The sequence below is a fragment of the Salmo trutta genome, chromosome 35 (assembly GCF_901001165.1).
Source record: "Salmo trutta chromosome 35, fSalTru1.1, whole genome shotgun sequence".
In the NCBI taxonomy this organism is placed as follows: domain Eukaryota; kingdom Metazoa; phylum Chordata; class Actinopteri; order Salmoniformes; family Salmonidae; genus Salmo; species Salmo trutta.
Window position 1 is genome coordinate 28,709,088 of NC_042991.1, and position 72,089 is coordinate 28,781,176.

Consider the following 72,089-nt stretch of genomic DNA (forward strand, 5'->3'; position numbering starts at 1 on the left):
GAAATCTCAAAGTGCTGTACAGAAACCCAGCCTAAAACCCCAAACAGCAAGCAATGCATGTGAAAGAAGCACGGTGGCTGGGAAAAACTCCCTAGGAAAAACTCCTGAGAAAGGCCAAAAACCTAGGAAGAAACCTAGAGAGGAACCAGGCTATGAGGGGTGGCCAGTCCTCTTCTGGCTGTGCCGGGTGGATATTATAACAGAACATGGTCAAGATGTTAAAATGTTCGTAAATGACCAGCATGGTCAAATAATAATAATCATAGTAATTGTCGAGGGTGCAACAAGCACGTCCGGTGAACAGGTCAGGGTTCCGTAGCCGCAGGCAGAACAGTTGAAACTGGAGCAGCAGCATGGCCAGGTGGACTGGGGACAGCAAGGAGTCATCATGCCAGGTAGTCCTAGGGCTCAGGTCCTCCGAGAGAAAGAAAGAAAGAAAGAAAGAAAGAGAGAATTAGAGAGAGCATATTTACATTCACACAGGACACCGGATAAGACAAGAGAATACTCCAGATGTAACAGACTGACCCTAGCCCCCCGACACATAAACTACTGCAGCATAAATACTGGAGGCTGAGACAGGAGGGATCAGAAGACACTGTGGCCCCATCCGATGATACCCCCGGACAGGGCCAAACAGGCAGGATATAACCCCACCCACTTTGCCAAAGCACAGCCCCCACACCACTAGAGGGATATCTACAACCACCAACTTACCGTCCGAAGACAAGGCCGAGTATAGCCCACAAAGATGTCCGCCACGGCACAACCCAAGGGGGGGGCGCCAACCCAGACAGGAAGACCACGTCAGTGGCTCAACCTACTCAAGTGACGCACCCCTCCCATGGACGGCATGGAAGAACACCAGTAAGTCAGTGACTCAGCCCCTGTAAAAGGGTTAGAGGCAGAGAATCCCAGTGGGAAGAGGGGAACCGACAAGGCAGAGACAGCAAGGGCGGTTCGTTGCTCCAGCCTTTCCGTTCACCTTCACACTCCTGGGCCAGACTATACTTAATCATAGGACCTACTGAAGAGATAAGTCTTCAGTAAAGACTTAAAGGTTGAGACTGAGTCTGCGTCTCTCACATGGGTAGGCAGACCATTCCATAAAAATGGAGCTCTATAGGAGAAAGCCCTACCTCCAGCCGTTTGCTTAGAAATTCTAGGGACAATTAGGAGGCCTGCGTCTTGTGACCGTAGCGTACGTGTAGGTATGTACGGCAGGACCAAATCGGAAAGATAGGTAGGAGCAAGCCCATGTAATGCTTTGTAGGTTAGCAGTAAAACCTTGAAATCAGCCCTTGCCTTAACAGGAAGCCAGTGTAGGGAAGCTAGCACTGGAGTAATATGATCAAATTTTCTGGTTCTAGTCAGGATTCTAGCAGCCGTATTTAGCACTAACTGAAGTTTGTTTAGTGCTTTATCCGGGTAGCCGGAAAGTAGAGCATTGCAGTAGTCGAGCCTAGAAGTAACAAAAGCATGAATTAATTTTTCTGCGTCATTTTTGGACAGAAAGTTTCTGATTTTTGCAATGTTACGTAGATGGAAAAAAGCTGTCCTTGAAGCAGTCTTGATATGTTCTTCAAAAGAGATATCAGGGTCCAGAGTAACGCCGAGGTCCTTCACAGTTTTATTTGAGACGACTGTACAACCATCCAGATTAATTGTCAGATTCAACAGAAGATCTCTTTGTTTCTTGGGACCTAGGACAAGCATCTCTGTTTTGTCCGAGTTTAAAAGTAGAAAATTTGCAGCCATCCACTTCCTTATGTCTGAAACACAGGCTTCTAGCGAGGGCAATTTTGGGGCTTCACCATGTTTCATTGAAATGTACAGCTGTGTGTCGTCCGCATAGCAGTGAAATTTAACATTATGTTTTCGAATGACATCCCCAAGAGGTAAAATATATAGTGAAAACAATAGTGGTCCTAGAACGGAACCTTGAGGAACACCGAAATTTACAATTGATTTGTCAGAGGACGAACCATTCACAGAGACAAACTGATATCTTTCCGACAGATAAGATCTAAACCAGGCCAGAACTTGGGATAGACACTATCCCAATGGTAAATCAGGGTCGTGCGCATGGCGCATTTCGTGACAACACATTTCTAAATATTCCATTACCGTACTTCGAAGCATGTCAACCGCTGTTTAAAATCAATTTTTATGCAATTTATCTCGTAACAAAGCGATAATATTCCGACCGGGAATCTGGGTTTCGGTAAAAAGAGGGAAAAACAGAAAGGCCAGTGCCTTTTGTCTGCTGATAGACCACTTAGCAAAAGCGCTCGTGTGTTTCAGCCAGGGCTTTGAATTACGTCATTCAGGTTTTTCCCGGTCTCTGAGAGCCCATTGGAGCCGTAGGAAGTGTCACGTAACAGCAGAGATCCTTTGTAATGAATAGAGATGACAAAGAAGGGCAAGAAATGGTCAGACAGGGTACTTCCTGTACAGAATCTTCTCACGTTTTGGCCTGCCAAATGAGTTCTGTTATACTCACAGACACCATTCAAACAGTTTTAGAAACCTTGGAGTGTTTTCTATCCAAAGCTAATAATTATATGCATATTCTAGTTTCTGGGCAGGACTAATAATCAGATTAAATCGGGTACGTTTTTTTATCCAGCCGTGAAAATACTGCCCCCTAGCCATAAGAAGTTAAATTACATAGTTATGTTTCAGTGATATATTGGGGGGGACAAATCATATTTTTCCAAGGATGGGGGGGTCGTCGTCGTCCCCGTCCCCCCCGGGATTTCCGCCCCTGGGTAAATGAATCAATAAACCATGATGAATTATTAGTCATACAGCATGGTTAATGAATAATCAATGTAATGATCAATATAGTGATCGATTGGTCTGATTAGTTCCAGAAAGTCCAGGAACCACTGGAGAGGGAAAGAAATGTGTGTATGCAATTAGTATAGAGAGCAGGGGACAGATGGTAAAGGGAATAAAACTTCAAAGGGATCCTAACCTTGAGGGAAAGGAACAGGCTGAGCTAGGTAGTGATAACAGGGTGGGAAGTCAATGGGGGATGCAGGTCACCAACAGTTCGTGTGTAAATGCATGTGTGTAAGTAAGCAAGAACTATAAAATGACTGTTTTGTTATCCTGACCTCAGAATGTTCTCATGAATAAAGCTACAGAAACCTTTTGCAGAAAGCTGAGTCCTTGCCTAATTATTTAACCCATTGTCTTACAAACCTTGGGCATTAGTCAAGGCGAATTGATTATTGATTATTATCATCAAGATATAAAATTCCTTTAACAGTCATCCATTCTGTCATTTGTCTGAGTTGCAATAGGAACTAAATCAAAGAGAATAGAACAGTCTTATCAAATTTGTTTATTGAAATCCATGTGTGTATTCAAAATTATATAAATTCTCCAAAGTTCTTTAGCCTATCACTTTAATAATCCAATGTAGGCCTATTCAGACAGCGTTTTCCTAGGGTGTTTCAGGTGCCACTAGCGTTTTCCTTGATGGCCAAAAAGCTCAATTTTGGTCTCATCTTACCAGAGTACCTTCTTCCATATGTTTGGGGAGTCCCACATGCCTTTTAGCAAACACCAAACGTACTTGCTTATTTTATTCTTTAAGCAATGGCTTTTTTTCTGGACACTCTTCCGTAAAGCCCAGCTCTGTGGAGTGTATGGCTTAAAGTGGTCCTATGGATAGATACTCCAATTTCCGCTGTGGAGCTTTGCAGCTCCTCCAGGGTTATCTTTGGTCTCTTTGTTGTCTCTCTGATGAATGCCCTCCTTGCCTGGTCTGTGAGTTTTGGTGGGCGGCCCTCTCTTGGCAGGTTTGTTGTGGTGCCATATTCTTTACATTTTTTAATAATGGATTTAAATGGTGCCATGGTGGGATGTTCAAAGTTACCGATATTTTTTTATAACCCAACCTTGATCTGTACTTCTCCACAATTTTGTCCCTGACCTGTTTTGAGAGCTCCTTGGTCTTCATGGTGCCGCTTGCTTGGTGGTGCCCCTTGCTTAGTGGTGTTGCAGACTCCAGGACCTTCCAGAATAGGTGTATATATATTGAGATCATGTGATACTTAAATTTAAGTCCACCTGTGTGCAATCTAACTAATTATGTGACTTCTGAAGGTAATTGGTTGCACCAGATCTTATTTAGGGGCTTCATAGCAAAGGGGGTGAATGCATATGCATGTACCACTTTTCAAAAAAAAATTATCATCATCAATTTGGACTATTGCATGACATCCAAATAAAAATCCAATTAAATTACAGGTTGTAATGCAACAAAATAGGAAAAACGCCAAGGGGGATGAATACTTTTGCAAGGCACTGTAGGATCATTCATGTATCATATGCAGAGTCCATAAAACAGATTGGTAGAACTACAGTGAGGACCGATGGAGTTTACATGGATGTTCCTGTAGTAAGTGTCTGGGCTGGTGCTTCTGATGGTCCTGGCATGGTTTAGAGGCCTGTTCAGGAATCTTGTGCTCAAGAATGTGTCAAAGGACACTTTGATAATGATAATGACTTCATAGCTTTTATTGGTAAGATTATCAATACGACTCGGGTTGTGGAAAGCAGAAATACCAGGTTGAAGGTTATTGTGAAGACGGCAAGAGAGATATTGGGGGTAACAGATGTTACTGTTGAAATGGTTGTTAACATGCGGAGCGATTCTAAGGGTGGAGTGTTTCAGCATGATATAGATAAATTTTAATAGGTTAGGGAGGGTTTTTTGGGGAGTGGGGAGGGTGTGGTATAAGTTTAGGGATTTATTTGGTTTAGAATTTTATTTTCATGGTCGTACAAAATTGGGCAGATCACGATTGAACGTACATTCCAGCACAGTAGGTGGCGGCATGCACTTTAAACATTTGTTTGAAGACCATAATGATATCATAGAAAAAGAAGACAACTGATAGGACAATGAGACATATTTCACTGGAGTGGACAAGGTTTTGTAGACTTTACCATATGCCAAAGTAAAAAAAGGCATGGTTTAGAAAGAGTGCAAAGTCAAATTGAGATATTGTAGGCGTCCCCTATGGAAATATGCAAATATGTGCTAGAACGCACCAATAGGATCTCGCTAGCTCGTGCTTGGCTCTGCCCACCATGGCTAATTTGTTCCCATTTGAAAATGACAGGCTGTGGTCTATCTTGGTTAGGTTATAAAAATCTTTGAATATACTGCTTATTCTGAGAGGCGGGACTTCACTTCTTTAATTTGGCAAGTAGGTTAATGTAATATTCATATGTGAATGCATACTGAATTATAATTGGATGCATTTTACCGCCGTATCCTACTGTGCGGTGATTGGTTAAGACCACCCAGACGGTTAGGTCATGGCCAGTTCATCGTGGTTGGAGATAGGCGAACATGCAGTTATAGCTAGTTAATGAAGAGTTATGTTAAGAAATACCCTGTAGTTCTGCGTTTTATTATTTTGTACAAAGCGTACAAAACAAGACAGTTAAGAACAAATTCTTATTTACAATGATGGCCTACACGCGCTGGGCCAATTGTGCGCCGCCCTATGGGACTTCCAATCACGATAGTTGTGATACAGCCTGGATTTGGACCTGGGTGTCTGTCGTGACGCTTCTAGCACTGAGATGCAGTGCCTTAGCCCGCTGCGCCACGCGGGTTTGAGAGACATGTAAGTGAGAACGCAGAAGGGCTTGGTTAGTGTATATAAAAGCTTCAGTACAGAAACTAAACTACCTGGATACAATGATGCAGCAGGAGACATAGAAGCCCATATCGGCGATGCTGACCTGAAAAACATGTCGTGCAACTCCACTTTGTGAAAATGTCTGCCAATAAGACTATCCAGAAATGCCACGCGAATTTTAGAAAAATGACAGACTTTGATTCGTGGGGACAATTAGTGGAGGTGATAGATGAGTATCTAATTTAAGCTGAAACAGCAGTTCATGTGTATCCCTTGTCATGGAAGCCAGTAGTGATGGGTCGTTGGCGAACAAACGGCTTATTTTGAACGGATCTTTTTGGTGAACGTCGGGAGCCGAATCGCATCTCTGAAAGAGGAAACATTTATTTGGCTCCATGATTTGCATATTGTTACTACTGCTTTGCAGCACTAAACAACGTTTTTCTGCAGATAAGTTACAAAATAATTATGTTAAGAGGGTGAATCCTCACAGCAGAAACAATCAATAGTGGGGAGAACGCGTCAATCTGGCCCACGCTGGGGGGGTTTCAGTGCATTAATCATTTGGCCAGAAAAATAAATAAAAATTGAACGCGCAGTTCACGATCTGACATAATGGTAGCCTACCTTTTGGCTTTAATTGTAGATATGTTTTATCATTTTGAATGAAGAGCCAAATGAGCCGGCTATTTTATGTTAACAGAGCAGGCTCCCCCAAAAAGACTTTGAATTCCCATCACTAGCAGTACCCAGAAGACCGGACCGGCTTGCATACAGACAGCTTGCACGAAGGTCGGACCAATGATGTGTATAAACCCTGGATGAGTGATATGTATGAACCCTGACTGCCAGGGGGCGCTGTATTGAAGTCACTGCACATCCATCTTGGCACGTCTCCATTGTAAAAATTATTTTGGAAGCTATAGAAATCCATGTATTAGTTTGGGTTTTGACTTTGAGTCCCTAGAAAGGGGCATGTTTATCAGCCAGCGAGGTAAACATGGATGAGAAAAACAGGGTATGGTATGCAACTAATAGAAAGAATCTCTGAAGAATATAGATCATGAACGAACGCCTCAGGCGAGAAAAAAATATTATACACTGGTCAGAGTTTAAATTAGGTATCTCCAATGCAAGCAATAAGGCAGTGGTCGCTGATATCATTTGTAAAAACACCACTTGCCAAATACTTAAAGGGGACGGTGAGTCAGGATAAGGTCAATCAATGAGGAGTTGGATAGGTTTTTTACATTCATCCAAATGGGTTTCATTATCAGATGAGTCAAGTTGAACTCAAGAAAGATATTCTTAAAATGATTTGAGGCATATGTAAGCCAATCAAGATTTAGATCTAACACAACCATTTCAGGTACCAGAAAGAGTTTTAAATAATGAGAAATAATACCAACAGCTTCCGCCAAAGTGGTTTTGGGCCGGTAGTCCGCAGCAATAAATATGCATATTTTGGCTTATGGACAATTTTATAAACAGCTCACATATTTTGGGGACGGAGATTCTAAGAGAGCATGATGCCGTAAGAGATCTTACATAAATAGCCACCCCCTCCCCCCTTTTTTTGTCTATCACATCTGAAAATGTTGTAGTCCACAATGGCAACAGCCTTATCCACAATCAAATGATTCAGCCAGGTCTCTGAGATAACCAGAAGGTCTGGGCTAGGGTCATGCACTCAGACATCCATAAAGTCCAGTTTAGACATCAGCCTTCGCACATTCATATGCAAGTCCAAGCCCTCTGCGAGATTTGAAAACAACAACAGGAGTATCCATGGAGACACGAGTCAATAGAACTGGGTGAGCTAGCCACAATAAGCTTCCTGATTGGATTCAAAGTTGCAGAGCTAATAGTTGAAATCAGGTGGAATGATATCATGCAATTTAATGGGAGTAAATACCTTTGATGAGCTTGATTTGATCAGCCATACCCTGAGCGCTGCTGAGTGTTTGAACAGGATCCAGGGACCCAAATGATTAGGGTGGATCACATCCTCCTTATAGAGAATCCTCTGCTTTCAAAAGGTGTCAAAGTTGTCTACAAAGGTTACACCCAAGGAAGTGCAGTAGTCGCGTAGCCAATTGTGAAGTACTAGTAGCCTGCTAAAACGTTCACTACCTCGACCCAGCAATGATGGGACGTTTTTTGGTATCCAGCAGAGACTTAAATCAATTCTTCAAAATCCTGTTTCAGCCATTCCGAGCTACCATGCCTAATGTCATTAAATACCACATGAAGTACAACAGCGTCATTCGCTGTGTGCTGACATGAAACGGTGTGGAGCAGCCTAGTAATATCCTGTACTTAAGCCCCGGGGTAGCACAGGGACTTTGCTCCAGAAACCGAGACGTGTCTTACAATAGAGCTGCCAAAGACAACAGCCGGCGAGATGGAAGAGGAAATCTGCCCATTCCTACGCCTCGCATAATTCTGGAGACCCATCGAGGACTTGTGAGAGGCGGAATCCCGCACGCTGCTACTCTTTGCACCCGGTTCAAGCCTCCCATAACCAGCAAAGCCTCATTCACCGTAGAAGCATTTACATTTAAGTCATTTAGCAGACGCTCTTATCCAGAGCGACTTACAAATTGGTGCATTCACCTTAAGATATCCAGTGGAACAACCACTTTACAATAGTGCATCTAAATCTTTCGGGGGGGGGGGGGGTAGAAGGATTACTTTATCCTATCCCAGGTATTCCTTAAAGAGGTGGGGTTTCAGGTGTCTCCGGAAGGTGGTGATTGACTCCGCTGTCCTGGCGTCGTGAGGGAGCTTGTTCCACCATTGGGGTGCCAGAGCAGCGAACAGTTTTGACTGGGCTGAGCGGGACCTGTCAGGTAGGACGCAATCCAAGCGTGGGCCGCGCCGGAGATGCCCAGCTCGGAGAGGGTGGAGAGGAGGATCTGATGGTTCACGGTATCAAAGGCAGCAGATAGGTCTAGAAGGATGAGAGCAGAGGAGAGAGAGTTAGCTTTAGCAGTGCGGAGAGCCTCCGTGACACAGAGAAGAGCAGTCTCAGTTGAATGCCCAGTCTTGAAACCTGACTGATTAGGATCAAGAAGGTCATTCTGAGAGAGATAGCAGGAGAGCTGGCCAAGGACGGCACGTTCAAGAGTTTGAGAGAAAAGAAAGAAGGGATACTGGTCTGTAGTTGTTGATATCGGAGGGATCGAGTGTAGGTTTTTTCAGAAGGGGTGCAACTCTCGCTCTCTTGAAGACGGAAGGGACGTAGCCAGCGGTCAAGGATGAGTTGATGAGCGAGGTGAGGTAGGGGAGAAGGTCTCCGGAAATGGTCTGGAGAAGAGAGGAGGGGATAGGGTCAAGTGGGCAGGTTGTTGGGCGGCCGGCCGTCACGAGACGCGAGATTTCATCTGGAGAGAGAGGGGAGAAAGAGGTCAAAGCACAGGGTAGGGCAGTGTGAGCAGGACCAGCGGTGTCGTTTGGCTTAGCAAACGAGGATCGGATGTCATCAGCCTTCTTTTCAAAATGGTTGACGAAGTCATCTGCAGAGAGAGAGGAGGGGGGGAGGGGGAGGAGGATTCAGGAGGGAGGAGAAGGTAGCAAAGAGCTTCCTAGGGTTAGAGGCAGATGCTTGGAATTTAGAGTGGTAGAAAGTGGCTTTAGCAGCAGAGACAGAAGAGGAAAATGTAGAGAGGAGGGCGTGAAAGGATGCCAGGTCCGCAGGGAGGCGAGTTTTCCTCCATTTCCGCTCGGCTGCCCAGAGCCCTGCGGAAATGGAAGCCACTGGAGAGTGAGTCAGAATATGGGACGAAAGTGCAGATACCTCTGGATCCGATCTTGAAGTGGAAGCCCTCAGGGATGAAGGCCCCCAGGAACCTCTGGATCCAGGGTGGCAAAGCTGTTTGATGTCTGTATCTGTTCCGGACTTCCCACCTCCAAGGAAACTTCAATTGCCAAAGGACCCTGCTTTCGACTTCTGCCGCGAGTGACGTGCCTCCATGGCTGGATCAAGAATAGGAACATCCACTAAGTCATCCAGAAGCATCCTGCGAACTCCATTTTCCAGGGAGACCCCTTTAGGGAGGGATGCCTGCAGAGCACCGGCCAGTTGGTTATGGAGAGACGACAAGGCGGCGATACTCCCATCAGGTCAGAGCGGCATCCAGCTACTCCAGAAAAAAAGGTAGGGGGATGTGGATTCCCCAATAGCTTGTGTAAATTCACTACTTGTTTGCCAAGAGTAGCCACTTCGCCTCTGTAGTCCTCTGCGAGCAAACAGTTGCTACATTTAATGTCCAGACAGTCCTCATTGTTCCGGAATAGAACAAAATAAACACAGCTGCAGACAATTGTAATATTGATGAAAATCCAGTGTCTGCGTTAAGACTAACAGATTTACATGATGATACACTCATTCGGTCTTTTGATGATGATTTCTAATTCTAAATCAGTTATGATACTCATTTAATTCGGTAACACAACCTTGTGAGTGAATCACAGGCAGATTTGATCAAGTCTGCTGCAAATTCTCTCTAAAGATGTTGAATATTTCAGTATTTTCCATCTTCCTTTGCTCTTCTAGTGCACAGAGTCCCAGGAAAATTGGAAGGTCTGAAGAAACTAGAACCCAGTACGTATACTAAGAGGAATGTGTCAATCACCTGCTTTACTCATTCATTGTGCTTTTCTCTGAACAGTTAAAGAATATATTGACGTATAACAAAGAATTTCCTTTTGCTGTGCAGCCAGTGCCCTTGAGGTAAATTCTGATCTGTAAACCATAACAATGCAGGCTACTTATTGATGTACCCAATGTAGAGATGCACACAAAACCAGTTTTTAGTTTGAGTACACAATAATCAGAACAAATCCATAGTTTGGGAACCACTGGACTAGAGCATAGACCCAAACTTTCCTATGCTCGTACTTCTCCCGGTCATATTCACTCAGAACCACTGTCAGTGTATACAGTAGGTTGTTTACAGGAAGAGCAAAGTCTCATACTATATATAGATTTGACAGCCTTGACAACATACCGCACAACATTCTAGATATGCAATTAAATCAACAATCAGTCAAGTGTTTTGATTGCAGTAAATCTTGGCTGTGGGTACAAAGATCAATGCTCTTTAACCTACAGAATAAAACTTTTCACCCCAGCATACAAGATAGTATTTGCATTGTCTTTAATCATGTACAAATAAAATTGGTTGTTTTAATTTAAAAGAAATGTAAAGTATCCCTGAAATGTAACAAATTACAAATGTGAAAGGTAATATGAAGGTGTTAGATCTACATGGCTTTACACGTGATATAGCTAGCCATACAAAACACATACATTGAAGGGAAATGTTTGACAGTGCTCAAACTATAATGGGTTTCAAGAGTCTTCTCATGTTTCATATGAACAATAGATTACATAACTGCAGTCGATTTGACCAGCTTTGTTCATAAAATATCCTAAGAACATAAGTTATACATCTGACCTTCAATTGACCCTTCACTAAGCCTCACCCCCTTGGTTACTGTTGCAACCTCAGACATTTTCCAGGGAAGCTCAATTCCAACATTCATTGAGAAAATAAACTTATTAAATGTTCATCACTAGTTACCACAGCCAAAGTCATAATTATGGCTAAACCTCATATTATTTCTAAAATGTTTCATAAAATCCCAACACGAACCTAACAATTGCTGGTCAATGAGGCTGAGCTAGCAAACAAGGTAAAAATGTATAATTAGAGAATTTCAGGAATCACAGTAGCAAGTGCTCCTGGTGCCCTGTGCAAATATTTAGCTTAAGAAAAATCCGTTTTTGCAATATCCCTCACTGGCTTTTATGCGATTTAAACGTGACGCGAGCTTGTCCGAGGTGAAGCGCTGCGATGAGTTGCCCAAAATGTGGCGGGGTTTAGCAAAAGGTCAATTTTAAAAGCTTTCCTTCCCAGTTCATTTTTAAGCGACAGCTTTAGGGAGAGTGGTAGTAAGATAATACTTTACTTCTGAAATGATCGATCAAGCAACAAGGACTTGTTAAGCCCGCCCCTTTATTTTAAATAATTTCCACAGGAAACCATAACATTGTGAAATTAATATAAAATCAATGTAATACCCTTTTTTTTTTTTTTTTACCTTAGAAAATAAAAATGTAATTTTCAGGCATACAATAGAAATGTTATTGCACAATAAGCCTTCTTGCATGGTGGCAGACAGTCATTTACATTTCAGACACGGAACATAAGACATTTTCTGATGCTTTAATAGGAAAACTAGCTTTTTAGATGCTTCCGTTTGCAAATATATACACTATATATTACACACACAAAAGTATGTGGACACCCCTTTAAAATGAGTGGATTCGGCCATTTCAGGTCACACCCGTTGCTGACAGGTGTATACAATCGAGCACACAGCCATGCAATCTCCATAGCCAAACATTGGCAGTAGAATGGCCTTACTGAAGAGCTCAGTGACTCAACGTGGCACCGTCATAGGATATAAACTCAGCAAAAAAAAAGAAACGTCCCTTTTTCATGACCCTGTCTTTCAAAAAGAATTCGTAAAAATCCAAATAATTTCAGATCTTCATTGTGAAGGGTTTATACACTGTTTCCCATGCTTGTTCAATGAACCATAAACAATTAATGAACATGCACCTGTGTAACGGTCGTTAAGACCGTTCCACAGCTTACAGACGGTAGGCAATTAAGGTCACAGTTATGAAAACTTAGGACACTGAAGAGGCCTTTCTGCTGACTCTGAAAAACACCAAAAGAAAGATGCCCAGGGTCCCTGCGTGAACGTGCCTTAGGCATGCTGCAAGGAGGCATGAGGACTGCAGATGTGGCCAGGGCAAAAAATTGCAATGTCCGTACTGTGAGACGCCTAAGACAGCGCTACAGGGAGTCAGGACGGACAGCTGATCTTCCTCACAGTGGCAGACCACGTGTAACACCTGCACAGGATCGGTACGTCCGAACATCACACATGCGGGACAGGTACAGGATGGCAACAACAACTGCCCGAGTTACACCAGGAACGCACAATCCCTCCATCAGTGCTCAGACTGTCCGCAATAGGCTGGACTGAGGGCTTGTAGGCCTGTTGTAAGGCAGGTCCTCACCAGACATCACCGGCAACAACGTCGCCTATGGGCACAAACCCACCGTCGCTGGACCAGACAGGACTGGCAAAAAGTGCTCTTCACTGACGAGTCGTGGTTGTCTCACTAGGGGTGATGGTCGGATTCGCATTTATCATCAAAGGAATGAGCGTTACACCGAGGCCTGTATTCTGGAGCAGGATCGATTTAGAGGTGGAGGTTCCGTCATGGTCTGGGGTGGTGTGTCACAGCAACATCGGACTGAGCTTGTTGTCATTGCAGGCAATCTCAACGCTGTGTGTTACAGGGAAGACATCCTCCTCCTTCATGTGGTACCCTTCCTGCAGGCTCATCCTGACTTGACCCTCTAGCATGATAATGCCACCAGCCATACTGCTCGTCCGGTGCGTGATTTCCTGCAAGACAGGAATGTCAGTGTTTTGCCATGGGCAGCGAAGAGCCTGGATCGCAATCCCATTGAGCACGTCTGAGACCTGTTGGATTGGAGGGTGAAGGCTAGGGCCCTTCCCCCCAGAAATGTCCAGAAACTTGCAGGTGCCTTGGTGGAAGAGTGGGGTAGCATCTCACAGCAAGAACGGGCAAATCTGGTGCAGTCCATGAGGAGGAGATGCACTGCAGTAGTTAATGCAGCTGGTGGCCACACCAGATACTGAATGTTACTTTTGATTTTGACCCTCCCTTTGTTCAGGGACACATTATTCAATTTCTGTTCGTCACATATCTGTGGAACTTGTTCAGTTTATGTCTCAGTTGTTGAATCTTATGTTCATACAAATATTTACACATGTTAAGATTGCTAAAAATAAATGCAGTTGACAGTGAGAGGACGTTTAATTTCTGCTGAGTTTATGATGCCACCTTTCCAACAAATCACATTTCTGCCCTGGTAGAGCTGCCCCGGTCAACTGTAGGTGTTGTTATTGTGAAGTGGAAACGTCTAGGAGCAACTAAGGCTCAGCCGCAAAGTGGTAGGCCACACAAGCTCACAGAATGATACCACCAAGTTCTGAAGCGCGTAAAAATGATCTGCCCTCGGTTGCAACACTCACTGCAGAGTTCCAAACTGCTTCTGGAAGCAACGTCAGCACAATAACTGTTAGTCGGGAGCTTCATGAAATGGGTTTCCATTGCCGAGCAGCCGCACCCAAGCCTAAGATCACCATGTGCAATGCCAAGCGGCGGCTGGAGTGGTGTGAAGCTTGCCTACATTGGACTCTGGAGCAGTGGAAATGCGTTCTCTGGAGTGGTGAATGCCGCTTCACCATCTGGCAGTCAGACAGACAAATCTGGGTTTGGCGGATGCCAGGAGAATGCTACCTGCCCGAATGCATAGTCTCAACTGTAAAGTTTGGTGGAGGAGGAATAATGGTTGGGGCTAGTGCCTGTGAAGGGAAATCTTAACGCTATAGCATACAATGACATTCTAGACAATTTTGTGGCAACAGTTTGGGAAGGCCCTTTCCTGTTTCAGCATGACAATGCCCCCATGCACAAAGCGAGGTCCATACAGAAATGGTTTGTCAAGATCGGTGTGGAAGAACTTGACTGGCTGGCACAGAGCCCTGACCTCAGTCCCTTCGAACACCTTTGGGATGAATTGGAACGCCGACTGCGAGCCAGGCCTAATCGCCCAACATCAGTGCCCGACCTCACTAATGCTCGTGGCTGAACGGAAGCAAGTCCCTGCAGCAATTTTCCAACATCTAGTGGAAACCCTTCCCAGAAGAGTGGAGGCTGTTATAGCAGCAAAGGGGGAGACCAACTCCATACTAATGCCAATGATTTAGAAATGAAATGTTTGATGAGCAGGTGTCCCCACATACTTTTGGTCATGTAGTAATGGGATATATGAAATTACTTGGTACACTTTAATAGTCAAAAGTATGGACACACCTACTCATTCCAGGGAATTATATTTTTACATTGTAGAATAATAGTGAAGACATCAAAACTGTGAAATAACATATGGAATTAGGTATATTTTATATTTGAGATTCTTCAAAGTAGCCACCCGTTGCCTTGATGACAGCTTTGCACATTCTTGGCATTCTCTCAACCAGCTTCATGTGGTAGTTACCTGGAATGCCTTTCAATAAACAGGTGCGCCTTGATTTCATTTGTGGCATTTCCTTCTTAATGCGTTTGAGCCAATCAGTTGTGTTGCGACAAGGTAGAGGTGGTATACAGAAGATAGCCCTATTTGGTAAAAGACCAAGTCCATATTATGGGAAAAACAGCTCAAATAAGGAAAGAGAAACGACACTCCATCATTACTTTAAGACATGAAGGTCAGTCAATGCGAAACATTACAAGAACTTTGAAAGTTTCTTCAAGTGCAGTCGCAAAAACCCTCAAGCGCTATGATGAAACTGGCTCTCATGTAGACTGCCACAAGAAAGGAAGACCCAGAGTAACCTCGGCTGCAGAGGATAAGTTCATTAGTTACCAGCCTCAGAAATTGCAGCCCAAATAAATGCTTCACAGAGTTCAAGTAACAGACACATCTCAACAACAACTGTTCAGTGGAGACAACTTTCATGGTTGAATTGCTGCAAAGAAACCACTACTAAAGGACAGCAATAAGAAGAGACTTGTTTAGACCAAGAAATATGTGCAATGGACATTAGACTGGTGGAACTCTGTCCTTTGGTCTGATGAGTCCAAATTTTTGATTTTGGTGATTTTTGGTCTTTGAGACACAGAGTAAGTGAATGGATGATCACTGCATGAGTGGTTTCCACTGTGAAGCATGGAGGTGGTGGTGTGGGGTTGCATTGCTGGTGACACTGTCTGATTTATTTAGAATCCAAGGCACACTTAACCAGCATGCCTACCACAGCATTCTGCAGCTATACGCCATCCCATCTGGTTTGCGCTTAGTGGGACTATCATTTGTTTTTCAACAGGACATTGACCCAAAACACACCAGGCTGTGTAAGGGCTATTTGATCAAGAAGGAAAGGGATGGAGTGCTGCATCAGATGACCTGGCCTCCACAATCACCTGACCTCGACACAATTGGGATGGTTTTGGATGAGTTGGACCACAGAGTGAAGGAAAAGCAGCCAACAAATGCTCAGCATATGTGGGAACTCCTTCAAGACTGTTGGAAAAGCATTCCTCATGAAGTTGGTTGAGAGAATGCCAAGAGTGTGCAAAGCTGTCATCAAGGCAAAGGGTGTCTACTTTGAAGAATCTAAAATATATTTGGATTTTTTTAACACTTTATTGGTTACTACTTGATTACCTAGGTGATATTTCATTGTTTTGATGTATTTACTATTATTCTACAATGTAGAAAATAGTAAAAATAATGAAACCCTTGAATGAGTAGGTGTCCAAACTTTTGACTGGCACTAATATATATATATATAAAAATTCATCCAAATTAAATCTAAAGGAAAAGGGAAAAATAAAGAGAAATCGTGGTTGATTAGACATAGCCGGGTTGTTAATGGTAGCAGGTGGTATCCAAGCCCTCTGACATAGTTGGTGGGTGTCTAAGGCTCTGCCATGGAGGAGCTGACTGAGTCCTGGGGCTGGGGGGTAGCTGCTGCCTGCTGGGAGCTGTAGTCTTGACCCTGGGGACCCACAGAAGAGTCATGCCCATGGGGGGCCTGCTGCATGGGGGGCTGCCCAGGGAAGTCTCTGGGGCCGCCGTGAGGAGGGTATGGGGCCGCTCCTGTGGGCAGGTGCTGGGGTGGGATGGAGTGATCACGTGGTCCGTAGTGCATGTAGGGACGCGGTGGTCCCATGGGTCGGGCCATAGGGGGGCCGCCGCGAACACCTGGGGAGAACGAGATCAAACATGAAAGTGAAAAGCAATAATATAATATCCTAGTACAAAAATAACTGTCACTACTACGTTACTTCCCACAACTGAAATAACAATAGCAAAGAAAGTCAACTTGAGGTTAAAAAATAAAACAAATGGGGCGCCGAATTCACCACCTACCGAATGGGGGAGGCACTGGTCCATAGTGAGGTGGAGGAGGGCCCCGGTGGTGTGGGGGGCCGTAGGCACCAGGAGGTGGAGGCCGCTGTCCGGGTGGCATCATGGGACCAGGTGGGTGTCCATTAGGTGGTGGGGGTCCGGGAGGCATCATGCCTGGGTGTCCGTTAGGTCCGTTGGCTGGTCGGTACATGGGAGGCATGAAGAGTGGGGGAGGAGGGATGTGGTGGGGCCCAGGGCCAGGAGGAGGACGGTAGCAGAGTCCGGAGGGATGGCTGAGGGGGCCGGGGCCTGAGTTGGGGGGGGAGCTGATAGGAGAGACCAGGAGGGAGCCAGGGCCCCGAGGTCCTGAGTTCTGGAGGAACCACCAATAAACACCATTACAAACCTAGAAGTCTTAAAGAGGAGATGTAGGTTGGTGGTGCCTGTAGCCCTGTTGCTGGCACCACCAGTGGGCTCCTTTCAAAACAGTTTTGTTAGAACAAAGCACAATCATGCACATGTCAGAAATAACTTCAATATCCCACAACAGCAAGGTAAGTTAGCAGTTCCCAACAAAAATAAAATAAATCACACGACAAAGTTCCAATCACCGTGATTTCGGGAATCAGGACCATTCCACAAAGCATTAACCTCAAAACACACAGCTTTTAACGATACCACAATTAACATCATGCAGTTGTGCTTTAGTTATGGCTTTGTAGAACAGTGTCACCACATTTCATTCAGTGGGGTTGGTGTTGTAATGTAGGTAACCACGCATGTGAAAATCCAGCCAGCAACATTCAAGTAACTGTTCAGTGTCTCCAGATTTCAATGAAATATGACCTATAATTAATTACAATATGAGTGAAATAGTTTTCCCTTCCAAAAAAACTGCCATTAAGCATGTTAAATATATGCTTTTCTGTGTGGAATGGTGTGGGCGTATACCGGTAATAAAAAATATTATTGTGAGTAGACTGATTGGCTAGCTCATCCTCCTCAGGAGGAAGACGTCATCCTCTATGAGGAAATAGCACACATTTTTGAAATGGTCAGTTTGAGATACAAATTTGAGGTGTTTTTTCTCTCTCCAATTTATCCTTTGGCCACAAACATGAGTCAACATAATTTGGGTATGAGTTAACAGAATGATTTTCACTGGACAGTTACTGTTAAGTCTGACAACCTTGTGAGGCCACTAGCCCACTGCCTGCCACTGATCCATGGCTGAGGTAAGCATTCTCACACATCCACATCCCTGCCACCGTGCCTCAGCCTCCTACATAATACTCACTGCCTCTGGGTTCTCTGTGGAGGCCTGGGCCTCAGCCTGTGACTGTGGTGGAGCGGTCTGCTTTAGAGCAAACACACCCACATGTTGGATGGAGTAACAGGGGGGGGGGGGGGGGAAGAGATGCACATAAGACTAAGGACTCGAGGTGCCTCAATGAAACTTTTCTTATCTAGTTCCATGTCCCTTCCTGACTTTGTAACATAATAAGGAAAGAAGTTGTGGACAGTGTCACAAATTGACTGAAACTTACCGAGCTGTCCAGACTGCTTGGAGAGGATGTCCGTGGTGCAATGGCGTCTAAAGGTGAAGCAAAGAGCAGAATGATTAAAAGAAATACAGCAAGGATAGAGACAGTCACATCTGCCAACCCTGTACCAGACACTCCCGGCAAAGTGGAGATTCAACTTGCGCACAGCGCGCGCCAAATTGAGGTTCTTTCCCCCGCACGCTCGTGCTGTTTGTCTGATCGCAATTATAGAATTGTACCAAATCAAGTCTATAAAAAGGTTGGAATACTTTCTTGACAGCATTCTATTTATACATATGGTAAAAGTCACTAACAAGATCTAATGAGAAAGAACAAAGGGCCTTTATTCTTGGGAGTTTTTTTAAACAAATAAGCTATTTTGTTTCGGTACAAAATCTACAAACGTCTTATCTACGATAATTTCTTTCACGAGCAAAAGCGAGTGAACTGCTGGCACTTTAGAGCCCACTGAATATCCATCTTATGCTCGCTAAGGTTAGCTTGAAACAATTAGTGTTCACCTTTCCACAACACACGGAGTCGAAAAGGGATTTGTCCATGCGTTTAGGTACAGCTGAAAGTCGGCAAACTCAGCATCACAACAGGAGGGGCAGACACGGGGTAGCTACGTCCAATAATGATGTATTAATCTCCATGTCCGTTGACACAAACTCCGCACATGTCTGTGTGTTGCAGCTCGAGTCCCGGGATGTTACATTTACTCAGTGGATTCATTTTTTTAAATTAAAAAAAAAAAAAAAATCTATATTTTTAAATCTGGCCCTAATAATTTCTGCCTACTTTTAACTCGGATCTCGAACCAGCGTACATGGACAGAGAATTGCGTAGTTGGTATGCAAAATGTGTGCATGTTGGCAGGTCTGGATATTGGATCATAGGGAATAATACTGAATCAACCTTCACTGACAAATATATCATCCCTACCAGGTCTAGCAGCCACTGGGTGTTTGTGGTCAGGGGGGTAACGACCGTGAGGGTCAGATGGAGGTCGTGGTCCTGTTGAACACAAAATACACGGTCATACATCATCCTACTTCCAAGGCGAATGTTAACACTGCCATATTCTCTGACCTCTTCTCGGCTCTCCTGGCTGTCATTAGGCACCTGACTCTACACCACTGTGGTTCACGTTACTGCTTTATGCTACCAGCTATTTATAGCAGTGTCTGGTCTATTTGCAGTCTGAGGAAAATGTTTGGCCATATACTGGTAGGATTATTCCACAACTAGAACACTTGTGAATCAGTATTAATATCATTTGGCTGAAGAACAACTGGATTGAACAGAGTTCCACAAGGGATCACAATGGCTAATGCTTCTGTAACCTGACCATCCCAAGGACATTCCCCTCACAGCAGCTGAGCACCACCAAGACACCAACATGGTATAGAAAGAGCAGGAGGAATGCATGAGAGGGACAGTGAAAGAAAGCAAGGCAAAGGGACATTCTGGACCGCCTGTACACGCAAACCCGGTTGAAAAAGATGGGTACGGCGGTAGGTATGGGGAGAAAAGATGGCAGTGAGAGAGGAAAGCATGTCACAAGAAAATCTAAATGTAAACAGGAAGTAATCAGAAGAGGAAAAAGTGATCAGATGTGGGAACCAACTAGGTACAGGATGAGAGCAGTAGGAAGAAAAAAGGGGAAATGATTGAAACAGAACAGGGGATATTAAGGAAGGTGAAAAAGGTAGAAGGGGTTTCATTGGCTGAGGGATGGTACTGCTTGGCCAATCATCAGGGCCGAGGCTGTCCGGGGCAGGGTTCTGGAGACTCACCGTAGGGCTCGTTCCTTCTCCCCACAGGGGCAGAGGGGGGTCGCCCAGGACCCTCCATCATGAGAGGGGGGGACGGGGCACCTCCGCTCACGGGCGAGGGCCCGTACGAGTCACCTGTTTAAACCAAACCAATTAACATCATTTCAAATGATGAACACCCAACCAACAGCATACAGCCAAATATTGTGGTCAGACTCTCCACATTGGTCCAGCTTCAGGGAATAGACGTCAAATCAACAACACAACTCCACATATTTCTGATGGTGGGCTATCCAATAGTCAAAAACAAAGTCCAAGAACTCATCTGAAATGCAATCACAGCTATTATCCAACCAACAATAGAATAGAGCCAAACCAACGGGGCCTCAAAGAACACAGGGGTCTGTTCAGGAAGATGCAACATGACAGAATATTCAGATATAAACATATGATGTAGAGCATGTATCCATCTCAGTCCTCAAGAATAGGGAATCATTTCAATTCTATCTGCAAAATACAATGAGCTCCAAAAGTATTGGGACAGTGACACATTGGGTTGTTTTGGCTCTGTACTCCAGAACTTTGGATTTGAAATGATACAATAGCTGTGTTTGAATACCCAAATGAAAATACTGTATACTACATACTATTAGTTCATCTTAGTATACTGTAAACAAACGGTATCCTTTCAGTTGAGTGTACTAGCGCTTCACCTGTCTACCGGAAGTAGATGCTGTTGCTATGCAACTTCATGCTAGCATAACAAATTACTAGCTAGACATCTTACGACGTCATTAACAATGTGCATTGAGAACACACAACTATACCACTTAGTTATGCTAAGAATGACATGAACAATCAAGTCAATACACGTTGGGTAGTTAGATAACGTATAGTTAATATACTGGCAAGTTTGATGTATTAGTAGCCAACTAAAGTTAGGTAGCTAACATACCGGTACATACAAGCAACTGCTGTAATAGCACTGACAACTGCTGATGTAAAAAGGGCTTTATAAATAAATGTGATTTAATGACATGTTATGTGGTTCGTAAGGCTAGTGTAACTAACAACTTGTCAGCCAACATAACGTGTAACATTAACTTATTTGAAAAGTCATTACATTGCTCAACATTTGAATGAATTTGTGTCCGCTCTCGGACTATGGCTGCATATTTTCCGCCATTTTCTTCAAATTGTATAATGGGCCCTAAAAACACAGAAAGAGTGTCCACTCGCCAAAATACGAAGTATACAAGCAATGTAGTACGACATCTGGGAACCTTTGGATATACTGTAGTTAGTATGCCATACTATGACCAATAAGCATACTACATACTCAATTTATGTCACAAATAGTACAGTTAGTATGAGTATTCGAACACAGCTAATATGACTGAGGTGCAGACTGTCACCTTTACTTTGAGGATATTTTCATCCATAATAGGTTGAACAGTTTAGAAATTACAGCACTTTTTGTACATAATCCTCCCACTTTATGGGACCAAAAGTATTGAGACAAATACACTTGTGTATTAAAGCAGTAAAGTTAAGTATTTGGTCCCATATTCATTGCACGCAATGACTACATCAAGCTTGTGACTACAAATATGTTGGATGCATTTTCTGTTTGTTTTGGTTGCGTTTGAGATTATTTTGTGCCCAATAGAAACGAATGGTAAATAATGTGTCATTTTGGAGTAAATTTCATTGTAAATAAGAATAGAATATGTTTCTAAAAACACTTCTACATGAATGTGGATGCTACTATGATTACGTAAAATCCTGAATGAATAGTGAATAATGAATGAGAAAGTTGGGCATAAATATCATACCACCCCAAAAATGCTAACCTCCCCTGTTATTGTAATGGTGAGAGGTTAGCATGTCTTTGTCTCTCTAACGTTCGCATTCATTATTCATTCAGGTCTACCCGTAACCATGGTAGAATCCACATTAATGAATAAGTGTTTAGAAACATTCTATTAAAATGTAGTCAAGTATCATTTCAAATCCAAAGTGCTGGAGTACAGAGCCAAAACAACAAAATTGCTGCTGAGCCAAAACAACAAAATTGCTGCTGTCCCAACGCTTTTGGAGCTCACTGCACGTTCAACATTTTGCCTTACTGAATGCACCCCAGATGTGCCAGTCGCCAGCACCTAATAACATTGGGAACTCTGTGGGGATTTGTTCTTACCTCGTCGGAGTGGCATGGGAGCCATCCCAGGGGTGGGTTTGAATAGAGGCCTACGGAGCTCATTCAGCTTGCTGGACATCTCCGTCAGTCTAAGGTGAAAAAGAGAAAGAAATCTAGACTGGTATAGCTAACCCCATTGGTATTGCCCAATTGAGTTTGTTGTAGCACTCACTTGATACGGAGGTTAGTTGATTCCTTTTTCTCGTCTAACAGAGCTCGCTCTGCGGCGCGTGCAATCACCTTGAGAGAAGGAAGAGATATTTAAAATCTCATGTTTGGGACTTTAAATTTACCTTACGAAATATTGGTCAAACAGCAGACTTTTATTTATTATTATATATTTTTTTTTAAATGTCCTTGTCGTTCTACATGTGTGCCATCACTGGGGGTTGAGAAACGAGTAGGAGACACATTAACGTTGTTGTTGTAACAAATAAGTTGTACATACCCAGTTCTCATGGGATTTCTGCTCCTGCTCAATGATCTGGGCTTTGTAGGACTTTTCAGTCTGTTTCAGTTCATCCTGGATCTCCTTGATACGCTGCCTGCACACCTTGACCTCCTCCTCGGCCTCCAGGGCCTTGCCGTCCACCTCAGTCAGCCTGTCCTCGTTGTTGCGACGCTCAAACTCCTCCTTGGTTAGCTTCCTGTGAGGTGACGAACACAAATCAAAGCTTTATTTAAAGTGCATTCAATAATCTCAATATACGTCACAGCAAAACAAAATACGTTTTGAAGGCGGTACATTGAGGAAAAAGTCATTTCTTTTTACATGCCGTGGTACCACTGAGAACAAACCCTACAATGGTATTAATGCTTGAACTGAGCAGCGTCTAGTTCTACTTACTGCTGCAAGGCGTTCTCCTTCTGCTGGTACATCTCTGTGATGATCTCGTTCTTCTGCTGCAGGGTCTTGTACTGGTTCTCCAGGTGGTTCTTATCACTTTTCACCAACAAGATGTCATGCTCCAGCTTCTGGTATTGTTCTGTGGTGATAAGTTGATCGTGTTGAGAGAGAGAAAAGGGAGTGATGCATATCTAATTCTAGCTGCTGGGATATAGTGCTTGACATACCTTCCAGCTCTTTCCTGGCTTTCTCTTCGTTCAGCAGCTTGGTCATGAAGCGATCGCGCTCTTCCTCCACGACAGACAGAGTGGTCTGGACCTGTAGAAAGTATTGTATGCCAAGAGTTAGTAAGAGTTGACTCACTTCTTAGTTCTGAATATCAGTATTTTGGCTTTCAGGTACACAAAAATGTGGGTTTGTTCAAGAATGGACTCCGTCTTACCCGAGTGACATCCATCATTTGCTTAATGCGGTTTCGGATGACGGTCTGCTTGTCTGAAACAGACCAAACATGATTCTAAATCCAGTTTACCCAGATACACACTGGGGCTAGCAGATGCCGACATATAGGCCTAATTATGCGTTCAGTCTTAACTGCGCCAGGCAGACCAATTCTGATATTTTTTCCACTAATTGGTCTTTTGACCAATCACATCAGATCTTTTTCAGAGCTGATCTGATTGGTCAAAAGATTGGGCTACCTGTCTAAACAAAGCCTTAGTGGGACAACTCTTACATATTTGGCATATTAATTAGCAAGTTATCAAGTCATTTATGACAAGGTGTCAGGTGAATTACCATTAGCGGCTTCCCCGTTAGCCACGACGCCTCCTTTCAGGTCGTCGCAGGCCTCGAGGTCTCCCAGGAGGTCAGACAAAACCTGCCAGAGAACCACCAATTATACACTACACTTCTCCCCTTGGATCAGTCAACAAAAGACTTCTGGACAACAATTTTAGAACAAATACAAAATCGTAACATTACATTTAAAAAAAAATACTCACCTCAACGTTGTGGTCTTTCTGAGCAAGGGAGTCCTCCAGATCTTTCTGGGACTTCTGGTAGACTTTGATCTGCTCACTCATCTCCCTGTGCTTCTCCTCCCATGAATTGGCAGTGTGGTGCAGCTGGAAGGAGGATATTAGGTCATAAGGACGTTGCTATGCAGGCTCTGCATGGCCAAAGACTGCTGCACCATATGTCACGAGGCTTAAAGTGTGAATCATTGTTCCGTGTTGGTACTCACCGAGATGTTCTCCTCTCTCAGGGTGGCGATATCCTTCTCCAGAACCTGGTGCTGGACGTTCCTTGCATCTTCGCGGAGCTTGGCTTCTTCCATCAGGATGGTAGCCTGCAGAATCAAAAATGTGTGCTCTAAACTGTGCTATATATTTGTGCCATTTACATTTGAGTGTTGCAATGTTGATGTTTACATCTTTGGATATGTACCTTTGAGAGAGCCTCCTGAGTCTTCTTTCTGCTCCGCTTCAACTTCTCAATAGTTTTGTCCATTTCTGACATCTATAGGTAAAGATAATGAGCATAATGACTACTTTTGTTTCTCTGTGCTCCCCAACAAGTTGTTCTATTTAGGCTATTAGCTGGCTCGTAGTAGAAGACTATGTGGTCTGACAAAATCACAATATTACTAGTTCTTCAAACTAGATAAAGGCATAATTTTAAGACTGTTGAATACCATCTATTAGATGTATTGTCAGGTTAAGATACTTCCAAGGAACAACGTTGATCAATTGGTTGTTAAAAAACCCAGAAGAAAACCCCACCCGACATTTCGGCTTATCGCTCAGCATGACTCACCATATCTTGATGTTTCGCTGTCTTTGTCCGCTCTTCGTCAAAGGATCTGGCGAGCAAGTTCTTTTCCTCATCCAGGCACTCATTTTGTCTCTCCATCTCTTGCACAAGATTCTGGATAGATATTGAAAGAAAAGGGTGAGACAATAAACAAAAAAACAATGGAAAACAAAAACAAACAAGTAAACAATAGTCAGCCTGACAATGACGTGTGATGAGAATATTTCCCGGAGGCTCACTTTTAATTCTAGGATCTTTTCCAGAGATGAGGTGGCCGATTTCTCAGACAGCTTTTTCTTTTCTTTGAGTTCTTCACCCTGAGGGGAACCCAGTAGAAATATATGATCAAAACATTGTTACGCCTCTTAATTCACATTGAACCCAAAGTCTGGATCTTGGTCAGTGAAAAGTCTCAGCAACATACCTGTTGTTGCAGTTCAGCAACCTTTAGGAGTATCTCCTCCTTCTCTTGTTCAAATGTTTTCATCCTGTCTGCCATCTCTTTTTCAGTAGCTAATCAAAAATATATGTTAAGAGTACGAAATGAGACGTGTAAGCCATGTGACAACGACACATGCCAGTAGGCAATATGAATGAGGATTCACTATGCACCATAAATTGTCAAAAAGTAGATGAACCTACTTAGATAGGACTTCCTTTTGACCTGTGAGATGGAAAAGGAAATAGGTCAATACATTGAGGCAAAGTGTCTTCAATAGCAGCATGCAATACATCATAGAATAACATAAAACAAAAACGATGAAATGTAGGGTGTCCAATCAAAAATGCTTATTTTGACCAATGGGCCAAACCTCTATCATAATCCATTAAAATGTTATTGGAGTTTTTACCCTTGTAGGATGGTCAAGATTAAGGTGACTAAATCAATGGAGGCAAAAAAAAAAAAAAAAGTGGTCAAAAATCTGGAAAAAAGGCACTGTAGGCTACTGTAGGCTGTGTGAGAATTAAGACTAACTGACAGGCTCATCGTTGAACTCATCATTTTTCTTCTCGAATCCGGAGGACATGAAACAATATAGAGGTAAGATAGATATCGATGTTGAGACGTGACATGTAGTATTTTTTTACTGTACGCTTTTCATATTACTGGAAATTCCTGTTATTTTTCGAAGATTTCTCTGAAAAGCAAGTGTATCTCTGAAATGTCAATGGAGCACTGAGCGTACTCCAAGCTTTTTACATTTCATTCAGCTTGTGCCAAGTTAGTTTCCGTGGGTCGCAAAATTAAGTTGCAGAAGATGTAAAATCCTCAAGTCAATGGGAGAGGCGGCACTGCTCTGTCAACAGAGCTTGGTACTTATTATCAGATGTATTAGTTCACAAAATCCAAGATAATGTTAATGATATGTTAGAGAAAAACCCCACTGAATGATTCAGAACATGAAGAATCACGTGTGTCTTGGACACCATATGAAATTATGAAAGCAGTGACCGTGCAAAAATGACTTACAGATAGAACGCTCCTCCAAAAGAGGAAGAGGAAGCCGATGAACCCGGCGCCTGCAGTGACCAGCACGGGTTCCCAGGACACGCCGTAAAAGTCTGGACCTGGCTTCCATTCCTCTGGCAGGCAGGTGACCATCTGGGGAGAGACACAGGCCCAATCACACAGTGTTCCTTCCTACAGCTCATATTTCAGGTCTAGCAAATAAGTTGGGCAATAGTTGGGCTGAGATGAAGGACAGAGGAAAATCATTTTACTAAACCATCAGGCATTACTGTGTTGTTCAAACTGAGCACCCTCTCAGTCAATGCCAACAGACACTTCTTCAGATCAAATCAAGGTGGGTTCTGAAATAGACCTAGCCTATAACCCAGCTGTTGATCAAAATCAATAAAGAAGGTAAACCTGCCTTAAGCTTATCTAATCAAAAGGGGATTGACTTGGGTCGCTGCCACTGTCCAACCAGAGACCTTTGCACTATGAACGTGGCATACAGGCACAACACAGACCATACATCTCAGTCGCTCAGTGAAAATCTCAGATTAGATCAAACAAGCTAAATTAAAACACCACATTGTGGAGTGGATCTAACAAACTAAGGGCCTATGTGGATTTACAGTGCATTATGTGCCCTTTCACCCTGATAAAGGCGGGCAACAAACAACTACTTAACATAAGGTCTAGCATATAATTAATTATAAACTGGGTGGTTCGAGCCCTGAATGCTGATTGGCTGAACGCCTTGGTATATCAGACCATATACCATGGATATGACAACACGTTTATTTTTACTGCTCTAATTATGTTGGTAACAAGTTTGTAATAGCAACAAGGTACCTCTCGGTTTTTTGTGTTATTCTGCCAAAATACCACGGCTAAGGGCTGTATCCAGGCACTCCACTTTGCATTGTACATAAGAACAGCCCTTAGCCATGGTATGGCCATATACCACACCCCCTCGGGCCTTATTGCTTAATTATAAAAGGGAAGAGGTCAAAGCAACAAAGCAAAATTCAACAGCTCTGAGAAACCCCTCGATCTGAGCCCTACATTTACAGGAATAATGGTTACTGCTAAAGTCTGGTAAGTGGCCAATTTTTTTTATGAGGAAGAGGACAATCAACTTTCACTTTGATAACATTGAAACAAACGAGCAATCAAGGGATCCCTTCTAGGCTGAAACTATTGGAGAAATGTAATATGTATTGGACGACAACTAAACCATTCCACAAGACTTTGAAGCTGCCAACAAAATTGAGTTGCAATTTAGTTATAGCAAGCCATCCATTTGGTAGACTTGGCTAGCTGAAGTAGTTATAGCCTCCATAAATGCGCAGTGTCAACACTAACATTAGCCAACTACTTACATATTGAAGTTCCGTTAGAAATAAGGCGTAGAAGACGGATAGTTGACCAGATTCTGTCATCATGGGAAAAGGGGTTGTTTCTTCCGAATCCATTGCTACTGAAAGTAGTACTGTTTAAATGCTGAGCTACCTAGCTAGGCTAATATGCAATGCAACTGGCTTGCGGAAATCCGAAATTCCTCGTTTCACAAACCTATCAACGTAGAATACTTGAGGCTCCTTCATCGTGGTTGTCTTTGACGACACCGAAGAGGACAAGCTGTGGCCATCTAGCTTGGTGAACTAATCGGCTTATTAGCTGACGTTAGCTTTCTGACTGATTCGCCAGCAACCTGTCTACTAGCGACGCGTAGCTAGCTATGCATTTAGCTTCCTTTTAGAGATTTGAACGCGATTACGTTCCACGACAAATGCACGTAGAAAGAAGGCTTGTACTACGAGCGGCGGTGTAATGTATGCCCTTCTAAATACCAATAAACCGGCTGTAGTGGTCACTGAACTTCAGCCTACACTTCCCTAGAACACGTCAACAAAAAAGAGGAAGGATCAATAAACCTGGGATGTATTCATTCGGTCGATTCTGTTGCAAAATCCCAGTTTCATAACCTACTGTACTGTCTTTGGCAAAACGTTTCTTAAAGGAAACCGAAATAAATGAGGCGGGACCAAACTGAATTTGTCCAATAGAAACTCGTTTTTGTTGCAAAATTGTTTGAACTAAAGATTACAGCAGGAAGCAAAGTTTGTTTCTTAGTTCAGATAGAAAAAGGCTCTGTAGAACAAACATGACTCAGACATGTTGATTAAGGAATAATTTCTGCTCGATTCATGGATTTCTATCTGCAACGTTCGAGAACGTTTTGCAACTGAACGTGGCCCTGCAGAACCTTTGACCTAATGACATCACAGCGAGCTTCAAACATTCAAGTGGGAAAAATATTGCTCTGTGCAAAACCAATGTAAAAAATAATAATAATAATAATAATAATAAAGCTAAAAAAAGAAAACATTTGAAAACCATGCATTGTCGCAGCAATAATTAGGTGATAAAATTAATATGCAGACCAGGGTTTCCGTTAGGCTAAAAGCTGGCTTACCGGCTATGAAATAAATAGAAAAGTTGAGAAATAAAATTGGCGCCCGGCCAATTGTCTGGGAAAGGAAAGAACAATCAAGTTGTGAAATAACGCTTTTTAGCTATTCATTGATGAAAACACCAGTCGATGGAAATAAATTTGACTGGTCATGCTTATCGGTCTATAGGTTAATTTGCATAATGTGTAGGCTACAGAATATTCGTTATGCATCTCATCACACACAAACAGAGTCCTTGAGCGGAAAATCTGTCAGACAGCGCGAGAGCACCAGCATCTCAAACAGCAACGGAAGACAGGCTTCATCAGTGCATCACATACCACTTTGCAAAGAGCTGGAGGTTGTAGGCTATGCATTTTGAAAACATATTTAAATTGTTTGAAACCTGAACATTTTAAGACATGAGGTACGTCTTACCTTGCTTCAAAAGTAGCCTATTAGATCTCTCTAAATTTCTAACATATTTTAATCTCTGTTGCATGAAACCGCTCGCATGTGCGGTGCCCTTTTGACAATGGTGTTTTCCCTCTAACTGCATTATGGAACGAACATTTGCCCTTATGTTTAGAAATAGTTTATCAACATTTTTAGCAAAACGTTCTTATCTATAGCGTCGCTCATTGCTTTTGAACATTTTATTTTTACGCCTAGGCCTACTGGTTGAATGAATTTTGGATCCATCTTCCCAAAACTGTCCGAGAGTCCATTTGGAATAGACTATTTATCTCTCGAATGGCTGACCAATAGTAGAAATGTTTATCTATCAGGATAGTATTGTTTTAGGCTAGTGATTTTGCTGTTTGTTACTCGTAAATTAATGTTTTCCTAATGGAAACCCTGATGCATACCACACGAGGCCTAAGCATTAAATTCTGACAGTCTGAAAAGTTAGTCAATTAATAGGAAGACAAACTCCTTCATAGACAGAAGTACATGAAGTAACTTACCATAACAGCATATATTCCAAGGTACTCATAAACCAGGGTGACTAGACTACCAGAGCAAATTAACACCGATACGAATGATGAACCACTCTGCTCCTCTTCCTGGAAATCAGAAACAGGGGGCGACTCCAAAGAGCCTGGAAATAAAGGACAAGCAAATTAGGTTAATGTCTGCAGTTTACCTCTCACAGCAATCTCAAAAGTAGAAGAAGTTGAAAGAGCACATACCTGAGGAAGGGTGCTCCATGTCAACAAGTCCCATGTCCAAGGTATTTTCCAAAATAGCTTGAGGGCCCCTTTGGATTTCTTCTGGCTGATTGTCTTGGTTTCTGTTAAAATGCCCCACATCCTCCTCAAGACCCATATCCAGATCTGGCCTGTTGTGGCCTTCATGGTCAGTCTTCTCCTCAGATGCCTTAGTCTCTTCACCCGTCTCCGTCACAGTGAGGTTGTCCTCGTTTATGTCCCCCACAGAGTGCGGGAACGTCTGTTCTTCCTCTGCATCAGACACGCCCCCATCTTCTCAAATATTTATAGCGGCTCAAACAGTAAGTACATTTTCATGCATTGCAATCTAACTGGCATGTGTGTGGTTTTGTACTATGTCAACAGACTATTTACTTTGTGGTATTCATAGGCCTTAAAGATGGAATCCGCAATAGGGGGAAACAGCGCCACTGGCCACCCCCACGACCGTTGTTATTGTTGCCGAGCTGAGGACTATCGTACAGCATGGTAAAGAAATTGCAGTACATATTTTGCTCTATCGCGTGTACAATGATGTCGGAGAGAAAAATAAAGTGTTTGTTTGCATTAACTTTGTTGTTGTAATATCGCAAATGGACATGGCCGTTTCACCATTAAGGATTCCAGCTTTAAATACAGCTTCTCATGCAAACCCAATCACCAGGCATTATTATCATCATGTCATTTGCAACGTATGACATTTTCCAAATAAATTCATTTTAAAAGGTTTTAATTCTCCCATAATCTGACATTAACTGAAGTAAATAAGCAATCTTACCGGTGTCAGGGTGTAGTTGACTGTCCTCTGCCAAGGGAGAACTGTCGCTGGTCGTTGAGTACTTCTGATGCAGGGTGAACGCCAACTCTTGGAAGTTGTCCAAGATGGTGGCTTCCTCATCAAACTCAGTCTCCTGCTGTACGTCAGCATTCTCCCGTGCATTCAGCATCCTCTCAATCTCATCCAGGATTGGAGTCTCAGAGGCCTCCAAAATGGCCTCCAGCACCTTTTCAATGTCCTCACTGGTGTTTGTCTGTGACATCAGGGCAGCATTCAGCTCCTGCTCCAGGTCAGAGAACAAGAACTCCACCCTGAAGAGGTTCTGAAGACCCAGAATCTTCTGGAAGCGCGCCATATCCTCTTCCTTGAAGTGGGAGCGCAGTAGCGTCAGCCTCAACACATCATCACTGTATTCTGGCTCTTGGCCTGAAAGGAGATCTGGAACTTTGTCTTCAAGTGAGGGTGTATGTGTTTGATCCAAGCCTGCGCTTTCTGAATCTTCTATGTCATGCTCCTCAGGTTCTATGTCAATAGCCTCCTCAATTTGGACAACATCCAACTCATCACTAGATACAACCTCAGTTTCTGTAGCATTATTGGATTGCTCTGACCCAAATTCCGATCTACTTTCTTTGTCCTCATCAGTGTGCTCGGTTTTGGATGAAAAAGACAATGCTGCATTTTCATCCTCTAGCAATTCTTCTTCAATCTCCAAGTTCTCTGGGTCTATCAAATCCTCCTTGTCTACAGGGAGTTCTTCATGCCTCTCTTTAACCATTGTGTTTTTAGTTGGATCTGGGACGTTAGGTCCTCTTAATCGTCTGAAAAGCTCTGTACCACCCGGTTTCAATTTATTCTCTACTTGTGAGAAATCTCTTGACTCTTTTTGTATAGGGAGTTCAATAGCTTGTTTCTGCTCTGATACGTTAGTTTTACTATCAAAGTCTGAGAGCAGTTCAGTCTGTGAGACGTGTTTAGGGACTGGACTTTCATTTACTGTAAGATTCTCTGCTAAAGCCTCCTCAGTATGTTCAAAAGGAATCACCTCATCATCAAGCGGTATTGAAGGTTCAATGTCACCTTCTTCAGGTTCATCCTCCAACTGCAAAGTCTGGGAATCCACATCAGGCATTTTGACAGCCTCAAGGAAATCAGAGTCTATAGGTTCCTCAAAGATGACCTCGTGTGGCTGTTCTGTTACCTCTGGCTCCTGCTTTGGGTCGTTGGCTAGCAGCTGTATATTCTCCTTGGGTTCTTTTTGTATGGGGAGTTCTTCAACAGCTTGCATCTGTTCTGAGTCACTAGTATTACTATCAAAGTCTGAGAGCATTTCTGTCTGTGAGATGTGTTTAGGGACTGGGCTTTCATTTACTGTAAGATTATCTGCTAAAGCCTCCTCAGTATGTTCAAAAGGAATCACCTCATCAGCAGGCGGTGTTGAAGGTTCAATGTCACCTTCAGGTTCATCCTCAAACAGCAAAGTCTGGGAATCCACATCAGGCATTTTGACAGCCTCCTCAAGGAAATTAGAAACTACAGGTTCCTCATGTGGCTGTTCTGTTACCTCTGGCTCCTGCTTTGGGTCATTGGCTAGCAGCTGTATATTCTCCTTGGGTTCTTCAATTTTGGGAGGCTCCTCTGGTGCAATCTCACCTTCGTCATCCTCGTCGTCATCCTCTTCCTCCTCTGAACCTGTAACATGAGCTGTTCTTTCCCCACCACTGACAATGTTAACTGTATCACCTAATGACCACAGGTTCTTGTCCTTGGAGTCCTGTTTTTCAGCTGTCTCTGGTGGACTCTCTTCCTCATCTGTCTGCTCAGATTCCAGAATGTCCTCGTGTTCTAAATTAGAATGTTCTTCAGAAAAAGCCAGCAATGGAGTTTCCCTAAGATGATGATCACTTTTCTCATCCTGCTGATATTCAAACTCTTCACTTCCCTCGTCCTCCTCGTCATATGGAGTCACCTTCCTAGTTTCCTCGTCATCGGAGGTGACCGCATCAAAAGTTGTTCCAAGTATAGTTTTCAACTCAGGGACAGGTCTGCCTTCTGAAAAACCATCTGGTGCATTCTCTAACTCAGGATCATCTTTGGATAGAGGTTCTGAAAGGCTTTCTTTAGTCTCACCTTGCTCTGGTTCAACAACACTGTCAAGCACAGAGTCCTCAGTCCTCAGCTGATATTTCTGAAGGTCATCTTTGATCCCCTCAGCTGTGGGCTCAACTACTGTGTTGGGCTCAACTACTGTGTTAGATTGAAACTCTTGATGCAAAAGGAGTTGAATTACAGTTTCAGGCTGAGGTAGAGAGGACTCTAAAGGATCAAAATGGCCTGGATCTTTATCCTCTGGAAACTCCTCTAAAAGCTTATCAATGTCCTCAGGAACATCACTATCAATCTCATCGTTTTCTAACAGAGTCACTTCAGGTGGAGGCTCTTCCACTTCCACTGTGGTGCTCTCTGCACTTTTGTTTCGGTCTAAAGTCTCTGTGGTTCCTTGTACAGACTTGTCTTGGTCCGTTAACAATAAGGAGGAGACTAACAGTGACTCAATGTCATAACTGTCAAACTTATCGTGTCCGGTGTCGAAACAAACAAAGTCGGTTTCCTGAAAAGAAAAAATAACCTTGTTTGAGTCATACTACCCATTTCAGAAAGTGGTTCAGGCATTTCAGATCATTTCTTAATGATGCATTGGCAATAAAAGAAATACAATTTATTTTCTTACCTGAGCAGGAATCTCCAATTCTTTTTCGGTGTATATGTGATTGATTGCGAGTTGGTCCTTATGGAAGTAACCAAAGCGGTTACCAACCTAATTGTAAGAAATGGAAACAAAACAAAGAACGAAACAATGTCAACATTGCAGTCTAGAATGTTTTGTTATCACATGATTAAATATTAACTCATACTTACAGACCCCGCCCATATATCTGTCCTTCTGCCTGAGAGTTTATAGTAGACATATACCGTCTCTCCTTTTTTAAAAGACAGGAACCGACAGTCTGGTCCAGTGAAATCACTTGATGCTTTCCCCCGGCACAGGAGCACTGTGGAGAGGTAGGATTCACCGATCAGTTGTTGTGGGAATGTCACCCACACCAAACATCTCATCCAATGACCCAGCCATGGACTGTCTTTGGGCGTCCACATTTACTGCCCCATGCACAACCAGGGTGTAAATACACATCCCTAGGGTAAACCTTGCTTAATCTTCTTATCTGTTTACACTTTACAGTGAGTATCAAGGGTTCAATGAAACAGCTATTGTTTTTGATAAGGCAGATGCAAAAAGTCAAGAACTTGCAAGCAGAGAGGGGGTTAATGACACTATGTCAACAATATATAGCTAGCTAAGCCTATACACCATCTTGCAATTGAGCTAGTCACAGTGAACGTGGCTATTTGCTTCCTAAAAGCCAACACATAATAAATGGTCCCTAAAGATTATCTTAAAGTAAAAATGGATTTATAAGTAAATTTGATTGCTTTAGGGAGCTAGTTGATTACAATAACTTAGCCTACCACACACACAACATAGATGTGTTAGCTAACCAAGGACACTGCCCATGAAGCACTGGGGCCTTCGATGGCTTTGATTTCAATAAAATATGTAGGCCGAAAGCTTGTTTACATGGTACAAGCTACTACAAAAACATAGTTGAGTTAACGTTAACTAGCTCCAGAATTAGGCAACTAGCCAACCCTGGCTTCGGCTGCGTTACAACCAAGCAAGCCAGGTTACTAGCTATATTTAGTAATATTACGTTACTCGTCTCGTGCTGATAAGAATACTAACGCCAGTTCTTTTATCTAGGTTAGCCGAGTTCATCCCTTTGAAATGGCAACAGGTCAAAGATAACGCCGGTTTATTAGCTAGCTAGCTGCTACGTTACACTGGAATGAGGTGGGGAGAGTGCATTTAACGATCGATGGAAGCATCATTCCTGAAAGTTCGCGTGAGCCTAAACGCCAAGTACTTACGACTGCATTCCTCGTCGGCACATCGTTTGAAGTCGGAGAATCTCTTTTCGGTGGCGGCATTGGATATGAAATGATTAATAAATACAAGTAAAATGTATACATGAGATACATTTACAGCCATGTTGTCAGTTAGGCTATCTGGTTCGGCTCGAGCATGAGCAGATGAAGCCGACACGTCAGCAAATCCAAGGCTGGTGCAATTTGCAGGATGTTGATCGTGGAGTCAAATATCAAAATATGGGCGGACAAGGACAAAAATTAAAGAGCAAGGCCATAGAACCAGAATATAATCTTCCTTTGAATCGCATACATTCTGATTCGGGTTTATTACGTCATTGTTGGATACACCTCAAACATTCCACACGTTTACTGGAAAGTGGTCGCAATTTCCTTTTCCCCATTCAATTTGCCAATCTGACTACAGCAGATGTATTATGACACCTCAAAAGATGTGTGTGTGGTGTACACGTGCATTGTTCTTCCAGAGGTACCCTAACAAACAAAACAAATACAGAGAGAATATGACACTGAATCTCTCGCAACCTCAGGGTGGTTAGGCTATCCTTTCTGCATGGCTACCTTTCTGTATGAGAGCGTGGTGCATTCCCGTTCTCAAAATAGTAGGTCCAGGGTAGCCCGGCAGGCCTCCTATTTGGGGGGGACCTCAATGGTGGTAATGATTCAAGTCACATGTCATTGCAAATGAAAATGACATAAAAGCATTGCAACGTATTACAGGCCTATACCAAAGACATAAACCTCTTTCTGCCTATTCTTACAGCCCATAAAAGTGACGTTGGCTAACTGGGCTGCTCCATTCCACATTCAGAGTAAATATCTCCCCTAGGTATTGACATTATTGTTTTAAAATGAATCTCTATTTCACTCCCATAAATAATATCTTCCCCAGCACTATTTGAGGCCTACTTGCCTTCATTATTCCAGTGACGTGAGGCACTGAACCTACCAATGATTTGCTAGTATATTCTCACTTGGTTATATTACCTACTCACTTCGACCAATAGGTGCGTTAAAGTGCATGACTGTTTACTTTTTATTTGATTAAACAACAGTAACATACAAAACAATAGAACAGCCAGAGTGATTACAAAGAGGACAAATAAACAACAAGTAACAAATACATCTGAGACAAAACTAATGTTTATGTGTATGAAAATGTTTCCTAATAAGAGATTGACATACTGACATTCAACTATAGAATCTGTGTAGTAAAATGTCAAACTTGGATATTTCAATGGTTGTATGCATTTTGTTGCCAAGATATAGCGTCACATCGGTCCAGAAACCCTCACCATGCAAACAACCACAAAATAAGTGTTCAATAGATTGTTTCTAGTTCACAAAAACTGCATTCACTGGTAACATCAGGTGTGTGTGTGTGTGTGTGTGTGTGTATATATTTAGAAATCAAGTTATTACAGGGGTAGAATCCATGGATAATCTTAAAGGAGATAACCTTTACTTTGTTGGTCACCATAAATTTGTGAGGAGTGAGCCAAGCACGGTGCCAGTTCACATCAAACGATGAAGCCCAACAAAATATGGCAGAAGGAATAGATTTCCTGTAGAAAATATCCCTTAATAATCCATTGTTGAATTTCTAATCTGGTAAACCTATGCCATTCACCTGGATATCACTTACAATCGGAAATGTCCCACAATATCCATTATTCTGTAGTAAAGACTTTATCGCCACTAGGTATAGCTTTTATAACGGTGTCATATTCCTTGCTTGAAACCTCAGTTGTATCTTTCCATAAACTCTCTCCGTGTATACAGATTCCCACTGATACTAACGAATTGGCTGACTAGAACAATGTTGTTTGAGAACCAATTATGGTAAAATAACATCTTGTTTCCATGTAATATAGAATTATTATTCCATATAAAACATTTTAAGTGAAAAGTTGTTTATACAGCAAAGCCCATCACATTAAAGCCTGCTTGTGAAAATATGCCAATTTCACAGGAAGTTTACCCACAATATAAGGACATTGTAGTAAAAAAAAAGTTGCCCTCCGAGCTTCTGAAAAACCAAAATGAGGTACAATATTCCAAAAACAGAGGATTTTTTTTAATTAAGTACCTTTTTAACCCATTTGGCTTTTGTTATTTAATTAAAGAGAATGAAGTCTAAGACATTTAGACCACCATCAAACCCTTTTGGTGATAACATCTCTTTTTATTTTGGCTTGTTTTTCCATATGAAGTTGTACAATGGCCTAAGGTACAGCAAGTGGATTTTGGAATGTCAATAGATAGTCCCTCAGCCTTGGATAATAACCTTGCTTTAGAGGCAGGTAGTTCTCCCTTTATTTATAGCCACCTTTAAAGGTTTCACGTAAAAATGGTGCTGTTTCTTCAGAGGTTTTGGAAAATTCATAGGGTAATCCAACATAGCCTGGATACTTTTTTTTTTAATGGGGCAATCCCATATTGGATGTCCATAATGGACAAATCTTGACAGCAAGTCTGATTGAATTCTTCACTAACAGTTAACATTCTCTTTAGAACCAAAGAGTTTAGTCACTGAAACGTATCTAAGGAGTAAAGATTCTCATAAAACATAGTGGTAAAGTCTGATATCAACTCTCTATCCTCAGAGGTTACCCCATTAATCTTATCTTTCCGAAGTGTTCTGAGTTCCCTTCTCTTTTCCAAATAAAAAAAGCATCTGTTAATTTTACATTTTTCAAGCCATTGTTTTCTTAACCTTATAAAGGCTCTTAGCCTTTTCCTTATATAATTTGTGTAGTTGGTTCTGTAAATCATTAAATTTAGCCTTAAGATCAAGATGCTCAATTTCCGTGATATTTGCAATTTTCTTAGAGAGCTCAGTTACCTCACATCTTAAAGCAAGCTGCTTCCCATAAGTAATACAGGCTGAGCAGATTTTACATTTCAGCTGTTCCCAATATTTCCCAGATAGCTAGCAATAGTAACGGCGTCTTTTTGTTGGCACTAACACCACCATGGTTCGTTGAACAAAGCCTATGGGGGAAAAGAATGGTGTTTGGGATAAAACGCTGAAAATAAGGTCTGTGGTAAACACAGGTTTAGGAGATCGTTTTGTTCTGAGATCATCTCCAACTAACGTCACTTTTTGTGAATTCTGAATCATTTATGACATTTTAAAAACCACAAAGGCTACCTAATTCATAAAGGTATTGCTAACTGACTGATATAATTATCCCTACATCAGAGGTAGACGTTGTTTACATACTAACGAGCGGAATACGTTTTCCACCAATGATAGAATGCCAGAAAGCCCTTCAATAAGTTTTTCCACCAATGATAGAATGCCAGGAAGCGCTTCAATAAGTTTTTCCACCAATGATAGAATGCCAGGAAGCTCTTCAGGAAGTATACCGGAAGTGAGACATGTTTTGAACCAGAGGCGAAGCGAGAGTGATAACTGGGCGCAAAATCTGTCTTCTCTCGCAGGTGGCGATTTTTCGTTTCTTTCCGCTGATCAAGCGACCAGTTTTTGTATGGAGGTCAATGAGAGCGTGTCGAATTTGGTTAAGAAAACATTGAATGGCTTATTTGATCGAATAGAAGTTTCCTAATTATTCGGCTGTTACGAGTGTACTGATATAAGTAGAACAAGTAAAATCCCCGCAACTTCGAGAAAAAACACTATATCGCCGTTGTGCCTGGTCGTTACTAGTTACCCCAGTCACAAAGTCATAAACCCCGCCTATTTCTACAATGTATCTTCTTAAAATGTTATTTTAAAAATAACTTTGACCACACTACTAACCTTATGCTTAACCTTAAATTTAATCTCATTTTTGTTTTCATACATTTTTACGATACAGCCAATTCTGACTTTGTGGTTGTGGTAACCGTTGTGCTTTTTGTTCACACGCGTATCTGCCCTGTCATTGGCTAGAATGGTCCCACCTGATCTTGCCTCCTCCCGTTTGCCTTCATTTTTGAAGATTTAACGTAATTGTTAGTGTCCAGTAGGGTAACTGTGTTTTAATGAAAAGCATGCATGGGGTTTGGAGCAAATTCACATTTTACTAAACTAACTACATTATATTTTGCCAGAATATGACATATTGTGGGCTTTCACATGATTATCTATGACCTGTACGCTCTCGTTGGCTGGCCCTCGCTTCGTACTTGTCGCCAAACCCACTGACTCCAGGTCATCTACAAAACCCTGCTAGGTAAAGTCCCCCCTTATCTCAGCTCAATGGTCACCATAGCAGCACCCACCTGTAGCACGCGCTCCAGCAGGTATATCTCTGGTCACCCCCAAAGCCAGTTCTCTGCTGCCAATGACTGGAACGAACCACAAAAATCTCTGAAACTGGAAACGCTTATCTCCCTCACTGGCTTTAAGCACCAGCTGTCAGAGCAACTCACAGATCACTGCACCTGTACATAGCCCATCTATAATTTAGCCCAAACAACTACCTCTTCCCCTACTGTATTTATTTATTTTGCTCCTTTGCACCCCATTATTTCTATTTCTACTTTGCACTTTCTTCCACTACAAATGTACCATTCCAGTGTTTTACTTGCTATATTGTATTTACTTTGCCACCATGGCCTTTTTTGCCTTTACCTCCCTTATCTCACCTCATTTGCTCACATTGTGTATGTAGACTTATTTTTCTACTGTATTATTGACTGTATGTTTGTTTTACTCCATGTGTAACTCTGTTGTTGTGTGTCGACCTGCTTTGCTTTATCTTGGCCAGGTCGCAATTGTAAATGAGAACTTGTTCTCAACTTGCCTACCTTGTTAAATAAAGGTTAAATAATTAAAAAAATGGGTCGAACTTCAAACCGTGTCATGGATGATCTTGAGTCAGAACTGAGGTTACCAGGAGAACTGTGTGAAAATGACTCTTCAGATGATGAATCAATCAACAAAAAACGAATCAAGCAGCCAAACCTCCCCCGGAGCCAACTATATTTCAAGGTACTTTATAAAATACAGTTTGTAGACGAATATGTGAACAGCTAGTTTATTGTCTTGACAATGTGCTACCTGTGGCAGTTTATGCTTGCTCTGGACCCATTGCGCCACGAGAACGCACGACTATATGCCTGATTATCGTGTTCATTGTGTAAGATCTCTTAGACCTATTAACCAGTCTGTCTCCTGTATAATCACAGAGACACAGCGTGAGACTGGTTTTTACAAGACCACAATTAACTGCCTCCAGCACATCAAGGAGGCCCTCCTACACTATAGATGGCAGGAAGCTGCTGAGTACATGTCCAGTTACTCTCGAACACTGGAGGACATGCCACAACGCTACGCTGAGGTAGGTATATCTTTGCTCTGACTAAACACTCACAAAATGAACTCAAAGTACTGTAGAAATGCAAAATTTGATTTCTTCAAACATTGTCTTTCAGATAATTTGGAGGACAAGCACAGATACTACACCACCGTCCCATCTCGAAGCTGGAAGACTACAACAGTTTCTATGCGTGAGTGAAACACTCAGGACTAAAACATTACCTGAAGGTATGTTCCTTCTTATCTTCATTCCTTCACCTCTGCATTCGTTTTGTTAAACTATCACCTTTCCTAAAGGACCCTAAGTCAATATAGGTTAAAAAAAAGTCAATATAGGCCAATAAGTTAAAAAAGTCAATACTTTTATTATATTTTGAGCCAGTATGACACCTTCAAAAACAAACAAATGGATGGAATATGTAACAATGTGTTTAACATGGAAATGTACGGTACCAGTCAAAAGTGTGGCCTCATCTACTGAAGGGTTTTTCTTTATTTTTACTGTTTTCTATATTGTAGAATAATAGTAAAGGCATCAAAACTATGAAATAACACATTGAATCATGTAGAGACCAAAAAAGTGTTAAACACATCAAAATATATTTTATATTTGAGATTCTTCAATGTAGCCACCCTTTTCCTTTGATAGTTTTGCACACTCTTGACATTCTCTCAACCAGCTTCACCTGGAATGCTTTTCCAACAGTCTTGAAGGAGTTCCCACATATGCTGAGCACTTGTTGGCTGCTCTTGCTTCACTCTGCAGTCAAACTCATCCCAAACCATCCCAAGTGGGTTGAGGTCGGGTGATTGTGGAGGTCGGGTCATCTGATGCAGCACTCATCACTCTCCTTCTTGGTCAAATAGCCCTAACACAGCCTGGAGGTGTGTTGGGTCATTTGTCCTGTTGAAAAACAAATGATAGTCCGACTAAGCGCAAACCAGATGGGATGGCGTATTGCTGGTTAACTGTGCCTTGAATTCTAAATAAATCAGTGTCACCAGCAAAGCACTCTCACTCCATCACACCTCCTCCTCCATGCTTCACGGTGGAAACCACACATGCGAAGATCATCCGTTAACCTACTCTGCATCTCACAAAGACACGGCGGTTGGAACCAAAAATGTCTAATTTGGACTCATCAGGCCAAAGGATAGATTTCCTCCGGTCTAATGTCCATTGCTCATGTTTCTTGGCCCAAGCAAGTCTCCTTCTTATTGGTGTCCTTTAGTAGTGGTTTCTTTGCAGCAATTTGACCATGAAGGCCTGATTCACACAGTCTCCTCTGAACAGTTGATGTTGACTGACCTTCATGTCTTAAAATAATGGACTGTCATTTCTCTTGGCTTATTTGAGCTGTTCTTGCCATAATATGGACTTAGCCCTATTTGGTAAAATACCATCTTCTGTATACCACCTCTACCTTGTCACAACACAACTGATTGGCTCAAACGCATTAAGAAGGAAATTCCACAAATTAACTTTAAAAAAAGGCACACCTGTTAATTGAAATTCCAGGTGACTGCCTCATAAAGCTGGTTGAGAGAATGCCAAGAGTGTGCAAAGCTGTCAAGGCAAAGAATGGCTACTTTGAAGACTCTCAAATATAAAATATTTTGATTTAACACTTTTTGGGGGTTACTACATGATTCCATATGTGTTATTTCATAATTTTGATGTCTTCACTATTATTCTACAATGTAGAAAATAGTAAAAATAAAACAATTCAATGAGTAGGTGTGTCCAAACCTTTGACTGGTACTGTATGTGAATGTACATTGAGGAAGTGTTTTGTCCAGTAGATCTGTCTGGAGCACTCGTTTCACCTCCTGGTGAACAGGCAGTTTGAGTACGCCAAGCGTCAGCTGTCCATCGCTGAGAGCTGGAGGTACGGCAAGCAGTCAGCTGATCAGTCCCAGCGGATTAAGCTGATCCAGTTTTACAGTGGCTTCCTGGATTACTTCATCTGGTGTGGGGGGGAATAAAAGAGGGGAAAAAAGGCCACCGTCTCCAGCACAGGTAAGAGGATACCTGGCAACCCCCAAACATCCATTATTCATTGGTTTCAATTACACTGATAGTAAAAATCTTCATTTGTGTTAGGTCTCCCGAGTGGCCCAGCAGTCTAAGGCACTGCATCTCAGTGCTAGAGGCATCACTACAGACCCTGTTTCGATCCCGGGCTGTATCACTACCGGCCGTCATGTTCATTGGCAAACCTCAGACGGGCATGTATATGTGCTTTCTTGAGCAGGGGGACCTTGCGGGCGCTGCAGGATTTCAGTCCTTCAAGGCGTAGTGTGTTACCAATTGTTTTCTTGGTGACTATGGTCCCAGCTGCCTTGAGATCATTGACAAGATCATCCCGTGTAGTTCTGGGCTGATTCCTCAGCGTTCTCAGGCCGTCATTGTGAAATATAAATGTGTTATTGCTGACTTGCCAAGTTAAAAAATTAAATAAATAAAGAGTAAAAACATCACCATCTACTGGACAGATAATGTAACTGTGCCTTTTGGGACATAATTCCAATGCATTTCAAACATCATGGTAAAACAAAGAGTAACCAGAAACTGTGGTGCCTTAGCTTAACATGGACTTTGACATAATTATTTCAGATGTGTATGATGCTGGTGTCATTCAAGAGATGCACAGCTACTGCCGCCAATCCTTTGTGAACCTGAAAGATATCATGAAGCTTCCTGGGGTCTGGGATCCTTTTGTTCTGAGTTACATTGACGTAAGTACTAGTTTGTGTTTAGTAGGCATGAAACAGGAGAAAACATTTCAAAACAGAATGGGGAATGGTACTACTTGAACTTTACACTTATTTTCATTTTGTGGTTTGCTACGATTTGCCCTACTGAACACGACCCCTGGCATCCCCTTTTCCCTTTATTGAACTACGTTCCCTTATCACACTACCTATGATGAGATAATGTTTTGACTTGTAGGTGTCAATGGCAGATGCTGGAATTCTACAATGATCACGAGGGAGCTGTGAAGGTTCTGACAACAGTTTGCCCACCCCAACACCCATCAGTGGGGGGAAAAAGTATTTGATCCCCTGCTGATTTTGTACGTTTGCCCACTGATAAAGAAAGGATCAGTCTATAATTTTAATGGTAGGTTTATTTGAACAGTGAGAGACAGAATAACAACAAAAATATCCAGAAAAATGCATGTCAAAAATGTTATAAATTGATTTGCATTTTAATGAGGGAAATAAGTATTTGACCCCCTCTCAATCATAAAGATTTCTGGCTCCCAGGTGTCTTTTATACAGGTTAGGAGCTGAGATTAGGAGCACACTCATAAAGGGAGTGCTCCTTACCGCAGCTTGTTACCTGTAAAAAAGACACCTGTCCACAGAAGCAATCAATCAATCATATTCTCTCCACCATGGCCAAGACCAAAGAGCTCTCCAAGGATGTCAGGGACAAGATTGTAGACCTATACAAGGCTGGAATGGGCTACAAGACCATCGCCAAGCAGCTTGGTGAGAGGGTGACAACATTTGGTGCGATTATTCGCAAATGGAAGAAACACAAAAGAACTGTCAATCTCCCTCGGCCTGGGGCTCCATGCAAGATCTCACCTCGTGGGGTTGCAATGATCATGAGAACGCTGAGGAATCAGCCCAGAACTACACGGGATGATCTTGTCAATGATCTCAAGGCAGCTGGGACCATAGTCACCAAGAAAACAATTGGTAACACACTACGCCTTGAAGGACTGAAATCCTGCAGCGCCCGCAAGGTCCCCCTGCTCAAGAAAGCACATATACATGCCCGTCTGAGGTTTGCCAATGAACATCTGAATGATTCAGAGGACAACTGGGTGAAAGTGTTGTGGTCAGATGAGACCAAAATGGAGCTCTTTGGCATCAACTCAACTCGCCGTGATTGGAGGAGGAGGAATGCTGCCTATGACCACAAGCACACCATCTCCACCGTCAAACACGGAGGTGGAAACATGATGCTTTGGGGGTGTTTTTCTGCTAAGGGGACAGGACAACTTCACCGCATCAAAGGGACGATGGACGGGGCCATGTACTGTCAAATCTTGGGTGAGAACCTCCTTCCCTCAGCCAGGGCATTGAAAATGGGTCGTGGATGGGTATTCCAGCATGACAATGACCCAAAACACACGGCCAAGGCAACAAAGGAGTGGCTCAAGAAGAAGCACATTAAGGTCCTGTCTCCAGACCTTAATCCCATAGAAAATCCGTGGAGGGAGCTGAAGGTTCGAGTTGCCAAACGTCAGCCTCGAAACCTTAATGACTTGGAGAAGATCTGCAAAGAGGAGTGGGACAAAATCCCTCCTGAGATGTGTGCAAACCTGGTGGCCAACTACAAGAAACGTCTGACCTCTGTGATTACCAACAAGGGTTTTGCCACCAAGTACTAAGTCATGTTTTGCAGAGGGGTCAAATACTTATTTCCCTCATTAAAATGCAAATAATTTTATAACATTTTTTACATGCGTTTTTCTGGATTTTTTTGTTGTTATTCTGTCTCTCGCTGTTCAAATAAACCTACCATTAAAATTATAGACTGATCATTTCTTTGTAAGTGGGCAAACGTACAAAATCAGCAGGGGATAAAATACTTTTTCCCCCCACTGTACCTCTACCGTTACATGAAGAAATGCGACCACCCATTGAATAAACTGCTCAAAGTGCTCAAGGTAGGACTGAGGCCATTGTTTGTATTCTTGACAAAGGTATCTAGCAGAAATGTTGAGCACTGGCTTCTGTTTGTTTTAAACATTATTTTGTATTAAATAAAAATTGTCTATTTGTTTTTTTTCTGAAGTATGTCCTTTTGTATTGTAGGAAAGGCACCAAAGAGGGTGTGAATGGGAATAGGTGGGAAGTACACTCACAAAACATTTGTTTATTTAGCTGTATGTTTATAGTTGGCTTATTGAATGTTAAATTAAGCCATGGAAAATAATGTTTGCCTAAGGTTGACCTCCCTAAAAAAAGTAATTACAGTACTTTTGTTAGATGTAATTGCTAAGCTCTAGGCTACAGTTAGTCCTGCGCTCCTCTGCCCTTTCAATAGCATTCTAGTACAGTAATGTTTAATGAGTCCATGTTTTCTATTACATTAGCCTTAGATCCTGCATACATTGGTCCCAAATCACAAGTTAATGCTGGAATACAGTTCTCTTCTGCTACAGTCCGGTAAGTAAGTGTGTTGTGTATAGATAGTACAGTACCAGTCATTCAAGGGTTTGTCTTTTTATTTTTACTATTTTCTACATTGCAGAGTAATAGTGAAGACATCAAACCTATGAAATAACACACATTGAATCATGCAGTAACCAAACAAGCGTTAAACAAATCAAAATATATTTTAGATTTCAGATTCTTCAAAGTAGCCACCTTTTGCCTTGATGAAAGCTTTGCACACACTTGGCATTCTCTCAACCAACTTCACGAGGAATGCTTTTCCAACTGTCTTGAAGGAGTTTCCATATGCTGAGCACTTGTTGGCTGCTTTTTCTTCACTCTGCGGTCCAAACCATCTGAATTGGGGTGAGGCCGGGGTGATTGTGGAGGCCAGGTCATTGGCGGCAGGTAGCCTAGTGGTTAGAGCGTTTAGCCAGGAACCGGAAGGTTGCTAGACTTGGTGCTCCGGTACCGCTTGCTGTGCGGAAGCAGAGAGAACAGTCTATGACTAGGGTGGCTGGAGTCTGGAGCCTTCCTCTGACACCGCCTGGTATAGAGGTCCTGGATGGCAGGAAGCTTTGCCCCCAGTGATGTACTGGGCCTTTCGCACTACCCTCTGTAGTGCCATGCGGTCGGAGGCCGAGCAGTTTCCATACCAGGCAGTGATGCAACCAGTCAAGATGCTCTCGATGGTGCAGCTGTAGAACCTTTTGAGGATCTGAGGACCCATGCCAAATCTTTTTAGTCTCCTGAGGGGGAATAGGTTTTGTCATGCCCTCTTCACGACTATCTTGGTGTACTTGGACAATGTTAGTTTGTTGGCGATGTGGACGCCAAGGAACTTGATGCTCTCAACCTGCTCCACTACAGCCCCGTTGATGAGAATGGTGGAGTGCGCAGTCCTTTTTCCTGTGGTCCACAGTCATCTCCTTTGTCTTGATCACGTTGAGGGAGAGGTTGTTGTCCTGGCACCACACGGCCAGGTCTCTAACCTCCTCCCTATAGGCTGTCTTGTTGTTGGTGATCAGGCCTACCACTGTTGTCATCGGCAAACTTAATGATGGTGTTGAAGTTGTGCCCGGCCATGCAGTCATGAGTGAACAGAGAGTGCAGGAGGGGACTAACCACACACCCTTGAGGAGCCCCTGTATTGAGGATCAGCTTGGCGGATGTTATTACCTACCCTTACCACCTGGGGGTGGCCCGTCATGAAGTCCAGGAACCAGTTGCAGAGGGAGGTGTTTTAGTCCCAGGGTCCTTAGCTTATTGATGAACTTTGAGGGCACTAGGGTGTTGAATGCTGAGCTGAAGTCAATTAATAGCATTCTCACACAGGTGTTCCTTTTGTCCAGGTGGGAAAGGGCAGTGTGGAGTGCAATAAAGATTGCATCATCGGTGGATCAGTTAGGGCGGTATGCAAATTGGAGTGGGTCTAGGGTTTCTGGGATAATGGTGTTGATGTGAGCCATGACCAGCCTTTCAAAGCACTTCATGACTACAGACGAGAGTGCTACGGGTCGGTAGTCATTTAGGCAGGTGACCTTAGTGTTCTTGGGCACAAGCACTATGGTGGTCTGCTTAAAACATGTTGGTATTACAGACTCAGACAGGGAGAGGTTAAAAATGTCAGGGAAGACACTTGCCAGTTGGTCAGCGCATGCTCGCAGTACACGTCCTGGTAATCCGTCTGGCCTTGTGAATGTTGATCTGTTTTAAAGGTGTTACTCACATCATCTGCGGAGAGCGTGATCACACAGTCTTCCGGAACAGCTGGTGCCCTCATGCATGTTTCCGTGTTATTTTCTTCGACGCGAGTATAGACGTAGTTTAGCTCATCTGGTAGGCTCGTTTCACTAGGCAGCTCTCGACTGTTCTTCCCTTTGTTGTCTGCAATGGTTTGCAAGCCCTGCCACATCCGACAAACGTCAGAGCCGGTGTAGTACAATTTCATCTTAGTCCTGTATTGATTCTTTGCCTGTTTGATGGTTCGTCGGAGGGCGTAGTGAGATTTCTTTATAAGTTTCCTTGTTATAGTCCCGCTCCTTGAAAGCGGCAGCTCTAGCCTTTAGCTCAGTGCGGATGTTGCCTGTAATCCATGGCTTCTGGTTGGAGTATGGACATACGGTCAATGTGGGGACGACGTCATCAATGCACTTATTGATGTAGCCAATGACTGATGTGGTGTACTCCTCAATGCCATAGGAAGAATCCCAGGAACATATTCCAGTCTGTGCTAGCAAAACAGTCCTGTAGCTTAGCATCTGTTTCATCTGACCACATTTTTTTTATTGATTGAGTACAAACATAATTTTTGTTTGTAAGCAGGAATCTGGAGGATAGAATTATGGTCAGATTTGCCAAATGGAGGGAGAACTTTGCATGCGTCTCTGTGTGGAGTAAAGGTGGTCTAGTTATTTTTTCTTCTCCTCTGGTTGCACATTTAACATGCTCTGGGTGAGGCTTTTCCTCTTTTCTTATGGCGGAGTAGTTCATTCACTGTGGTCTTAGTGCCAGCATCGGTCTGTGGCAGTATTTAGACAGCTCTGAAAAATACAGCTGAAAACTCTCTAGGTAGATGGTGTGGTCTACAGCTTATCATGAGATACTCTACCTCAGGTGAGCAAAACCTCGAGACTTCCTTAGATATCGTTCACCAGCTGTTATTTACAAAAATATGTTTTCCACAGCCCCTTGTCTTACCAGACGCAGCTGTTCTATCCTGCAGATACAGCGTATAGCCAGCCAGCTGTATGTTGATAATGTCGTCGTTCAGCCACGATTCCGTGAAGCATAAAATATTACAGTTTTGAATGTCCCGTTGGTAGTTTAATATTCTGCGTAGGTCATCGATTTTATTTTCCAAAGATTGCACCTTTGCTAGCAGAATGGAAGGAAGTGGGAGTTTATTCGATCGCCTATGAATTCTCAAAAGGCAGCCCGCCCTCTGGCCCCTTTTTCTCTGCCTTCTCTTCACGCAAATGACGTAGATCTGGGCCTGTTCCCGGGAAAGCAGTATATCATTCATGAGCTAATGTGCGCTAATGTGATTAGCATGACATTGTAAGTAACAATAACATTTCACAGGACATGTCTTAAATGGGCAGTTAATTTCTTGTTAATCTAACTTAACTGCAATGTCAAATGTACAGTAGCGATTACAGTGTAAAAATACCATGCTATTGTTTGAGGAGAGTGCACAACAACAACTTCTATCACGTCAACTCGTTTGATACATTCACTTCTGAAGTTAAATATTGTACTTACATTCAGTACTCTTGCTCTGATTTGTCATCCTTAGGGTCCCAGAGATAAAATGTAGCATAGTTTTGTTTAGATAAAATCAATTTTTATATTCAAATGTGGAAACTGGGTTCTACAGTTTCAACCCCTGCTGCGTCTGGCTCCACACCCACCCCACCCGCCCATCTAGATGTGTGAAAGTTAGTGGATAAGCTAATGATCCATCATGTGTGGGGCGGCATTGTAGCCTAGTAGTTAGAGCGTTGGGCTAGTAACCGAAAGGTTGCAAGTTCGAATCCCCGAGCTGACAAGGTACAAATCTGTCGTTCTGCCCCTGAACAAGGCAGTTAACCCACTGTTCCTAGGCCGTCATTGAAATTAATAATTTGTTCTTAACTGACTTGCCTCGTTAAATAAAGGTAAAATACATTTTTAAAATGTATGACATTTTTTATTACCATATCATTTTTGTATTTTCTCTAATGTACTTGAAAATGTATTAATTGACCAATTCGGCACATTTGGGCAGACTTGATACAAAGTATTGAAATGCTTCGATGGAACAATCTGCAACTTTGTGCACACACTGATGCCATCTAGTGGCCAAAATCTAAATTGTGCCTGCGCTGCAATAATACATTATGGCCTTTCTCTTGCATTTCAAAGATGATCGAACAAATAATACAAACAAACAGTTTTTTATCTTTTACCAGGTCTAATCTGTTATTCTCCTACATTAATTTCACATTCCCACAAACTTCTTCAAAGTGTTTCCTTTCAAATGGTATCAACAATATGCATATCCTTGCTTCAGGTCCTGAGCTACAGGTAGTTAGATTTGGGTATGTCATTTTATGTGAAAATTGAAAAAAATTGTCTGATCTTTAAGTGGTAAGGACACTGTGCCCTAGCATGGAAAAATAGCCAATTTATGGTGCATCTTGATGTTCTGGCCATTCTTTCAATGTTGTGCATGAAACAGGGACTTTAACACATTAAGATGAATGTGTCTGGTGGATGCGCCCTTCACATTGACGTTGGTCCCTTGAAGGTGTTCATAGTAAAGGAAGAATCAATTTGTTTCAGAGATGCACTTCACAACATTCCAGGCCAGAGAGACTTGGCAGTGAATGGGGTGCCACTGGAAGTCAAGCACTTTGTGCTCGGATCCTTTTGTCCTCGCTGTAAGTAAAGCTATACAGTAACACTTTTGTTGTTGTGGAGTATTACTTTCTTCCAGTTGTGAGATTGAGACTTCCTCACTTATTGGCAGCCTTGTCACTATGTGGCCAAATATACAATTAGTTTAAGAATACATGTTTACTTCCTTGAATCACTATTATTGGCTGTCCTTGTTCCTCCTGGTTCTGATAGTGGAAAATTAGCCGTATGACATCTAATGTATTTTAATCAATTTGTCTCTCTTGCCAGATGCCTTCATGTACCGTGGTGTAGGTAACAACACCCAAAAAGGAGTTACATCCGAGGCGCAGAAGACTAAAAGGTCCAAGAAGGATAAGGAATCCAAGACAGCTACGGCTCAGAAGAGAATGCGGAAAGCAAAGCCCAGACTGACTTTGAGAAAGCACCTCGGAACGCTGCTGGGCGCATCGACGAGAACTGAAACGTTTTAAAAATACGTGAAAAGCTTCCACCATTGCCTGATCATGGCAGACATAACCTCCTCATGCGGTCATCGGGTCATACTCTCTCCCCTTCCATGACAGCTGCTCCAACTACACCCCCCCCTCTCACTGCAGGCCTCACTCTCACTGCAGGCCTCACTCTCCTTTCGTTGCATTACTTCTCCAGTTCTACGATTGTCCACCAGGGAGAGCTCACACGATGGCTACGTTTTGAGTCATTCTGAATGCTGCTGAGCCAGTAACTGAGAGCTGTGTTCACTGTGGTAGTTCGTAGGGAAAAAGGAGGCTGGGTATGCTGCAGTATTAGGTCTAGGACACGGTACACAGCTCTCCCAACGGGTAGATCGCAAGCTACCGGTAGCTCGCAGCCAACATGTATGAGTAGCTCACCAAGCAATTCTGAAAGTACATGCATGTTTTTCATGTGTTCCCATCACAAACTTTCATAAACAAGCTCCTGGCTACTATTCAACCAAAACCACATTGACATTATCCTACCCCTGGTTAGCCACTATTGGCTTAAAAAGCCCAAATGAACACTAAATCTGGCAATTAATTTCTGGCAATATTTCCATTTGCCTCAGTCTGTCTGCTTGGTACATGCATTTGTCTATCACTCAGTATGTTGCCAGTTAGCCATGCTAGTAATGATAACCATCTTGTGGGTAGACAAAGACTTTCTGCAAAACTCAATTAAATGTTAACTGCAAAGTAGGCTTACCTGACAAAGATATGATTATTTTTATCAATTGGGTGGCCATCCTTTTGTAAACGCTGCCATAACGTGCTGCAGCAGTAGGCCTAACAAACATTACTCCACTGACACATTCCCCACTTTCTGAATGTGCAATTAAAGGGGAGTTGCACATGAAAATCAAAATGCATCTTTCCCCAATTACATTTTCCGTCAAGATAGAACTGCTGAAGGGGGCGGAGTTGCTATCTACTGTAGAGAGAGCCTGCAGAGTTCTGTTATACTATCCAGGTCTGTGCCCAAACAGTTCGAGCTTCTACTTTTAAAAATCCATCTCGCCAGAAATGAGTCCCTCACTGTTGCTGCTTGTTATAGACCCCCCCCCCCCCCCAAGCTCCCAGCTGTGCCCTGGACACCATATGTGAATTGATTGCCCCCATCTATCGTCAGAGTTCGTACTGTTAGGTACCTAAAATGGGCTATGCTTAACACCCTGGCCGTCCTACAAACAATCTAAGCTAGATGCCCTCAATCTCACGCAAATTATCAATGAACCCACCAGGTACCACCCCAAAGCCGTAAACATGGGCACCCTCATAGATATCATCCTGACCAACTTGCCCTCTAAATACACCTCTGCTGTTTTCAACCAGGATCTCAGCGATCACTGCCTCATTGCCTGCATCCGTTATGTGTCAAACGACCACCCCTCATCACTGTCAAACGCTCCCTAAAGCACTTCTGCGAGCAGGCCTTTCTAATCGACCTGGCCCGGGTATCCTGGAAGGATATTGACCTCATCCCATCAGAGGATGCCTGGTTGTTCTTTAAAAGTGCTTTCCTCACCATCTTAAATAATCATGCCCCTTTCAAAAAGCCTAGCTTTTTCAAACAGAAATTTGCATCCTGCAGCACTAATTCCAAAAAGTTTTGAGACACTAAAGTCCATGAAGAATAAGAGCACCTCCTCCCAGCTGCCCACTGCACTGAGCATAGGAAACACTGTCACCACCGATAAATCCACGATAATCAAGAATTTCAATAAGCATTTCTTGCTTCCACCTGGCTACCCCGGCCAACAGCTCTGCACCCCCCCCCCCCCCCCGCTTCTCTTTCACCCAAATCCAGACAGCTGATGTTCTGATAGAGCTGCGAAATCTGGATCCTAACAAATCAGCAAGGCTAGACCATCTGGACCCTCTCTTCCTAAAATTATCCGCCTCCATTGTTGCTACCCCTGTTACTAGTCTGTTCAACCTTTCTTTCGTATCATCAGAGATTCCTAAAGATTGGAAAGTGGCCGCGGTCATCCCCCTCCTCAAAGGGGGAGACACTCTAGACCCAAACTATTACAGACCTATATCCATCCTGCCCTGCCTTTCTAAAGTCTTCGAAAGCCAAGTGTACAAACAGATCACCGACCATTTCGAATCCCACCGTGCCTTCTTCACTATGCAATCCGGTTTCCGAGCTGGTCATGGGTGCACCTCAGCCACGCTCAAAGTCCTAAACAATATCATAACCGCCATCGATAAAATACAGTACTGTGCAGCCGTCTTCATCGATCTGGCCAAGGCTTTCGACTCTGTCAGTCACCGTGTTCTTATCGGCAGACTCAACAGCCTTGGTTTCTCAAATGACTGCCTCAACTGGTTCACTAACTACTTCTCAGAGTTCAGTGTGTCAAATCGGATGGCCTGTTGTCTGGACCTCTGGCAGTCTCTATGGGGGGGCCACAGGGTTCAATTCTCGGGCTGACTTTTTTCTCTGTATATATCAATGATGTCGCTCTTGCTGCGGATGATAATTTGATCCACCTCTATGCAGACGACACCATTCTGTATACATCTGGCCCTTCTTTGGACACTGTGTTAAAAAACTTCCAAACGAGCTTCAATGCCATACAACACTCTTTCCGTGGCCTCCAACTGCTCTTAAATGCTAGTAAAACTAAATGCATGCTCTTCGCCCGCCCGCCCGACAAGCATCACTACTCTGGACAGTTCTGACCTAGAATATGTGGACAACTATAAATACCTAGGTGTCTGGTTAGCCTGTAAACTCTCCTTCCAGACTCATATTAAGCATCGCCAATCCAAAATTAAATCTAGAATCGGCTTCCTATTTTGCAACAAAGCCTCATTCACTCATGCTGCCAAACATACCCTCGTAGAACTGACGATCCTCGACTTCGGCAATGTCATTTACAAAATAGCCTCTAACACTCTACTCAACAAATTGGATGCAGTCCATCACAGTGCCATCTGTTTTGTCACCAAAGCCCCATATACTACCCACCACTGCGACCTGTAGGCTCTCGTTGGCTGGTCCTCGCTACATACTCGTCGCAAACCCACTGGCTCCAGGTCACCTATAAGTCTTTTCTAGGTAAAGCCCCGCCTTCTCAGCTCACTGGTCACCATAGCAACACCCACCCGTAGCACACGCTCCAGCAGGTATATTTCACTGGTCATCCCCAAAGCCAACACCTCTTTGGCCGCTTTTCCTTCCAGTTCTCTGCTGCCAATGACTGGAATGAATGGCAAAAATCACTGAAATTGGAGACTTATATCTCCCTCACTAATTTTAAGCATCAGCTGTCAGAGCAGCTTACCGATCGCTGCAGCTGTACACAGCCCATCTGTAAATGGCCCATCCAACTACCTACCTCATCCCATATGGATTTTTTTTCTGGTCTTTTGCACACCAGTATTTATACTTGCACATCCTCATCTGCACATCTATCACTCCAGTGTTAATTGGTAAATTGTAATTACTTTGCCACTATGGCCTATTTATTGCCTTACCTCCTTACTTCATTTGCACACACTGTATACAGATTTTTGTATTGTGTTATTGACTGTACGTTTGTTTATCCCATGTGTAACTCTGTTTTTGTCGCACTGTTTTGCTTTATCTTGGCTAGGTCGCAGTTGTAAATGAGAACTTGTTCTCAACTGGCCGACCTCGATAAATAAAGGTGAAATAAAAAGCATTGACATGGATTCAGAACATAATTTTTTTTGTTGGTCCTCTATCATTAATTGTAATATTCAGAGTAAAAAAAAAATGAAACAGAACAGAATTCCCAAAAATACAAATGAATTTAATGGGGCCCCTCAGAGGTGTTTTTTCACCTTTATTTTTAACAGGTATATTGACAGAAAACACATCTCATGTACACCAAGGACTGGGAGCAGAGAAGAATGTGCCTATTTGAAAGCAACATTTTAGATAAATAAAATTTAAAAAAGTATCTGGTGCTAGAAAAGGTTGGAGACCCCTGGTCTAGGAGGTAAAAAGCTCTGAAGCTAGCTGTGGCCTCAACTGAACCTCTGATTCATGGAAAACTCAGCTGCATTCATGTGGAGGCAACATGTTGGAATTTACTCATCTTTTGGGACGCCAAAGAGCAGCATAACAGACGCAAAAGACAATGCAATGATACAGAGAGAAAAAAAGCACATTTCTGTGAACTGCTGTTGCGATTCTAATGCCAAGTTCATGCTGACACCACAAACAACATTCTACATCACACACACACAGGCGGAACGCAAGTCTGATTACTGTACACCCCTCCAGCTGCTCGATGCAGGATAACAGAGCTCAGTTTCACAGGCCAAGGGTTCGCATGCTGCCTGGGAACAGAGAACAGTGGGCCCAGCTTTATCATGATTAAGGATGACATCATACACTCATGTTTGTTGTCACAACCTGCGATGGAGTCTTTTGTTCCTGAACAACTACAGTTGAAGTCAGACGTTTACATACACCTTAGCCAAATACATTTAAACTCAGTTTTTCACTATTCCTGACATTTAATCCTAGTAAAAATAGGTCAGTTAGGATCACCACTATATTTTTAAGAATGTGAAATGTCAGAATAATAGTAGAGAGTGATTTATTTCAGCTTTTATTTCTTTCATCACATTCCCAGTGGGTCAGAAGTTTACATAGCCTCAATTAGTATTTGGTAGCATTGCCTTTAAATTGTTTAACTTGTGTCAAATGTTTCAGGTAGCTTTCCACAAGCTTCCCACAATAAGTTGGGTGAATTTTGGCCCATTCCTCCTGACAGAGCTGGTGTAACTGAGTCAGGTTTCTAGGCCTCCTTGCTCACACACGCTTTTTCAGTTCTGCCAACACATTTTCTATAGGATTGAGGTCTGGGCCTTGTGATGGCCACTCCAATACATTGACTTTGTTGTCCTTAAGCCATTTTGCCACAACTTTGGAAGCATCCTTGGGTTCATTGTCCATTTGGAAGATCCATTTGCGACCAAGCTTTAACTTCCTGACTGATGTCTTGGGATGTTGCTTCAATATATCCACATACATTTTTTCCCTCATGATTCCATCTATTTTCTGAAGTGCACCAGTCCCTCCTGCATCGAAGCACCCCCACAACATGATGCTGCCACCCCCGTGCTTCATGGTTGGGATGGTATTCTTCGGCTTGCAAGCATCCCCCTTTTTCCTCCAAACATAACGATGGTCATTATGGCCAAACGGTTCTATTTTTATTTCAACAGACCAGAGGATATTTCTCCAAAAAGTACGATCTTTGTCCCCCATGTGCAGTTGCAAACCATAGTCTGGCTTTTTTATGGCGGTTTTGGAGCAGTGGCTTCTTCCTTGCTGAGGAGCCTTTCAGGTTATGTCGATATAGGACTCGTTTTACTGTGGATATAGATACTTTTGTACCTGTTTCCTCCAGCATCTTCACAATGTCTTTTGCTGTTCTGGGATTGATTTGCACTTTTTGCACCAAAGTACGTTAATCTCTAGGAGACAGAACGGGTCTCCTTCCTGAGCGGTATGACGGCTGCGTGGTCCCATGGTGTTTATACTTGTGTACAATTGTTTGTACAGATGAACATGGTACCATCAGGTGTTTAGAAATTGCTCCCAAGGATGAACCAGACTTGTGGAGGTCTACAATTTTTTTCTGAGGTCTTGGCTGATTTATTTTGATTTTCCCATGATGTCATGCAAAGAGGCACTGAGTTTGAAGGTAGGCCTTGAAATACAGCCACAGGTAAACCTCCAATTGACTCAAATGATGTCAATTAGCCTATCAGAAGCTTCTAAAGCCATTACATAATTTTCTGGAATTTTTCAAGCTGTTTAAAGGATAGTCAATTTAGTGTATCTGACCCACTGGAATTGTGATACAGGGAATTATAAGTGAAATAATCTGTCTGTAAACAATTGTTGGAAAAATGACTTGTGTCATGCACAAAGTAGATGTCGTAACCGACTTGCCAAAACTACCGTTTGTTTACAAGACATTTGTGGAGTGGTTGAAAACGAGTTTAATGACTTCAACCTAAGTGTATGTAAACTTCCGACTTCAACTGTAACTGACTTTATGACCTGTACTTTTCAATTTCAGGGAGTTACAGGAATTAAACACTCTGATACTTTGCTGTAAGGTGAGAGTGACTTGATTGTTTAAATTTGAACGGTTGTACCTGATTCATTGCTGTAGTCTGTGTGCCTGTGGAATGGCAAATGTGACTGCTGTATTTTGTACTGTTTGTTACTGAATAAACACTTTCGATTAGTTGGCTGAAAAAATATAGCCTAAATGAATATAGTTGTTTATAATTAATGACTCTGAAGCTTAAGTATTTTTGTTTCACTCATGTAACCTTGTCAAATCAAATTGTATTAGTCACATGCGCCGAATATAACAGGTGTAGACCTTACTGTGAAATGCTTACTTACAAGCTCGTAACAGTTCAGTTAAAAAAAATACGGATAAGAATAAGAAATTAAATGAATAAGTAATTCAAGAGTAGCAGTAAATTAACAATAGCGAGACAATATACAGGGGGTTCCGGTACAGAGTCAATGTGCGGGGACACTGGTTAGATGAGGTTATATGTACATGAAGGTTGAGTTATTAAAGTGACTATGCATAGATGATAACAACAGAGAATAGCAGTGGTGTAAAAGGGGGTAGCAATTTGATGAGGTGTTTAAGAGTCTTATGGCTTGGGGGTAGAAGCTGTTTAGAAGCCTCTTGGACCTAGACTTTGTGCCGCTTGCCGTGCAGTAGCAGAGAGAACAGTCTATGACTAGGGTGGCTGGAATCTGAGAATTTTTAGGGCCTTCCTCTGACACCGCCTGGTATAGAGGTCCTGGATGGCAGGAAGCTTGGCCTCAGTGATGTACTGGGCCGTTTGCACTACCCTCTGTAATGCCTTGCGGTCGGAGGCCGAGCAGTTGCCATACCAGGAAGTGGTGCAACCAGTCAGGATGCTCTCGATGGTGCAGCTGTAGAACCTTTTGAGGATCTAAGGACCCATGCCAAATCTTGAGGGGGAATGGGTTTTGTCGTGCCCTCTTCACAAATGTCTTGGTGTGCTTGGACCATGTTAGTTTGTTGGTGATGTGGACACCAAGGAACTTAAAGCTCTCAACCTACTCCACTTTAGCCCCGTCGATGAGAATGGGGGCGTGCTCGGTCCTCTTATTCCTGTAGTCCACAATCATCTCCTTTGTCTTGATCACGTTGAGGGAGAGGATTTTGTCCTGGCACCACATGGCCAGATCTCTGACCTCCCTATAGGCTGTCTTGTTGTTGTTGGTGATTAGGCCTACCGCTGTTGTGTCATCGGCAAACTTAATGATGGTGTTAGAGTTGTGCCTGGCCGTGCAGTCATGAGTGAACAGGGAATACAGGAGTGGACTGACCACGCACCCCTGATGGGCCCCCGTGTTGAGGGTCAGCATGGTGGATGTGTTGTTACCTACCCTTACCACCTGGGGGTGGCCCGTCAGGAATTCCAGGATCCAGTTGCAGAGGGAGGTGTTTAGGCCCAGGGTCCTTAGCTATCTGATGAACTTTGAGGGCACTATGGTGTTGAACGCTGAGCTGTAGTCAATGAATAGCATTCTCACATAGGTGTTCCTTCTGTCCAGGTGGGAAAGGACAGTGTGGAGTGCAATAGAGATTGTATCATCTGTGGATCTTTTGGGGAGGTATGCAAATTGGAGTGGGTCTAGGGTTTCTGGGATAATGGTGTTGATGTGAACTATGACCAGCCTTTCAAGCTTTGGTCTAATAACTTTAGTCTGATAATATACATTTGTGTTCAATATAATGCGTTTGTAATTCAATATTTGATATCTGGGTAGAACAATATTTATGTCCTGAATGAATGTACCGTAATTCACCCATAGGGAAATTACATTAATTAATTTAATTGAGCTCAAATGGCTAGAGGAATGTGTTTGTGCATGTGTGTGAAATGCAACTGTTGCCCATTTATATTTCTGTCCATGAGTGTAGTCTTAAAAAGTAGTGACATTGTATTTCAAGTGGACTATCTTCATCTTCCACTTGAAATTCGAACTCATGTTTCGGTTGCTACACGTTTTGTAGAAATGCTCTCTGGGACGTCCAAAGCCCCCCACCTCACTCCTCCTATGTCTGGGACTTTATTAAGGCTACTTGAATAATGTACTTTTATTCAATGGGAATTCATTTTTCTGTCACTATGTCATTCTCTTTCGTGGGTGTTAAAGGACGCTTCCTTACACATGCTCTACTCCATCATTCTCATGGTCTAACGTCTCAGGGCTTGCTCCAGATTGGGCCCCATGCCAATTTAATAAACGTAAGTGCTTGTAATGATTCTGTTGTAGGAGCTCGCCTTAACGTTGGCCATGCATGCAAGTTGTTGCATCCGAAATTGCACCCTATTCCCTATGTATTGCACTAGTTTTGGGAGTGCACCATATGGAATAGGGTGCCATTTGGGATGCAGTCAGTGCCTAAGTTGACCAGGGAATGTGGCTCTATGCGTCTATCTGCTCTGCAGTCATTACATAACCAGAGCCCAGAGCGCTAGGCTAGGCTAGTTAGCCAAACCACAGTGCAGCTGGTCTGGGGAGAGAAGGCAGAGAGAGGGGAGTGCATCAGAGGAGGAACACATTGTCTGAGAATTCAACCTCATAGGGAGCAATTAGGAAAGGGACCAGTGATTTATACATACACTAGATGATTGAAAGGGGGTGCTGTTTTGAGGCCACCGTGCCTCCATCTTGACACTCCCCCACCATTGTAAAGTATATTTTGGAAGCTATAGAAATGCATTTAATTTCTACACTTGTTTTCGACACATTTATTCTATTAGACACCTTAATTCATACTTTCAAATTATATTATGTGAGCTAAACATAAAAATGAAAATATATTTTGTTCTGTGTATTGCGCTGTTGAAGATGAATTCTCTGTGTATATCATTTCAATTTATTTATAAAGCCCTTTCTACATCAGCTGATATCTCAAAGTGCTGTACAGAAACCCAGCCTAAAACCCCAACCAGAAAGTAATGCAGATGTAGAAGCACGGTGGGTAGGACAAAGGCAGGAATCTAGGAAGAAACCTAGAGAGGAACCAGGCTCTGAGGGGTGCCGAGTCCTCTTCGGCTGCGCCGGGTGGAGATTATAAGAGTACAGTACATGGCAATTAAGGCCAGATTGTTCTTCAAGATGTTTAAACTTTCATAGATGACCAGTAGGGTCATTCGGAGATCGAGACTGCAGGTGAGGTAGAGAGAAAGAGAGAGAGTCAAAACAGCAGGTCCGGGACAAGGAAGTACATCCGGTGAACAGGTCAGGGTTCCATAGCTGCAGGCAGAACAGTTGGAACTGGTGCAGCAGCATGACCAGATGGACTGGGGACAGCCAGGGGTCATCAGGCGAGGTATATTCTGTATATCGTAACAAATTTCTTGTGACAAATGTTTTAAGTTTTTAGGGGTGCGACTGCATCTAGGGTATTACGCAAGGTTAAATTTACCATAAATTCCGGACTATTAAGCGCACCTGAATATAAGCCGCACCCACTGAATTTTAAAAAATATATTATTTTGAACATAAATAAGCCGCACATGTCTATAAGCCGCAGGTGCCTACCGGTACATTGAAACAAATTCACTTTACACAGGCTTTAACGAAACACGGCTTGTAACAAAAATAAATAGGCTTTAACGAAACACGGCTTGTAACAAAAATAAATAGGCTTTAACGAAACACGGCTTGTAACAAAAATAAATAGGCTTTAACGAAATACGGCTTGTAACAAAAATAAATAAATAGCAGTAAACAGTAGCCTACCAAGAAAGTCATTGCTCCAGACCAAGCTCCCGTGCAGCAGCTCTATTTCCTTTTCCAACAGCCAGATCAATTGCCTTCAACTTGAAAGCTGCATCATATGCATTTCTCCGTGTCTTTGCCATGATGAGGGTGACAAAATGACTACCGTAATCAGAATAATGAGCGCGCTCGATTTAATCTAAACAGTAAACAAAAAAATTGTTTGACCTTAACCCGTTCGGCAATTTCATTGGTCTAATGAAAGCTTCATGCCGGCAAAAAACTGAGCACGTCACGTTAAAGCAGGAAAAATCCATATATTAGCCTCGTCATTGTTTAAGCCCCGAGGTTCAAAGCATGGGAAAAAAGTACCGGCTTATAGTCCTGAAATTACGGTAGTTCCTCAGTTAGTTGGTTAACCGATTTTTGTCCTCCGAAGTCCATGGGTAGGTGGAGAGAGTCTGGAAGGGCATCAATTAATCTTTGTGTTGTCAGAATTTATAGCACGGCTTTTGATGATCCTTGGTTGGGGTCTAAGCAGATTATTGCAAACATAATAAGATGGAGGTCCGATAGTCCAGGATTAGGAGGAAAAACATTTAGATCCACAATATTTATTCCATGGGACAAAACTAGATTAAGGGTATGACTGTGGCAATGAGTAAGTCCGGAGACATGTTGGACAAAACCAACTGTGTCGATGATGGCTCCGAAAACCTTTTGGAGTGGGTCTGTGGACTTTTCCATGTGAATATTAAAGTCACCAAAAATGTGAATATTATCTGCCATGACTACAAGGTCCGATAGGAATTCAGGAAACTCCGTGAGGATCGCTGTATACGGCCCAGGAGGCCTGTAAACAGTAGCTATAAAAAGTGATTGAGTAGGCTGCGTAGATTTTATGACTAGAAGCTGTACATTTAAATGTTATGACGTAAATGTTAGCAACACCTCCACCGTTAGGGGATGTGCGGAGGATATGGTCACTAGTGTAACCAGGAGGAGAGGCCTCATTTAACACAGCAAATTCATCAGGCTTGAGCCATGTTTCAGTCAGGCCAATCACATCAAGACCATGATCAGTGATTAGTTAATTGACTATGACTGGCTTGGAAGTGAGGGAACTAACATTAAGTAGCCCTGTTTTGAGATGTGAGATATCACAATCTCTTTCAATAATGACAGGATTGGAGGAGATCTTTATTCCAGTGAGATTGCTAAGGCAAACACCGCCATGTTTAGTTTTGCTTAACCTAGATTGAGGCACAGACACAGTCTCAATGGGGATAGCTGAGCTGACTACACTGACTGTGCTAGTGGCAGACTCCACTAAGCTGGCAGGCTGGCTAACAGCCTGTTGCCTAGCCAGCACACTATCTCATTGTGGAGCTAGAGGAGTTAGAGCCATGTCTATGTTGATAGATAAGATATATCTTATATTTTTATCCTAAAAAGTCACAACATCAGTTTGAATGTGTATGAGCCTCTTCATGGCTCCTTATCCAGGGCTCAGGCCCTGAAGTCAAAGAATTGTGTTGCACATTGCATGGCTCACTATAGGTCACACTGATATGGCGTGGGACGGTTGCTTGATATGGTTGACAGCCATTAGAATTGTGCCACATGTATCCATGTGTCAATGACTACACTGACCTCAGGCCTAAAGTGATAGACTATAGTGCCTGTAAAAATCCACCAGCAAGGAAATCAATGATTAAAACAAAAACAAATCAACGTATTGCGAATCAGATTGCCTGTAGACTGGTGACAACGCCACACAAGTACTGCTACTGCTGATTGATGCACACGGTACTCTTTTGTACAACTACCGTATAAACCTCCCTTTGACTAACTACAAAGTCTAAGGGTAAACACTTCTCTTGAATAAAGACCTGGTCTGTATGGTTTCTGTTTTGTCCCTGGCTGTAGTCAGGTAATTAAACTGTATCTAAATGTTGCATTCTCATGTCTGACAACTGGCACAGTGGCCCTTCTTAGAGGTGATGATAATCGCTTATGACTGATCGTGGAAAACCACACGCAATAGCTCTTAAGGACTGTCCTAACTCCAGCCACCAGATGCTTGTTCTTCTCTCTCTATTTGGAAACAGAGAGGGAGAGCGGTATTATATTCAGCCATTGCCTCATCAAACCATTGGCATAACAAACCTTTGCTCTGGTGACTGCTACTGCTGTGTGTGTGATACTTGTACAATACTGGCTTTGTCAGACACCGTCTTGTCTTTCTCAATCTCCCATGGCATTTGGTGAAATTAAGAAATAGAATGTCATCACAAACTGAAGATTAAAAAAAAAAAAAAAAAATGACATCTGTCGTTTTGAGAGCTTGTCACTTAAATCCAAAGTAAAATATTTTTGTAGAAAACCTCTCCATTATTATATAACTAGAGTAGCATACATAGTATAAACTATAATAACATAACATTATTATATAACTAGAGTAGCATACATAGTGTAAACTATAATAACATAACATTATTATATAACTAGAGTAGCATACATAGTGTAAACTATAATAACATAACATTATTATATAACTAGAGTAGCATACATAGTGTAAACTATAATAACATAACATTATTATATAACTAGAGTAGCATACATAGTGTAAACTATAATAACATAACATTATTATATAACTAGAGTAGCATACATAGTGTAAACTATAATAACATAACATTATTATATAACTAGAGTAGCATACATAGTATAAACTATAATAACATAACATTATTATATAACTACGTTACAGCAACAGGTCAACTAGGCGCCATTTCTCTAGTTTAGCCCAATGGGTTAGTACTATCTGGGATCCTTGGGAGGTCCTTACCATAACATTAACCCATAACCCTTACCTTGACTATTTTAAATGTCAACTTCAATGGGGTAGGGACGTCCCAAGGATCTAGCCCAATGGTCATAAGATATGGATGGTGACATCCTCAGTGCTTACACCACAACACTGTTTTGGCTTCTGATTGGTCCCTGGTGGTCATGCTGGTTGTTGGGGATCTATATCCATCTTAGTCCCTCCTGAACTTTTCCACAAGCTGACCTTTGACCTCTAACCTCATCAACAGCATCTGTGGTCGACAGAGAGAGAGAGAGAGACCAAGAGAAGAGAAGAGAAGAGAAGAGAAGAGAAGAGGTGAGAGAGAGAGAGAGCACTAACACCTGTCTGTGTGAGGAGAGGTAATTATGAGTGTCACATTGAGGGAAATGGGGCACCAAACCCACACTGTTTACATGTCCCTACAACTCTAATTATGGCCTGCTATCTCTCAGAGTTATTGAGGGACAAGCATACAAGACTAACTTGATTCAAACCCTTTGGCTCCCTAGGGATCATCAGTCATCTGCAGCTCGTACATGCACCTTGTAAATTAATTTTCAGTAACCTACTAGCAAAATTGTATCTGGGAAGGCACTGTAAAGCTGAGGGGACATATGAACTCCACCTAAAATCTTCAATTCCAGTCCTTGTCTGTGCTTGATGATTTTCTGCAGCTCAAATGCCAAAATGAGTGCCCGGTACACGTGACCAAATGCATTAAGGAAGTGGAGCAACCGGTCAACTGTGGGCAAAAGTCTCAGCCCCTCAGGGGATGAGCCTGTGTGTGTGTGTGTGTGTGTGTGTGTGTGTGTGTGTGTGTGTGTGTGTGTGTGTGTGTGTGTGCGTGTGCGTGTGCGTGTGTGTGTGCGTGTGCGTGTGCGTGTGTGTGTGTGTGTGTGTGTGTGTGTGCGCGCACGTGACACTGTCTGTGTGTGTGTGTGTGTGTGTGTGTGTGTGTGTGTGTGTGCGAGACACATACACAGTGGGGCATTCATAAGGTCTGGCCTGGTTCATAAGAGTGAACACATCAGTGAGCACATCAACCTCCTCTTTTAAACAGCTGACTGCTGGTCTCTGGGTGTAACTGGTGCAGAATTCATTACATTGGCCCTCTATTCACTTTCTCTCTCTCTTTCCCGCTTTCTCTGTTTCTCTCACTCCCTCACTCAGTCACCCACTCAGTCACTCACTCATTCACTCCCTCACTCAGTCCCTCCCTCCCTCCCTCCCTCAGTCTCACTCACTCACTCACTCACTCACTCACTCACTCACTCACTCACTCACTCACTCACTCACTCACTCACTCACTCACTCACTCACTCACTCTCTGTATCCCTCTCTCCATAACTATCTCTCTCCCTCACTGTAGTCATGGTCTCTAATGTTCCTTTTGCTGACCCCTCGATGATGAGTAACTCTGAGGTTGAAGTCTAAGTATGAAATCTCAAATGTTTTCTCCCTGAGGTCAAGTCTAGGTACCGGATCTGAGAAACACAGACATTCTTAAACACAGACAGAAATACATTCATGGCTCTGATCTCAGTGTGAACATGTCCTGTATGTGTATTTATACATGCTACAGCCATATGTTCCTTCCTTTGAACATGTGGCCTAAAGAGGGAACTCATTGACCTTTTCATCAGCTGCTGGATTTGACCTGCTCGGATTTCCATGCTCTCACATGAGACGTACTGTACATATACTGCACAGGAGGTTGGTGGCACCTTAATTGGGGAGGATGGGCTCGCGGTAATGACTGGAGTGGAATACCATGTGGAAACCACGTGTTTAATGTATTTGATACCATTCCAACTATTCCACTCCAGCCATTACCACGAGTCTGTCCTCCCCAATTAAGGTGCCACCAACCTCCCGTGTGAGACACGTCTTCAGTGGGAGATCAGGTCCAACCATGCTGGGCTGTTGTTGTTAGTAGACTATACTTAATGGTTGATGCTTCACCACATCTGTTCAGAACACATCAGTCAAACATTAGTTCTGTATGGCTCAGTTGGTAGAGCATGGCACTTGCACAGCCAGGGTTATGGTTTCGATTCCTGGGGCCACCCACCCATACATACATATATATATATATATTCGCAAAGTTTTCAAACCCTATGACTTTTTCCAGATTTTGTTACGTTACAGCTTTATTCTAAAATGTATTAAATTGCATTTTGTTCTCATCAATCTACACACAATACCCCATAATGACAAATCAAAAACAGGTTTTTAGAATGTTTGGAAAATGTAAAAAAAAAAAAATGAAACATCAAATTTACATAAGTATTCAGACTTACACCTGTATTTGGTGAGTTTCTCCCATTCTTCTCTGGAGATCCTCTCAAGCTCTGTCAGGTTGGATGGGAAGTGTCGCTGCACAGCTGTTTTCAGGTCTCTCCAGAGATGTTCGATCAGGTTCATGTCTGGGCTCTGGCTGGGTCACTCAAGGACATTCACAGACTTGTCCCAAAGCCACTCCTGTGTTGTCTTTGCTGTGTGCTTAGGGTCGTTGTCCTGTTGGAAGGTGAACCTTCACCCAAGTGTGAGGTCTTGAGCGCTCTGGAGCAGGTTTTCATCAAGGATCTCTCTGTACTTTGCTCCGTTCATCTTTCCCTCGATCCTGACTAGTCTCCCAGTCCCTGCCCCTGAAAAACATCCCCTCAGCATGATGTTGCCACCACCGTGCTTCACCATAGGGATGGTGCCAGGTTACCTCCAGACGTGACGTTTGGCATTCAGGCCAAAGAGTTCAATCTTGGTTTCATCAGACCAGAGAATCTTGTTTCTCATGGTCTGAGAGTCTTTAGGTGCCTTTTGGCAAACTCCAAGAGGGCTGTCATGTGCCAACGCTAGGAAGAGTCTTGGTGGTCCCAAACGTCTCCTATTTAAGAATGATGGAGGCCACTGTTTTCTTGGGGACCTTTAATGCTGCAGACATTTTTTGGTACCCTTCCCCAGATCTGTGCCTTGACACAATCCTGTCTCAGAGCTCTAAGGACAAGTCCTTCGACCTCATGGCTTGGTTTTTGCTCTGACATGCACTGTCAACTGTGGGACCTTATTTAGACAGGTGTGTGCCTTTCCAAATCATGTCCAATTAATTTAATATTAAGTACATATTGGGTAAAATGGCACTTTATCTCTGTTCTTTTTTAATCTGATTAGTAAATAAATATTGATTACGGTCCCATTCTCACTTGCTTTTAACAGTACCAAAAATTAGAACAGGTCATGGTAGAAATAGTTTTTGTTACTCAGCTCTGTGGTCCTGGAATTCTCTCCTGAGTCTCATAGCAAAGGGTCTGAATACTAAGTTATTTCAGTTTTTGGTTTTTAATAAATTTGCAAACATTTAAAAAAAAAGTTTTCGTTTTGGTATTATGGGGTGTTGTGTGGAGATTGATGAGGATTTTATTTTCATTTAATCCATTTTAGAGTAAGGCTGTAATGTAACAAAATGTGGAAAAAGTGAAGGGGTATGAATGCTTTCCAAATGCACTGTATATGTAAAATGTATGCACGCAAGACTGTAAGCCGCTTTGGATATCAGTGTCTGCTAAATGGCTATTATTATTATTTTATTCACCCCGGGACCCTTTCTGTATCATATGAAGATCCATGGTGAATCCATTTGTGTCTGACTGGCAAATATTATTTTTCTCTATCATGCGGCTTTATTGATGTTCAATGATCTACAGATGCTTTTAAGAACAATGGTTGGGAATGAAGTGGAGAAGTTCAGTTTGTTGTGCCTTTGACTATGCCACCTGCTTAGTCCTCGGTCTCTCTCTCTCTGTATGACATGCAAAAAGGTGGAGAAGCCTTTCACTCTGACCTTTCCATTTTGTATTTCTAATCAAAGATAGAAAACATTGACTTGTGCCCACCATTTCACCCTTTAAAATGGTTGACATCTTGGCTGTTGGCTATTGTTATGTATGTACTGCACACCTTCTAACTATAGCTTGTTCTACTACCATATCATATCACTCTATAGTATTGCAACGGGCATCCTCAAAAATGTCACTGAATAAGAAATCAAGATGGGAATGGTAAACTTAAATGTTGTAGTAGCGATGCCTGGACAACTAATGGGCATTACCACCAACATATGTGAAATCTATCAAGTGAAAGCAATGGCCCTTAAAAAAGGCTTCCCCTTTTAGCAGGGTCTCCATGGGGCTATCGGTCCTGTTAAAGCCATTCTAGCTTCGACAGGGCCTGAAATTTACTGATGTCTTTGTCACAGTGCCTCTGAGAATAGCAAGCGAGACCACAGGTAGACGTGCGTCACAATTGTTTATCTAATTAATCATTGTTACGCGCAGAGAGAGAGAGAGAGAGAGAGAGAGAGAAAGGGAGAAAAAATATGCTTTAATTTTATGCCTGACATGGCATGGCCCTGCAAAATTCTGTCTGTGTTGTTCGCTGCAGCACAGTCTGGGTTTAATTGAGTTTTCTCGTCCCTCACTATTTCTCTCTTGCTCCCTCTTTCATTTGTGCTCACACACGTACACACAGGGCTGGCCCCAGACATAAATGGCATAAGAGGTTGCTTAGGGCCCCAGGCTGCTAGTGAAACCCCAATCCCCTAGCGGGAACTCAGTCGGAGTCTCAACTTACTGTTGACAGCGCAGGAGGCTGCTGAGGGGAGAAAAGATCACAATAATTGTTGGAACGGAGTAAATAGAATGGCATCAAACACCTGGAAACCATGGACACCACGTGTTTGATGTATTTGATACCATTCCACTAATTCCACTACAGTCATTACCACTAGCCCGTTCTCCACAATTAAGGTGCCACCAACCTCCTGTGGTTGAGAGTTAGAATATTAGGCTACACAAGGTGCAAGTTCGGAATTGGGTTACGCATCAGCAATTCTGTATACGTCTGGCCTTTCTTTGGACACTGGGTTAACAAACCTCCAAACGAGCTTCAATGCCACACAACACTCCTTCCATGGCCTCCAACTGCTTTTAAATGTTAGTTAAACTAAATGCATGCTCTTCAACCTATTGCTGCCCGCACCCGCCTGCCCGACTAGCATCACTACTCTGGACGGTTCTGACTTAGAATATGTGGACAACTATAAATACCTGGGTGTCTGGCTAGACTGTAAACTCTCCTTCCAGATTCACATTAATTAAGCATCTCCAATCCAAAATTAAATCTAGAATAGGCTTCCTATTTTGCAACAAAGCCTCCTTCACTCATGCTGCCAAACATACCCTCGTAAAACTGACTATCCTACCGATCCTTGACTTTGGCGATGTCATTTACAAAATAGCCCCCAACACTCTACTTAGCAAACTGGATGTAGTCTATCACAGTGCCATCCGTTTTGTCACCAAAGCCCCATATACAACCCACCACTGCGACCTGTATACTCTCGTTGGCTGGCCCTCGCTACATATTTGTCACCAAACCCATTTGATCCAGGTCACCTATAAGTCTTTGCTAGGTAAAGCCCCACTTTATCTCAGCTCACTGGTCACCATAGCAACGCCCACCTGTAGCACGCGCTCCAGCAGGTAAATTTCACTGGTCATCCCCAAAGCCAACACCTCGTTTGGCCGCCTTTCCTTCCAGTTCTCTGCTGCCAATGACTGGAACGAACTGCAAAAATCTCTGAAGCTGGAGTCTTATATCTCCCTTTCTATCTTTAAGCATCAGCTGTCAGAGCACCTTACCGATCACTGTACCTGTACACAGCCAATCTGTAAATAGCACACCCAACTACCTCATCCCCATATTGTTATTTATCTTTTTGCTTTTTTGCACCCCAGTATCTCTACTTGCACATCATCATCTGCACATTGATCACTCCAGTGTTTAATTGCTAAATTGTAATTTTTTTCCGCCGCTATGGCCTATTTATTGCCTTACCTCCCTACTCTTCTACATTTGCACACACTGTACATAGATTTTTCTATTGTGTTATTGACTGTACGTTTGTTTATGTGTAACTCTGTGTTGTTGTTTTTGTCGCACTGCTTTGCTTTATCTTGGCCAGGTCGCAGTTGTAAATGAGAACTTGTTCTCAACTGGCCTACCTGGTTAAATAAAGGTGAAATAAATAAAATAAATAAAAAATGTGTCTCTTGTCATGTCATTCACTGACAGTCACTAGCCATGTCAACAAAACATTTTGAGATAGGTAAATTGGTCTAGCCAGCTATCTAAACTTGCAATAAACATGGCCATTTACCGACCAGTCATGCAGGGAACGTGTCCAGAGGCCCTGACTTCTAGGGGGCCCCATTGATTTTGTTAATCACTCACACTAAGACATAATTAACATAGCATTAGTCATGGCAAAATGTGTAGAATTGCAGGAAATTAGCTTGAAAACTGAAAACATTTATCTCCACCCCCTGGCAAAATAGGTAGAATTCAAGGAAATGTGTCATTAAATTGCTTGCCCCATGGCAAAAATGTGTAGAATTTCAGGAAATTCGCTTTAAAACGTAACAAGCAAATCTCACTTAGGGCCCCCAAAAGGCTAGAGCCGGCCCTGCTTACACATGCATGCACGTAGGCATTCACACACAAGTGCGCATGCACTCACACACACACAAACACAGACTGCAGCGAGAGTGACTCAGAGGTCTCGCTTGAGTTGGTCAGCAAGACTAAAATCCAGATTTACAGAGTGATATCTTGGTAGAACTGCAATATATTTAAATTCAGTATGGTATGGCTAGAGAGAGAGAGAGAGAGAGAGAGAAAGGTGGGGGATGGAGGGAAGGAGCGAGACGTGGAGGGAAGGAGAGTGATATTTCTGCTATGCTAGTCGGGCTTAACATTTTGATATGTTCGCCAGTGCTGCTTGGCACTACAAGCAGAGAGGAGATAACAGAGAATGACTGCAGGCTACAGCTATAGAATACTCTCCGTTACAAGAGGGAAGAACAAAATGATGATTAAAATAGAACTCCAACTCATAAATGACAAGACTCTTAGTGGAGAATCACAAGCTAGCCACGCTCTTAGAAAAAAAGGGTTCCAAAAGCGTTCTTTGGCTGTCCCCATAGGAGAACCATTTTTGGTTCCAGGTAGAACTCCTTTGGGTTCCGTGTAGAACCCTTTGTGGAAATGGTTCTATGTGGAACCCAAAAGGGTTATACCTGGAAGCAACAGGTTTCTACCTGCAACCAATAAAGGTTCTTCGAAGGGTTCTCCTATGGGGACAGTTGAAGAATCCTTTTAGGTTCTAGAAAGCACCTTCATATACACTGAAAAGTAATGGTGCGATTAGGGTTGATTTCTATTCCTCGAAGAACAATGGTGTTCCTTCAAAGGTACACATATGATCCTGCACAATACTATTCAATACATAGATCAGTGCTTGACTTGGGCAGGAGCTCACCGGAGCTGAGTACCAGCACATCAAATGTTCTACTGTTTGAGCTTCTGTTCCTCTTATAGAATATTCGCTCAAAAGTATTGTGGAGCTCCTATACCTAAAAGTAAACAGTCCCGGCACCCAAAATGAGAACCGCCACCTATTTCAGTCCCAGTCAAGCACTGACATAGATATATTGCACATGTATAGCTGTGTCTCTGTGGTCCTGTACCTTACTATGGTATATACATGTTTACTGCTGTGACATGATTTCCGTGTGCTCGTTGTATACTAATGCTGACATCAACATTATGATAAAACCAGTAGGCCTGTGTTCTTCTGGCTCACCCGAGACTAAAGCAGATGTTGAAACAAAAATGCTAGAGGGGAGTCAAACACTTGTGCAACTTCAGGACGAGGAGAGAAAAAAAGGGGCAAGGATGAATCCCAAAATTCCCTCCCCTCTCTCTGTGATGTCGAAAGTGACAACTGCAATACCTTTGTTCTCAGAGCGCGGCTGCAAAAATAGCTTTCAATAATGTATTAGGTGAATAGCAACCAGGAGCTGATATCTGGGGAGAGGGTTCTTGGCTCTATGTACACCAAGGACAGGAAGGATCTGTTTCTGCATTCATTCTCAATTCTTAAGAGAAAAACTAATGGTGGAGAGGTTTTTTTATAGTTATTTTTATATTTTTAAAATCTTTTCTCTGACTGTGACACAAGTCAGTTCTATTACGGCAAGGTAATCTTCAAATAGTATGTCACTTACAGACAGAAACGCATGAGATAGGTTTGTCACATTTGTCAACATTTGTAATTGTGAAGATTTGACATACTTTGAAATTGTGATATGACATATGCTGATGTGAGATTGGGCCCATAATGACCAACGACCATCACTCATCCACAAATTCACCTTAACGAAGGTCTCGAGCAAACAGATATCTCTGTCTAAAGTGGTTTACTATATGTCTACTATAACTGTTTTTATAAACTTTGTGATTCGAGCCCTGAATGCTGATTGGCTGACAGCCGTGGTATATCAGACCGTATACCACGGGTATGACAAAACATATGTTTTTACTAATCTAATTAAGTTGGTAACCAGTTTATAATAGCAATAAGGCACCTCGGGGGTTTGTGGTATATGGCCAATATACCACGGCTAAGGGCTGTATCCAGTCACTCTGCGTTGATTTGTGCATAAGAACAGCCCTTAGCCGTGGTATATTGGCCATTATACCACACCCCCTCGGACCTTATTACTTAATTCTCTCACTCACTCACACCATACTGTCTAAACAGATTCCTACCGTAACACACAAGGTGCACACGGCCACAGAGGCTTGAGTCATTTCAGGAAATCAGTGAGGGAGAGGGCTGCCGTTGGCTCTTTAAAACCTAGCTTGGCGATTGGGATGATAGACTGTGTGTAACAGGGACGTAATGACACATAATTGTAAGTGGCTCAGCCAATGGAACGTTCACGTGAGGATGTGAAGTTTAATTTCTTGCTTGTGATAAGTGGCAATCACGGTGTTACTTTGAATCTTGTCAAGTCCAGTCAATGCACCAAGAAAAGAGTGAAAGTTTGAGAGGATTACCAAGACGGGGAAAGAAACGGATTTCCAAGCCAGACATCAATTATCATGACAAGCGAGACAGGCGCATAGTACGGCTTAAAAAGGAATCAGCTCAACAGCATACTATGGCATCCTCTTCTGCCTTCTTTACACCATCGGTTGTTAAAGATGCTCAAGACTGAAATTGAGATTTGCATGGAATATCTGTCAAATAACATACAATTTTAGAACAGAATCCCATGTTCAACAGTGAAATAACTGCTTTGTGTCCTTTTTCTATTATCTTTCACCATAAGTTATTGTTATAGATGCTGAAAACTGGAATGGTATTTTACACCAAATATCCATGGCCTGAATCCCATGTTCATCAGTGA

General features: G+C 42.7%; 1 protein-coding gene, 1 long non-coding RNA gene and 1 pseudogene across 7 annotated transcripts; 2 read left to right on the plus strand and 1 right to left on the minus strand.

Moving 5' to 3' along the window:
- Positions 1 to 16,072: 16,072 nt before the first annotated feature.
- Positions 16,073 to 35,021, minus strand: mia3 (MIA SH3 domain ER export factor 3). Of its 6 annotated transcripts, none has more exons than XM_029734107.1 (27): positions 34,769 to 35,021; positions 33,701 to 33,834; positions 33,513 to 33,599; positions 30,782 to 33,392; positions 29,986 to 30,255; positions 29,761 to 29,894; positions 26,358 to 26,489; positions 25,529 to 25,550; positions 25,311 to 25,399; positions 25,126 to 25,203; positions 24,890 to 25,000; positions 24,521 to 24,592; positions 24,318 to 24,422; positions 24,076 to 24,198; positions 23,870 to 23,951; positions 23,514 to 23,566; positions 23,299 to 23,389; positions 23,072 to 23,210; positions 22,673 to 22,871; positions 22,397 to 22,464; positions 22,225 to 22,313; positions 20,046 to 20,159; positions 19,192 to 19,263; positions 18,250 to 18,296; positions 18,000 to 18,059; positions 16,724 to 17,075; positions 16,073 to 16,555 (listed from the first exon to the last, which is right to left on the minus strand). In XM_029734107.1, the coding sequence occupies exons 1-27, from the start codon at positions 34,887 to 34,889 to the stop codon at positions 16,269 to 16,271; spliced, it is 5,742 nt and encodes a 1,913-aa protein (XP_029589967.1). In that variant the 5' UTR covers positions 34,890 to 35,021; the 3' UTR covers positions 16,073 to 16,268. The 6 variants fall into 6 exon arrangements, with proteins under 6 accessions (XP_029589967.1, XP_029589966.1, XP_029589965.1 ...); XM_029734106.1 differs by having other exon boundaries at positions 18,000 to 18,056; positions 29,986 to 30,276; XM_029734105.1 differs by having other exon boundaries at positions 29,986 to 30,276.
- LOC115175001 (uncharacterized) lies at positions 30,217 to 30,575 on the plus strand. Its single transcript, XR_003871892.1, has 2 exons — positions 30,217 to 30,305; positions 30,395 to 30,575. It is a non-coding gene; the product is annotated as an uncharacterized LOC115175001 (long non-coding RNA).
- A 4,627-nt stretch (positions 35,022 to 39,648) lies between the features above and the next one.
- Positions 39,649 to 50,833, plus strand: LOC115174415 (TATA box-binding protein-associated factor RNA polymerase I subunit A-like; annotated as a pseudogene).
- The last annotated feature ends 21,256 nt before the right edge of the window (positions 50,834 to 72,089 follow it).

Bases quoted from the DNA above. Each gene is read 5' to 3' on its own strand.
- mia3 (XM_029734105.1), bottom strand. From the start codon at position 34,889: ATGGCTGTAAATGTATCTCATGTATACATTTTACTTGTATTTATTAAT. The intron at 25,400-25,528 runs GTAGGTTCATCT...ATTTTTGATTAG, and splicing joins CAAAAGGAAGTCCTATCTAA to CTACTGAAAAAGAGATGGCA. The intron at 23,567-23,869 runs GTAATTCACCTG...GGTCTGTTTCAG, and splicing joins TAACGGGGAAGCCGCTAATG to ACAAGCAGACCGTCATCCGA.